This window comes from Camellia sinensis, chromosome 12 (genome assembly GCF_055761805.1).
Source record: "Camellia sinensis isolate YWXY chromosome 12, ASM5576180v1, whole genome shotgun sequence".
Taxonomy (NCBI): domain Eukaryota; kingdom Viridiplantae; phylum Streptophyta; class Magnoliopsida; order Ericales; family Theaceae; genus Camellia; species Camellia sinensis.
This window is the reverse complement of record NC_138972.1, coordinates 37,910,559-37,982,647: the sequence shown is the minus strand read 5'-3', so window position 1 is coordinate 37,982,647 and position 72,089 is coordinate 37,910,559. Positions and strand designations below refer to the sequence as shown.

Sequence of the window (72,089 nt, the reverse complement as noted above, 5' to 3'; positions counted from 1 at the left end):
AGTATCTGATACACTGCATACACTGCATTCGGCACTGTACTCTGCACTGATAAACTGCTCACGGCATTCACACACTGTACTCATACACTGGATTCTGCACTATTAAACTGTTCACAGCATTCTCACACTGTACTCATACCCTGCATTCTGCACTGTTAAACTGTCTACAGCATACTGATGCATTTCCCTTTTGTGTACTTTTTCAGCCTCCTTTTCAGATTCCCATGGCAGGAGGAGCTCCAGCTGGACCTTCTGTCCCGGCTCGAGGGAGAGACGAGGAGGGTAGAGCATTCCCCCGCACGAAGGTGGGGCGCACTCATGTCGGGAGTAGCTTGCGAGCTCCAGTCCCGGACGATGATGATGACGAGGATTCAAAGGCGGAGGTAGAGGCGGAGTCAGAGTCATCAGAGGAGGAGACTGGAGGCGGCACTAGCTCGGGCTCTGACGACGGTGCTGATGATACTCCTGGACCCTCGTCCAGGAAGAGGACTAGGACAGACTGACAGCCCCCAGAGTGCTTGAGATGAGATGGATACAGATTTTTTGTTATTTTTCTTCCTTCTTTCTTTTTGTTGGTAGTTAGATTACCTTGTACTGCCGCAGGCAGATTTTTGTTTCCAAAACTTGTACTTAAAAGGTCATGAAATGAAACAGACTTTTTATCTTGAAAAGTGTTACATTTACATATCTCATGTATTACATCGCATCTCATCATGTTACACCTCAATGTAGATGGAATTGATTGGTTGTCTGAAAATTGAACACTTGCACTGTACTAATCAGATAACTAAACAGCCAACAGCAAAAATAACCCAAGCAACCCACCACCTGATTTTGGACACACAGCCCTTACTCTGTTGGGGATTGATCTGCATACAACCCATAACACGGCATTCGGTTCATTCTGCACACAGCAACTCCTGAACAAACAACCCAATCTGACAAGACGGCCTACGGAGGCGAAACCAGCTGGAGTTGAAACACAATCGAATATAGAGAATGGCACAACATTCTGAGCATAAACAATTTTTGTAATCAAATAAGGGTTTTTCAAACCGGGGCATCGAGCCTACAACTGAACACAGCAGAGAGGACTCAAACAAAGAGGTACACGACCTAAAACACAACGAGACACGCTCGGAAGAGACCTAAAACAAAGGTTGAAGTGAACAAAACAAAAGACACGACATACAGACGCGTCAACGACGACGGGGAACCTCAGATCACGAGGAGCCAGTTTCTCTGGGTATTGTTTCCCATCCTTTTCTCATTTGTGATTCTCACATCACTCGGCCCTCGGGCTCGGTTTTTTCTCTCAAAACCCTTTGGCTCACTTTTTCTCTCAACTTACACCTCTCTATTCTTTATTCTCTCATTTTTCGTCCCTCCTCGAGGTGATTAATGAATGAATAAGAAGGTGCGGGTTCATGCCCAATGCCGCTAGCTCACAGCTATTTCTTCTGGTGGGTGGAGTGCCCTCCTGGCGAGTACGTTGATGACGGGGGAAAGACAGAACACCTGACTCAACTGTGCCTCTAGTTCATCATTTTTACCATTTTTTGTTTTCTACTAAAACAGTTTTGACCAAAATGAGAGTCGGATTAACGTACTCGCTCAGTTTTTGATTTGAAAACCATACAAGTCAGGCTGTAAGCACTGAAAATTTTCCTTTTGGGTCCAAGAAAATGGTCCAGTTTTGGAAAATGGGATAGTTTTCGAGAAAATAGTCAACCTCAGTAAAAAAATTTCAAAAACTATTTTTGCAAACGGCTGATGCTCAACGAGCATGAAAATTACTCTTTGAGATGCGCGACCTCGGATCGGAGGCAATGGAAAATTGCCCCTAGTTTGGAGAACCCCGCATGGCAACGGAAAGTTGCCCCTGGTTTGAATGGCGGCTCGCGACGACTGGTGGCAACAGAAAGTTGCCCCTTGTTTGGATGGTGCCGCAGCAATCCGCAGACAGTCTTCATTGGTGGTGGCCGAACTCTTGGACACAGAGATGACGAAGATGGTCACAACAAATATATGGACACAGTCACCTTGGAAGGTGTTGGCGACTGGACTTTGGGATGACGTCGAAACCATTGCATGGACTGAGACGCTATGAAAGCGTTGGGGGCTGGACTTCAGGATGAAGTTGCCTACGTATCCCAAACATGGGAATCAAGCCTTACGTAGTTTCGGTAAAGGTACACTCGGGTATTTTAACCTTCACTTTTCAGGCTCTAACTTTTGCCAAGGTGCCCGATGCGGGTTTTCGACCTTGCGAGCTTTTTTTTCATTTTCCTCTTTTTTGTATCTTTTCATTCTTTTTTCCTTTTTTTTTTCTTTTTTTTTATTTTATTTCTTCTCTTTTTTTTTTACATTTTTGTATTTTTCTCTTGCTCTAACTTTTGCCTGGGTCGCCCTTCCGGGTTTTCGACCCAGCGAGCCTCTCAAAGGGTAAAAGTATAGCAAGCCCATGTCAAATGGTTCCTAAAACTGAAGCCTCTCTGTGTCTAGGAGAACGGCTGTTGCACTGATTTGCGGAGAATTTGTCTCGGTTGCTCCACGAGCTTCTTCCGGCGAGATCTACTCCTTTTGATTCGACTTTGGTGCCTCTTGCTCGAGGGCTGCTTCGGAACTGGCCACACAGACCTTGCATGGCGTTTGACCGTTGAACTTTCTGAACGGGTTCAAGGTTCAAAACGGACGGGTTGAATCTTGAGGCTGAGAGTGATCCTAGGCTGCACAATCTCAAGAGCGGTTCCATACAGGTCTTCACAGGGCCGCGTAAAACATTTGTTTTTGAAATTTTTTTAAGAAAGCGACGAATCGCTCGTGCCGAAGATAGTGTGGGACCAATCCAGATCAAGCCAGGATCCTTCCCAGTACTCACGCTGACAAGCATGGTTTCATTCGTTAAAAGGCTTAGCATGCTTCTCTTTCTCTCAAAATGATCAAAATTTTACAAAACCCGAGGAATTCCTTCCTCTTCGTTTTTATCACCGCAGTGTTCAAAAAAGTTTTTGAAAAACTTAGGCTAATGCAATGAGTTTGGCGCGTAGGAGAGTAGGCGAGATGTACTGTTGGTCCATTCAAATCTTCTGGCACAACTAGCCCAAAACAAACAATAAGCACGGAAACATGATAGCCGCAGCCAATTCATTCAGGTTTGTTGGTGTAACTGGCCCCTCGGCAAAAACAAACTAAAAAAAAAAACAGGTAATTACAAGACAAAACGGTGTTCAGGACCACAACCCCAGAATTACCTGGTATTCTATACAAAGGGGGACTGACTCGATACAACAAGACAGACCCTTAAGCAAAAAGACTGACTCAAAACCAAAAGACAGATTCAAAACAAAAGACTGACTCGATTTCCTAGCCAGAATTTACAAAACTCGGTTTCACCGATGCTCAAAAATGCGTGCCAGACGCTACATCCAAAATATTTACCGAATGCCGCCCGCAGGCGGTTCACTTCACATACTCGCAGTATCTGAGCCCTCAAAATCCAACAACTGGGCGGTAACGGACTTGGCTGAGGTGGGCGGGAGGATAACCTTGTTATCAATCAAATCTTGCACCTCATGACGGAGGCGGGAGCAATTGTCGGTTGGATGGCCTGTCTGCTGGTGGTACGCGCAGTACTGAGCAGCATCATGCGTGGCTGGGAGATTCTTCGGGAGTGGCCGAGGCTCCAAGGGTTTAAGGTGCCCCTTCTCGGCAAGGATCTGAAGTGCCTTGGACAGAGGCATGTATAGAGCATGAAAGGCCCTGCGCCCTCGGGGCAGGTACTTCGGAGTCTGGGCATTCTTACTAGCCGCACAGGCGAAAGGGTCGGCAGGCGCCACCTTAGCTTTTTGATCTTTCCCGGGTGCAGGGGCGGGAATAGAAGGAACTGTTTTGGCATGACGGGGCCTATCCCGATTTTCCGACTGGCTCGAACTACTCTCAGGTAGAGTGGGGAAAGCATCCTCCACAGTTTTTGCCACAACTGCGGTTATCTGTTGCCTGTTCGTCCCCCCGGCTTTCAAAGCCTCGACTGCCCACAGCAGTTGTTCGATGGGATCGGCATCTACCTTTGCTTTGTCTTTTCTTCCGGCCTCAGCCTGATCGAGGGTTCGGGTTGGTGTTGGCATGTCATTGCCATAGCTGGAGGCCATCTCCGGTTGGCTAAGTTCGACCACAATTCGCCCCAACAGCGGGGGCTCCTGGGGTACACAACTCCCGGCATATGGTGCAGTTGGAGGTGAAGCTGACATTCCGTAGGCGAGATCCGCCACGGACCTCTGGAGATCACCTATCATCCCCATTAGTTCGAAGGTGGTGGGCTCACGAGCCTGATACAACTAGGGGGCCCAGACCGGGTGCACAACAGGCGACCTGGGTGGATGCGACATATCGATGTTGGCCTCACTTTGCAGGGTGATCCCTTGATCTAATGCAGCTGTCATAACCACGAACTCTTCTGAATTCTGTGTCGTCATAGGTCCTGCCTCAGCAAGGGGGAACACTGGCTATTCTGTATCAACTCTCTGACCCTCTGAACCCTAAAGGAAAAACAGACAGTATTTCAGCCCCAAACGGATCAAACACAGGTGTAGCCGAATAACTGTACTTCACTACTGATAACTGTTCCCCGGAATTACTATCCCCAAAACTGAATCTGATACCCGCAGATATAACCGATTCTCGAATTCTGATACTGGTGCCCTCGGGCCCGATACTCAAACTTTGCAAACTGGTATGTACTTTCCCTGTAGAAATATATTCTAAAAGCACATAGCAAGTAAAAAGAACCAAAACACCCCTATGTCGGGGTAGGGTTTCCCTGTCCTATTTCGTCAGGAGCTAGGGTTTCACTATGCACGCAGCAGTTTCAAACAACCTAACATCGGGTAAGCAGCCTGTCCTAACTTGGAATGGTCACTATGGATCCGAATATGTACTAGGTCGAATGGTCAGAAAGGGTGCCCCGGTAAAACCGGGGTTTGTGTTCCCATGCTGTCAGAGCCCATAGCCGGTCAGCTTTATGGTCATGCCTTGACAAGACAAGCCTCCGGCAAACCGTTCAGGAATGGCAGATGGCAAACACTATGTTCCTAGGCGCACCAATGCACATGCAATGCAAAGAGACACATAAATGAAATCAAAACAGGATATCACGAGTTCGAGTCAAGCTCTCTAAACTCCCCAGCAGAGTCGCCAGAAACTGTAACACGTCCGCGGGGGACCTCATGCTACAGTTCGGACTCTCGATTTGTGTCACGGTTCTAAATCTGAACCAAAGAGTCCAAATCTGGCAAATCGTTTTGAGAAACAGATTTTTGAAAAAGTAGTGCCAAACATGGACTACTTTGCCAGATACAGAGTCGCCACCTAAATATTTTAAAATGGGAGAATTTAGGAAACCCTGACTCGGTGCCGAAGGCCACATGTCCGTCATCACCGGAGTTGTCTCGGCTCGGGAGCTTGGGTACGATCGGGGAAGGTCAGCTATGAGCACCCCCTTTCGCCCAGTCCGAAGACCGGCCTCTACTAACCATGATATCCATTTTTGAAAACGTTTATACGTTCTTAAACCAATTATTGGCCTAGAATTACTATGTTATGCGCGCAGCAAACAAGTATAGACTAGATTGCCTAATTTGGAAATAAGCATTGCATATCCGTTCGTTTTGAAAAGCGTTTTGGGATTTGCTACTCGCGAGTAGGCTAAAACACGGATTTCAACGAGTTTTCCCAACTCAAACAATCAAACCTTCACCCACAGGCATTCAAGCAGTTTATAACACATAAGCATCTAGCCACATGGTAAGCATGCTATCATGGCAACATTCACACTCATGCGATATGCTAAAGCGGAAATACTTACATCGTACTCCATGCCAAAACAGTAAACTAGTTAGCAAACATGCATGTCCTAGTTCATGTTAAGAATGGCTAATGCATCGCATGCAAAAATGCAGTCTAGATAGGCTCGGCTAACCTAAGCATGGCATATGAGATGCGATTAATTAATGCATGTATTCAATTTGGAATTGAAGTACAAATGCAGTTAGCGTGATGTACCGAGCCTAATGCATGCAATACAAATGCATGGATGCACGCATGCATAGCATAAGGTATGCATTATTAAACATGTCCTATTACTAACCAACAAAAGCAGGTAAGTAAAAGGGAAGAAAGAAGTGGGGATTGGAAGACATGCACACCACTCACACACACTTATTACAGATTTGCCCTCACTCGGAGGGACCAAATAAATATTAAAAATAATTAACTACGCAAGCTAATTAAATATTACAAATTGCCTAGTCAACTAAGCAAATTAACTAAAGCTATAAAAACAGTAAACCGCCTCGGGAGGAGGGCTCGATGCAATGCATGCCCGGTCCCACTCGGAAATGCGCCGCCATGCATAGGCTGCCTCTGTTTTCCTTCCTTCACTCCTCTGGAGGCTGCCAAAACCTCAGGACTGCTTCCTTGGATGCTGGGAGACATCACCGGCTGTATGGAATTGCCACCGGTAGTGGGATGCGGCCACCGACACAAAATGAAGCTATCGGCAGGGAAATGATTGTCGGTCGGCACTTGACACTGCCGGTCGGCAAAGAAAGCCTGCAGAATCTGTAAATGACAGCAACAGAGGGCAAGGCAAAACATGGCAGCACAATTCAAGGCATATATGCACCATTGATGTCCCTTATCATGGTAATGACTCAAAGGGGCAAGTGCCTCGATTCTCGGACCACCAATCACGCATTTCCATGCATGATGGCCCAAAGAATCAAGTATGCAACATTCATGTCAAATGAAATGCAAACCAATTAAGCAAAACAAGGCCCAATTCCTATCACCATGTCAAGGAACAAGGCATGCATGCAAGATGCAATGCAACCTAGGCATGCAAGCTAAGGATGCAACATGGCATGACAAGGCACTTATGCAAGCATACAAACAAACATGAGGCAATGCCAACTAATGTCAAGATGGACTTAAACATGATTCGGGCAACTCTAATAAGGCCCAAAACAGTGGCCAAAATGACCAAAACAAGGGACCAAAACACATGCACGCATACATATGATTAAGGGTCAACACTTAGGCACAAATTGGACAACCCTCAAGCACACTTGAAAGAGGCATTCATGGACAAAATAGCATGCAACATAAGCATTGAAAATCATGTTAAAACATGGAGCCAAACCAAGCAACAAATCAAGCTAAACATGCAACAAATGGCTTAAGTACTTGAAGCAAGTCAAAGGGGCTTGAACCATGGCCAAGCCAACCAAGCCTCACAAGGCCAAGAGGGCTTAAAATAAGTTCAAGACAGGCCTAGACCATGCAAAGGGAACTCCCTAGATGGCATCTAAGTGGCTCAATTTCAAAGCACGCACAATGGCCAAAACGTGGAGCATACTACACAAGCTTTCAAAGCGTTAAAGATGCGTCCAAGGTAAACATATAGGTATGAAAATGGGAATGAAATGGCATGGTGGATGGTCTCAAATCACCAAATCAATGCAAAGATGTCATGCTATACATTCACACACTTAAGGCCAACAAGCCGGAATGCAAAGGGGCTATACTAAGCATGCCAAATCCGACCCAAACAACCATGGACAGACCTAAAACATGGCAAAATATGCACAAAAGCTTCACAAGACTAAGCCTAAAACATGCTTGAACAATGGCTAACAACCTAAGGCACATTAAGGCATAAACATGGCATTACAAGGTAGGTATGCTAAACATGCATGGTGTACCAAAACCAACAATAAACAGAGGTATATCATGATATAATAGGCACAAAAAACAGCCAAGGCATGATCAATACACACTCTAACATGGTGCTCTCTCAAGAGGCCAAAAATAGTCCATTTGAAGGACAACAAGGAGAGGGGGTGGCCCTCCCCTTTTGGAGACTTCAAGGCACCATCTTCACCACTGAAATCCCTCAAGATTTCAGTGGTGAAGAGGCCCAAACACCAAAGTCTCAAAACTTGCACAAAATAGCACAAAATGAGGCCTTTCAAGGCCTAGGAGGGGTCAAACACCTCCAAACCACAAAACACTCTTAATAAACAGTCAAGAGGGCCTAAAAAAAGAACTTTTTTGTATTATACACTAAGCTCAAAAATGATTTTAAGATAGGTAAAAATACAATGTAAGATTGGAGAATAAAAAGGTTAGATTCTTACCCTTGAAGTCCTCTTCAACAATGATGCTCCAATGGCCTTCCTTAGGCTCCAAACCAGTCAAGAACCTCAAGAAAAAGCCCTTAGAACCTTTGTTTCAAGAGGAAGGTGAAACACTAGGTGCTTGTGTGCAATAGTATGGACTAAAACACACACAAGAGTAATATAGAGATAGGATGTGTATGTAACTCAAACCCTAAAACCAGAGCTTGGTCTGTGTTTTCCTCTCTCTAAAATGTCTAAACTCTCTAACCTTAGCAATAAGAGAGAGCCCCTCTCTTTATAGAAGCTTCTTGTCTTGTAAAGCTTACAAGACAAGCTTCATAAGAGGGAGATCCCTCCATACACGTGTATGGAGGGGAGCAAAAGCAAGACAGCTGTCTTAAAATATCTGCAAAAGTAGATGCGCAGTAGTCGGCCGGCCAAAAATGCCATTTTGGCCAAAAAGAGTGCCGACCGGCATTAAAAAGTGCCGACCAGCACTAAACAGTGCCGACCGGCAATATACATTGCCGGTGGCAGCAAAAACCAGCCGGTGGCCTCTAGCAACTGCCGGTGGTGGATGGGGATGGTCCACAAGCCCTACCCTGCCTCTCAAAGGCAAGATGCAAGTGTTTGGTGTAAAACCAGACACTAAACGGTCGAATTCGGAGATCCTGAGGCAAGGCGCGTAGCCGAGACCTCCGGGAACTCCAAATAAACACGAACATGGATGATCACCGAGTGTTCAAACGGTGACGTCCAAGTCTTGAGGACGGTCAAAAATGGGGTGTCTACACCGTGTCTAACATAGAATGGTCTACTGAACTATGTTTCGACGTGAAAAGTATGGGCACATACCAGACCAGGCTCAACATGGAAAGGCGCAAGCCATAGGTGGAGGTGATGCAATGAATGCATGCAAGCTACAATGAAATATACACTATATTACAATGATGCATGACAATGTAACTATTCACAATGATGCATGACATATGCATGTTTGTTTTTTTTTTTGTTTTTGAAATGCAAATACATGATGTTGCATGATTTTGAAGTGTGCGACAACGCACGGCTTTTGAGATGCACGTGAACTTGAATATGCGACGACGCGAGTCGCTTGAAATACAAATATAATGCAACTTATCAAAAGTCGTTCGGGCATGACAAACGCCGAAGGACTTGCACCTTCAGAGGATTTAGGGTCTCCTAGACTGTAAAAATTCTCGATATGTCTCATTCGAAGTATACAATACCTGTGCGGTTCGTCTGGTTGCACCAGCCTTAAATGAACCGTACATACAATATCGTGCCCTATAAAGAAAACAAACTTAACAGGTACAATGTGATTAACAACATGCATATTAATGTACTTGAAAATGCGTGACAACGCAAAGCAAGTGGGAAGCATAACAATGCTGTGAAGGCACAGACATGTAAGTGGAGCACGCGGTCTATGCAGGCAACGAAATTGATCATAAGCATGCGGTCTACGCGAGCAATGAAATTGGTTTCAAACGTGCGGTCTACGCAAGTAGAACATGCGGTCTACGCAAGCAATGAATTTGAACATAAGAATGCGGTCCATGCAAGCAGAACATGCGGTCTACGCAAGTAAAACATGCGGTCTACGCAAGCGGAACATGCGGTCTACGCAAGTAATGAAATTGAACATAAGAATGCAGTCTACGCAAGCAGAACATGCGGTCTACGCAAGTAATGAAATTGAACATAAGAATGCGGTCTACGCAAGCAGAACATGCGGTCTACGCAAGTAAAACATGCAGTCTACGCAAGTAGCGTAATTAATTATAAACATGCGGTTTACGCGAGCAAAACATGTGGTCTACACAAGTATGAAGTTGATTACCAAACATGTGGTCTACGCAAGTAACGTAATTAATTATAACCATGCGGTCTACGCAAGCAAAACATGCGGTCTACGCAAGCAAAACATGCGGTCTACGCAAAATAGCGTGATTGAATGAATGCAAAATGCAGTGAGATGCGCAAAACCGCGCGATGCGTTAGACAACGTGAATGCACAAGACAGTGCGTTGGAATGCATGCAAAATGCAATGATGATGCGCAGAATAGCGCGATTGAATGCATGCAAAATGCAATGATGATGCCCAAAACCGCACGATGGAATGCATGCAAAATGCAATAAGATGCGCAAAATAGCACGATGGAATGCATGCAAAATGCAATAAGATGCGTAAAATAGCGCGATGGAAGGCATACAAAATGCAATAAGATACGCAAAATAGCGCGATGCGTTAGACAACGTGAGTGCACAAGACAGTGCAATTGATTTGAAATGCACAAGACAGTGCGATTGACATGTGATGCACATGGGGCAACTTTTGAGTTTTGTAAAAGCCAAAAGGATACGGAAAGGATACACCTTGCACGAATTCGAGTACCACGCATAGAAGACACAATCCGAGGTCAAAACGGAGGCCGGTTGAGCGTCGGAGATGCACGTTTCTTGCACTGATAAACTGCTCATGGCATTTGCACACTGTACTCATACACTGCATTCTGTACTAATAAACTGCTCACGGCATTTGCACACTGTACTCATACACTGCATTCTGTACTGATAAACTGCTCACGGCATTCACACACTGTACTCATACACTACATTCTGCACTGATACACTGCTCACAGTATTCTGATGTATTTGCCTTTTGTGTTTTTCAACCTCCCTTCCAGATTCCTCCGGTGGGTGGCGCTCCGGCTGGGCCCTCTATTCCTGCTCGAGGAGGGCGTGGAGACGTTGTACGTCCCCGTACCAGGGCGGGGCGTGTTCATGTCAGGAGTAGCTCTCGGGCACCGACCCCTGATGATGACGATGATGAGTCCGAGGCAGAGGCAGAGGCCGAGTCATCTGAGGAGGCTGGAGACGACTCAGACTCAGGCTCAGATGGCGATGCTGATGACGATGCTCCTGGACCTTTGTCCAGGAAGAGGGTGAGGACAGATCCCCGGGCCCGGGACTATTGATGATGATCTAGATTGCTGATTTTCTTCTTTTTTGCACTTATTTTTTTTCTTTTTTCTTCTTCTTCTCTTTGCTAGTAGTTAGATTACCTTGTACTGCCATAGGCAGATTTTTGTTTTCAAAGCTATGTACTTGAAAAAGATAATGAAATGAACAAACTTTTTGTTTAAAAAAGTGTTACATTTACATGTCTCATGTATTGCATCGCATCACATCATGTTACATCTCAATGTGAATGGAATTGACCTGTTGTCTGAAAAATCGAGCATTTGTACTGTAATGATCAGATAACCAAATGGCCTCATAGCAAAACAGCCCAAGCAACACACTGCTCAAACTGAACGCACAACCCATACTCTGTTGGGGATTAGTCTGCATACAGCCCCTAACTCCACACTCGGTTCATTCTGCACACAGCAAATCCTGAACAAACGGCCCAATCTGACAAGACGGAACACAAAGATGGAACCAGTTGAAGTTGAAGCACGCTCAGACGCCCCAAATTTTTTTGTTCTTCTTTGGCTTCGCACAGATGTAGAGAATGACACAACACTCTGAGCATAAACGATTAATCTTTGAAAATGAGAAAAGGGTTCTCAACCGGGTATTGAGCCTACAACTGAACATAGCGGGAAGGACTCGAACAAAAAGGTACACGACCTAAACACAACGAGACACGCTTGGAAAGGACCCAAAACAAAAGTTGAGGTGAACAAAACGAAAGACACGACACGCGGACATGTTCAACGAAAGACCTCAAATCTCGAGGAGCCAGTTCCTCCGGGTATGTTTCCCACCCTTTTTGATTTGTGATTCTCACATCACTCGGCCCTCAGGCTCGGTTTTTTTTTTTAAAACCCTTTTCCTTACTTTTCTCTCAACTTACACCTCTCTATTCTTTATTCTCTCATTTTTCGTCCCTCTCCAAGGTGATTGATGAATGAATAGGAGGTTGCGGGTTCATGCCCAACGCCGTTAGCTCACAGCTATTTCTTCTGGCGGGTAGAGTGCCCTCCTGGCAAGTATGTTGATGACGGGGGGAAGACAGAACGCCTGACTCAACTGTGCCCCTAGTTCATCATTTTGACCATTTTTTGGTTTTGGTTTTCTACTAAAACAATTTTGACCAAAATGAGAGTCGGATTAACGTACTTGTTCATTTTTTGATTTGAAAACCATGCAAGTCAGACTATAAGCACTGAAAATTTTCCTTTTTGGGTCCAAGAAAATGGTCCAGTTTTGAAAAATGAAATAATTTTCTAGAAAGTAGTCAACCTCAGTAAAAATTCTCAAAAACTATTTTTGTAAACGGCCATCGCCCAATGAGCGCAGAACTCATTCTCAAGATGCACAATCTCGGATCGGAGGCAATGGAAAATTGCCCCTGGCTTGGAAGGGATGGATGGCAACAGAAAGTTGCCCCTGATTTGAATGGCGACTCATGGCAACGGAAAGTTGCCCCTTGTCTGGATGATGCCGTAGCATATTTTAAACAGTCCTTACCAGTGATGATCACGACCGAACTTTCTCGGATACAGAGAAGACGAAGATGGTCAAAACCAATATATGGGCACAGTCACTTTGAAGGTGTAGAGGGCTGGACTTCAGGACGAAGTTGCCTATGTGTCCGGTTGTCACAGCCGAACTATCGGATTCGGGGAGGGCAAGAATAATCAAAACCATTACATAGACTGAGGCGCTATGAAAGCGTTGAGGGCTGGACTTCAGGATGAAGTTGCCTACGTATCCCAGACATGGGAATCAAGCCTTACGTAGTTCCGGTTAAGGTACACTCGGGTATTAACCTTCACTTTTTAGGCTCTAACTTTTGCCAAGGCGCTCGTTGCGGGTTTTCGACCTTGCGAGCTTTGTTCTTCTTTTTTTTTTATTTATTTCTTTTTCTCTTCTTTTTTTGCATTTTTTTCTTTCTTTTTTTTTTGCATTTCTTTTGCATTTTTTTTGTATTTTTCTCTTGCTCTAACTTTTGCCTGGGTCGCCCTTCCGGGTTTTCGGCCCAGCGAGCCTCTCAAAACGGTAAAAGTGTAACAAGTCCATGCCAAATGGTTTTTGAAGTTGAAGCCTTTCTGTATCTAGGAGAACGGCTGTTGCAATGATTTGCAGAAGAATCCATCATGGTTGCTTCACACGCTTCTTCCGGTGAGATCTGATCTTCTTGATCTGATTTTGGTGCCTCTTGTTCGAGGGCTGCTTCTAATCTGGCCACACAGACTTTACATGGCGGTTGACCGTTGAACGTTCTGAACGGGTTCAAGGTTCGAAAACGAACGGGTTGAATCTTGAGGCTGGGAGCGATCCTAGGCTGCACAATCTCAAGAGTGATTCCACACAAGTCTTCACAGGGCCGCGCAAAACATCTATTTTTGAAAGTTTTTAAGAAAGCGACAAATCGCTCGCGCTGAAGATGGTGTGGAACCGGTCTAGATCAAGCCAGGGTCCTTTCCAGTACTCACGCTGACAAGCATGATCTCATTCATTAAGGGCTTAGCATGCCTCTCTTTCTCTCAATTGATCAAATTTTTGCAAAACTGGAGGAATTCCTTCCCTTTCGTTTTTATCACAATGTTTCGAATTTTTTTTTGAAGAACTTAGGTCAATGCAATAATTCTCAAGGCACAGAAGAGCAGGTAGAATGCAGGGCCGTTCCATTCAAAACCTCTGGCACAACTAGCCCAAAACAAACAATAGGCACAGAAATATGATAGCCGCAGCTATTTCATTCAGGTTTCTCGGATGTAACTAGCTCCACGACAGAGACAGACTCAAAAAGAAAGCAAAAAGGTTAAATACAAAAACGGTGTTCGAGGCAACAACCCCGGAATCACTCGACATCCTATACAACGGAACTGACTTGGTACCACAAGACAGACCCAAAAACAAAAAGACTGACTCAAAGCAAAGAGGCAGACTCAAAAACAAAATAGAGAACTGACTCAAAACCCAAGCCAGAAGCTACAAAACTGCATTTACAAATGCTGAAAAAGTGCGTACCAGACGCCACATCTGAAATACACCGAGCGCCGCCCGCAGGTGGTCCAACCCCTGATCACATACTCGCAGTATCCTCAAAGTCCAACAGCTCGGTGGTAACAGACTTCGCTGAGGTAGGTGGAAGAATGACCTCATTATCGATCAGATCTTGCACTTCATGGCGAAGGCGGAAACAGTTATCGGTGGCGTGACCGGTCTGTTGGTGGTACGCGCAGTACAAAGCAGCATCATGTGTGAGAGAGAGATTCTTCGGGAGAGGCCGAGGTTCAAGGGGTTTGAGGTGCCCCCTTTCAGCAAGAATCTGAAGTGCCTTAGACAGAGGCATGTAGAGGGCATGGAAGATCCTGCGCCCTCGGGGCAGGTACTTTGAAGTCTGAGCATTCTTACTAGACGCACTAGCAAAAGGGTCGGCAGGCTCTGCCTTGGTTTTCTGATCTTTCCCAGGTGCAGGGTAGGGAATAGGAGGAACTGTTCTGGCATGACGGGGCCTATCCCGATTTTCTGACTGACTTGAACTACCCTCAAGTGGAGTGGGGAAAGCATCCTCCACAGTTTTTGCCACAACTACGGATATCTGTTGCTTGTTCATCCCCCCGGCTTTCAAAGCCTCAACTGCCCGCAGCAGTTGTTCAATGGGATCGGCATCTGCCTTCATTCTGTTCTTGCCTCTGGCCTCAGCCTAATCGGGGGTTTGGGTTACTGCATCAGAGCGAAGCCCAGTTGTTGCTGACACGTCGTTGCTGTAGCTGGAGACAACCTCTGGTTGGCTGAGCTCTATCACAATCCGCCCCAATAGCGGGGGCTCCTGTGGTATGAAATTCCCAGCATACGGTGCCGCTGGCGGCGAAGCTGACATTCCATAGGCCAGATCGGCCACGGATCTCTGGAGGTCACCTATCATTCCCATCAATTCAAATGTGGTGGGCTTACGAGCCTGATACAACTGGGGGGTCCAGACTGGGTGCGCGACAGGCGACCTAGGCAGATGCGATACACCAACATTAGTTTCATCCCGCAGGGTGATCCCTTGATCTAGCGTAGCTGTCATAACCACAATCTCTTCTGAATTCTGAGTCATCATAAGTCTTGCCTCAGCAAGGGGGAACACTAGCTATTCTGTATCAATTCTCTGGACACTCTGAACTGAAAGGAAAAACAAACAGCATTTCAGCCCAAACAGATCAATCACAGGTGTAGCCGAACAACTGCACTCTACTACTGATCACTGTTCCCCAGAATCACTGTCCCCAAAACTGAACTTGATACCCGCAGATAACTGATTCTCATAAACTGACACTGATGCCCTCAGGTCTGATACTCAAACTTGCAAACTGATATGTACGTTCCTGTAGAGATACACTCTAAAAGCACATAGCAAGTAAAGAGAGCCAAAACACCCCCATGGAGGGGTAGGGTTTCCCTGTCCTATTTTGTCAGGAGCTAGGGTTTTACTATGCACGCAGCAGTTTTCAAACAACCTAACATCGGGTAAGCAACCTGTTCTAGCTTGGAATGGTCACTATGGATCCAAATATGCACTAGGTCGAATGGTCGAAAAGGGTGCCACGGCAAAATCGGGGTTTGTGTTCCCATACTGTCAGAGCCCATAACCGGACAGCCTTATGGTCATGTCTTGACAAGACAAGCCTCTGGCAAACCGTTCAGGAATGGCAGATGGAAAACACGGTGTCCTAGGCGCACCAATGCACATGCAATGCAAAGAGACACATAAATGAGATCAAAACAGGATATCATGAGTTCGAGTCAAGCTCTCTAAATTCCCCAGCAGAGTCGCCAGAAACTGTAGACGTGCCCGTGGGCCTCACTACAGTTCAGACTCGATTTGTGTCACGATTCTTAATCTGAACCAAAGAGTCCAAATCTAGCAAATCGTTTTGAGAAACAGATTTTTGAAAAGAAGTGCCAAACATGGACTGCTTTGCCAGATACAGAGTCGCCACCTAAATATTTTTTAAAGGGGAATTTAGGAAACCCTGACTCGGTGCCAAAGGCCACGTGTCCGTCATCACCAAAGTTGCCTCGACTCGGGAACTTGGGTACGATTGGGGAAGGTCAGCTATGAGCACCCCCTCTCGCCCGATCCGAAGATCGGCCTCTACTAACCATGATATTCATTTTTGAAAACGTTATGTGTTCTTATCCCGATTATTAGCCTAGAATTACTATGTTATGCGCACAGCACAAAAGTATAGACTAGATTGCCTAATTTGGGAATAAGCATTGCATATCCGTTTGTTTTGGAAAAATGTTTTGGAATTTGCTACTCGCAAGTAGGCTAAAACACGGATTTCAATGAGCTATTCCAACTCAGACAATCCAACCTTCACCCACAGGCATTCAAGCAGTTATATCACATAAGCAGCTAGCCTCATGGTAATCATGCTATCATGGCAACGCTCACACGCATGCAAGGATGCTAAAGTATAAATACTTACATCGTACTCCGTGCCAAAACAAAGAACTCGTTAGCAATCAATGCATGATCCAAGTCCATGTTTAAATGTCTAATGCAACGCATACGGATTGTCACTAGAGTAGGCTCGGCTATTCTATGAATGACATGTGAAAATTCACAAGTAGCATATATTCAAGTTAGATTTGAAATGCATGCAGTTAGCATGATGCGCCGAGCCCGGTGCATGTAATACTGATGAATGATGCACGCATGCATAGCATAAGGTATGCTAAATTAAACATGTCCTATTACTAACCATCAAAGCAGGCAAGTAAAAGGGAGAGAGAAGTGGGGGTTGAAAGACATGCACACACTCACCCACACTTATTACAAATTCATCCTCGCTCGGAGGGACCAAAAGAATAACACAATTCGAATAATGAATTAACTAACCTAGCTAATTAATTATTACAGACCAACTAAATTAATTAAACCAATTAATTAACTTAAGAAAGCAAGAAAAAGGGGGCCTCAGGAGGAGGGCTCAATGCACGCGTGCTCGGGTCTTGCTCGGAAGTCCACTGCCATGCACAAGCTGCCTCTGTTTTCCCTGTTCTGCCCCTCTGAAAACTTCCAAAGTCTCAGAAATGCTTCCCTGGACATTGGGAGACACCACCGGCTGAGGAGAATGGCCACCGGCAGTAAGATGTGATCATCGGCTGTTGATGAAACTATCGGCCACAGATGGATTGCCGGTCAGCACTATATTCAGTCGATCGGTAAAAAGTTCCTGCAGAATCTGTTTGACAGCAGCAGAGGATAGAGCTTTGCATGGCAATGCAATTCAAGCAATGTATGCACCAACCATATCCCTTATCATGTTTATGACTCAAAGGGACATGGTCATTGGTTCTCGGACCATCAAGCGCGCATTTCAATGCGTGATGACCCAGGAGACCAAGTTATGCATGTTGATTTCAAATGTAATGCAATGCACATAGTCAAACCAAGGGGCTTCTACCTCTATCATGACTCACTTCAAGAGGTGAGGCAATACATGCACAATGCAATGCAACCAAGGCATGCGAGCTAAGGATGCAACATGGCAATGCAATGCATTTATGCAAGTATGCAAGCAAATATGCAAGGCAAGCATGCAAACATGCAAATAATCGACTTAAGCATGGTTTAGGCAGCCCTCACTAGGCCTAAAACAGTGGCCAAGGTGCTCAAAAATGAAGGACTAATAGGCACACAAACACGCATGCAAATGATCTCCAACACTTCAAGCATTAAAGAGCAATTCTCAAGCACACTCAAGGGGATGCAAACATGGACATATAGCATGCAAATTAAGCCTTGAAAATCATGCAAGAACATGGTGCCAAACCAACCCAAACAATACAATCAAGGTATGCAAGCAAAGTCCAAGATTCAAAAGAAGCTAAAAGGGTATTGAACCACACTTAACAAGACCAAACATGGCATGAATCCAATGACCCGAAATAGAGTTTTAACACCTAAAACAAAGCCCAAAAGATTACTTAGATGGCATCTAAATGACTTGAATTTAAAAGCATGCACAATAACCAAAACATGGAGCATGCAACACAAGCCTTTGACACATCAAAGGGGCCATGAAATGCAAGCATACAAGCATACTAAATGGACTGAAATGACATGGAAAATAGTTCCAACCCACTAAATCAAAGCAGGTAATGCATTCTATACACTCACACCCTTAAGGCCAACAAGCCAAAATGCAAAGGGGCTATACAATGCATGCCAAAGTCGACCCAAACAACTAAGGGCAGACCTTAATCATGGAAAAATAAACATGAAAGCTTCACAAAGCCAAGCCTAAAACATGCTAGAACAATGGTTTACAACCTAAGGCATGTTAAGGTAACAAAATGGCATTACAAGGCATGTATGCTAAGCAAACATGGTGTACCAAAACCAACTTAAAACAATGCAATTTCATGGTAAAATAAGCATAAATAACAGCTAAGGCATGGTCAACAAGAGCCTAAGCTAGGTGCTCCCTCAAGAGGCAAAAAGTGCCCATTTCAAGGACAACAAGGAGATGGGGTGGCCCTCTCCTTCTTGGGACCACAAGGCACCATCCTCACCTCTAAAATCCCTCAAGATTTCAGTGGTGAGGAGGCCCAAACACCAAGGTCTCGGAGCTCACCCAAAATGGCACAAAATGGAGCCTTACAAGGCTTAAGAGGGGTCAAACAATCCCAAAGCTTGAAGCAACCTTAAACAACTATCTAGAGGGCCTAAAAATAGAACTTTTATGTATTATATGCAAAGCCAAAAAATAGTTTCAAGATAGGTAAAAGTAGTGTGCAAAAATGGGGTAAAAAGGACTAGTTTCTTACCCTTGAAGTCCTCCTTCACAAATGATGATCTTGTTGCGTCCTTGAGCTCAAATCCAGTCAAGAACACCAAGAACAACCCTCTGGTCCCTCAACAACCAAGAGAAGGTGTAACACTATGCGTTTGTGTGCAATAGTATGGACAAACACACACTAGACACACACAAGAGAGAGATATAGAGATAGGAAATATATATCAACCCTAACCCTAATTCAGAGCTCCCTCTGAAATTTTTTGTAACCCTAATGCCAAGAGAGGAGTCCTCTTCTTATAGGCAACTCCCTCTTGTAAGGCTTCCAAAACAAGCCATTCAAGAGGAAAATCCCTCCATACACGTGTATGGAGGGGAAAAGAGTGGGTGCCAGCTATCACAGCTGGCACAAAATATCTACTAAAAATAGATGAACAGTGATCAGCCATTCAAAATTGCCATTTTGACAAAATAAATGGCCGACCGGCAACAAAGAGTGCCAACCGGCAATATATATTGTCGATGGCATAAAATCACTGGCCGGTGGCCTCAAGCCATGGCCGGTGATGTGTGGGGATGCCTCACAAGGCATTCCCTGCCCCTCCAAGGAAAAACACAAGTGTTTGGTGCAAAACCAAACACAACACAGTCGAGTCGAGATATCCTGAGGCAAGGCGCGCAACCGAGACCTCCGGGAACTCAAGACGAACACAAACAAGGGTAATCACCAAGTGTTCCAATTGTGACGTCCAAGTCTTGAGGACGGTCAAAAATGTGGTGTCTACAATGTGTTAAAAATGAATGAAGTTGAGCCTTGATTCTATCCTTCTTGAATATCTCTTAATTGATATAAGACTACCTTTTTTCCATATCAATCTCTCAACATTTTCCAAAGGCACACCTTCACCTTAAATTTTTGATTTCAATACATATTATTTAGCATGTTTTCACACATGAGAAGTGGAAAATTTCCCTTAGTTGACCTATTTTCTCACCAAATTTCTATTTTCAAGAACTATGCCAAGAAAATCTATTTTACAGCCAACTTGCGAAAATTCTATGAATACTTATGAACATCTTCTGGACCTCCATTTTATTTCAAAATCTTCCTTAAGGAGTTAGCTTTCAAGGAAAATTGGTTTCATTGAAAAAGAGTGAGTGGTTTGTGAGAAAATATGATTTTCGTAACGGTCGACAAATCTGGATAAAGCTGGAGTATTTCTAAAATAACTAAAAATCTGGAAAAGCTATTCCATTTATGAAAAATGTTCTAAAAAGTAAATAAAATTCTCTACGAACCATAGGAAGGCCGGACTTGGGAAAAAATTGAAATAGTTCTTTTAATCTTGATCTTTAAGTGACTCTGAATTTGGAAATTCTATTTACATTGATGTTTTGTGCTCTTGACTCTATGAATGTGCTTACTTATATATAATCATGTCTTGGTATGATATTATACATGTCATGGTTGTGTATTTTCTTGTGCTTTGATGATGCTTACACTTATGCAAATTGATTTTCCTTCTCGCCTGTACTAACTAATTACAACGATTAATCTAACGGAAAACTTAATGGGGTGGCTAGTGGGGGTTTGATCACTCGATTATTATTATGAGAAGAAGTTATTGGTTAGTGGAATGCATCCCCTTTGGTAAATTAAATCTTGCGCAAGTGATTATTTCGGAACCTTGAATGGAGCGGTTGTATTCGAACCATAGGTAATTCAGTGCAAGGAGGGGTTTAGGCAAGGCCTATCATTACCGTCACATTTGAAGCCCTGCGGTTGGCACTATGCAGTATATAACCATTGGTAGGCATCCAAGTTAAGGTTCGAATAATCCATGTCCAATTCTTGGATTTGGGAGGATGAAATCTCTTTGGGGGATTTCTAGACTACTAACAAATTAATCATATAATTTGTGCTATGAACTTAAATGCCATGATCCTTTTCTCTATTTTTTTTAAATGATGTTGTGTATTGAACTGGGAAAAAGGAGTGGGGTGTGTGTGCGTTTACTGGGCATTCAAACCTCACGACGTATCATGCCAGGTGTCGATGAGGAGCATGCAGCAGAAGACAACGAATCGGAAACCTTCGAGGACATTTGGCTATCCTAGAAAGTTAGGATTTTCTTTTGTGGTTTTGTGAAGTCCTATGAAACTTTAAATTTTCTTTTGGATGTAATGTTAATGGAACGAGCTTTTGTAATTAAGGATATTTGTTATTATTCTAGTATTATGTATTTATATTTCAACACCAATATAATTCCCTACGTTGCTTATGAGACCTTGTGTCAATGCCTCTTAAGATCTGTAAAAAGGGTAGTGCGCTACCCAAGAAAGATGGACTTAGAAGGGAGGCTAATTTGACTCCTCCGACGATCTGGGATCTTACTTTGTTATTGGCCATAGGACTCATTAGTGACTTTTCCTTGACTACAACCCTTAGTGTAGATTTGGGGCGTCACAAGATATTTCCGACGTGAGGACCTGTTTTTTTATAAATACAATCCTCTCTTCATGGTTTGGGGTTAGAAAAATTCTCCAAGTGCCCATAGATTGCTCAACACATTACCTCTCTCTCTTGTAATATACATACACTATACATACACTTCCTAAGGCTAAACTTGAGGCCTCTTGCTGAGATTCTTGAACACAAATTTTGGCTCTTGAGAGTGTTCAACTTGTGGTTTGTGAACTAGAAGAGCATCTTCTCTTTAAATGATAATCTTTGAGCTTTTGTGCCATCTTCTTCTATCTATTTTCTTTTCTTTTTTACACTGTTTTTCAAAGTGTTTTTAATCTTAAAAATGTGATTTTAAGTCACAAAAAATAGCAGGGGCTATCGCCTTTCTTTGGCTTGCTTACTAAGTTTCTTTCCTTGCATTTTTGTTTAAGTTTTCTACGCTTTTCAAAATGATTTTCAACAGTGTTTTGTGCTATTTAGGGGTTGTTTAGTGCATTTATTTAGTGTATGCTTTGAATACTATGTTTGTATTATTGTAAGTTCTCATGGATTTGGGTGTTTAGGCCATAGCCACCAATCTATTTGAGTTGATAGCTTTCTTTATATAGTTTTCATGTAAATATTCCCACTTGTAATAATCACATTTGCATAATCATCTCTATAGTATTCCTCATTTCTTTATTTCTTTGATTAAGAGTTATATCAAATAAAGCATTATTGCTTAAGGCATAAGAAAAAGACTTTCCATGTTTAATGGTTTAATCTCTTCGGAGGTTCTTTACCAAGGCATTACATCTCTCTTATGCTAAGCACAACTTCTTGTTTGACATTTCTCTTTATCACCCGTGCATTTACTTCTAAGGGACTCACTTTCCAGTTTAGACCCTTGGAAATCATAAAGGAATGTTTCACTATTGCTTGTTATCAGTTTTGGATTTAGGGTTATTATCACCCCATTCGGGTTTGACTCTGAATTCATTATCGCTCGTAAATGAGTTTGATTCCTGCTTTATAATTTCCCCCATAGAAAAGGGCTTGAAAAGCTCATTTCTTAGGTTAAGACAATGCTTGATACTCTTTATCACTTTTTGTACTTAGTGGACGTAATTATCACTTTTGGACAAAAAAAAGAAGAAAATATAAGAATTGGAAAGGTAATGTAAAAAGAGGCTAATGAAATTAGAGTAAAAAAGATAATAAAATTGAATTGGGTTCAATCAGGCATTATATTGAACCTATTGTGTCTTGGACCATTGCATACTTTTTAGTGATGTTCAATGATTCATGAAACAATGTCCATTCCTTTCCTTAAGGTAACTCCATGGTAGGGAGGAGGTGTTGTTTGTCTTTTGTTTCATTTTATTGAGCTTTTGTCCTATCGGTTCATGGATCATCACGTAATAAATTTGCAACAATTGATGATTTGTGAATCGAATCTACTCATCCCTTGATCATCTTCACGATAGGGAAGGACAAAGAGGATAAACAACTCCTAGAAACACACTGTTTTTGCTCTATTTCAACTCTGCGGTAGTAGGGCATTTCCCAAAAAGTAGTAGCCAGTCGGCCACCATTCTGTCTGGCTGACCACTTTCCAAAGCCGGCTGGCCACCTATTTTGTATAAACAGTGCCATTTTTGCAGCAAAACAGAGCAGAATCTAAGGCCAAAATAGAATAAATTTCTGACTGCAAACATAGCAGATTCTGACAGCAAACAGAGAGGTTTCCTGAAGGATATTCTCTGTTGTGTGCGTGCGACTCCTTGCCTCCTGTTCTCGTCCTTTAAATTAGTGCTTTAATATTTAGTATGTGTAATTAAATAGTTGGCTTCATTTGAATTTGTAATAGCTAGTTAATTTAGTTAATTCATTTGATGTTTATAATAATTAGTTAATTAGGACATTTATTCAAACCCTCTCGAGCGAGGACATATTTGTAACACTTGTAATATTTATGTCTTCCAACCCCATTTCTTTCTCCCATATATTTATATGCTTATCGTGGTAGCATAATAATTTTCCTTTCATATCATTGTCATGTGTTGTATCCATTTTTTGCATGCATTGGGTTCGGTTCATCATTCTAACATTGTTGTCATTTCCTACTTACTTGAATACATGTGCTACCACATGTTTTGAGTTGATTCATATGACATGTTAAAAATCGAACCTAGTAGTTGCATTTTGTATGTGTTGCATTAGTCACTTGCATATTAGAGCATGCATTGTTCTAATTATTTTATTCTCTTTGGCTTGCCTCGATTGGGTACTAGGTGAGCATTTTCACATTAGGATATCACATGTGTGTTTATGTTGTCATATCAAGCATAATACCATGAGACAAAGTGCTTATTTGAAATATCTCTTTGAATGCCGGTGGATGAAGGCTATTTCACTTAGGTTGGGATGATTTTGATTAATGTATATATGAGCTTGCTTTTTCAGGTAGCATATATTCAAAACTCTTTTAAAATAAAACATGAAATCAAGCATTCCAAAGTGGGTGACGTAGTCTATACTTATGCACCTCACATAATAAGTTAGCATAATAACCAGAACAAAAGCATATATTGTACATAAAAATCACATCATGATTAGTAGAGGCCGATCTTTGACTGGGTAAGGGGGTGCTCAAGTCATGACCTTCCACTCTCATACCTAAGTTCCTGAGCCAAGAGACTTTGGTTATGACAGACAAGTGGCCTTTGGCACGAGTCACAAGTTTTCTAAATTTTTCAAAAATATTTAGGCAGTGACTTTGAAATCTGGCAAAGTAGTCAATTTCTGGCATCTTTGATGATAAATGGATTTTTTAAGATATTACCAGATTTGGACTCTCATTTATGTTTTTCTGTTTCACATTGCACTTGTGAAACCAGATCCAGAACCATGGGGGTCCGAACTGTAGGGCTATCGTATCCGAGGAGACTAAACCCTTTCGAGGAGTACGAAAAACCAGCTACAATTTCTGGCAACTCTGCTGGGGATTTAGAGAACTTGACTTGGACTTCATGATGTGAAATTTTATCTACCTATATATGTTCTTGCATTACATTTGCATTGATACTCTTAAGTCGCTGTGTTTTCCATCTGCTATTCTTAGACAGCTTGCCAGAGGCTTGCCTAAAAAGCTTGCCAAAAGGCTGGCCGGTCGTGTGCTCTGCCATGTTGGAAACAAAACCCTTGGATCTGGATTATCGCCGTACCGCTTGATTCTCCTTTCATTTCTCGATGTTAGGTACGAGAGGTATATTAGGTAATCTTGTCGAGGTACCCCTTTTGACCAATCGGCCTAGTTGCATATAGTAAAGCCATAGCAACTGTTGCAACATAATACAGGATGCTCACCCGTATGCAGGATTTTGTGAAACTGCTTTCTAGAAGTATTAAAACCCTAGATAATGTCAAATCTAAGACAGAGTAACCTTACCCCCCTCATAGGGGTGTTTTGGCTCTCTTTACCAGGTATGTGCTTTACAGTGAAACTGTACAGTGGTGCTTCATATTAGTGGTACAGTTGGTATCAGTTTGTGGGGTAGAATTCAATGGGGAGTCCAGTCCTACAGCTTTGATCATATCTGTTCTGATGAATCTTAGTTGAGGTGTTGTCCGATTTCTGATTATTGATTTTTTCTTTATTTCTTTTGCTAGGTAGTCTAAAACCATAGCTTCAGAAAGTTTTGATATCCCCCAAGTACTTTGGACCCATATCGGAAGACTTTGTATGGTTAGAGATCTTATTTGTGGACAGCTTGTGTTTGCCTCATTGTCACCAGTTGCAAGATGAAGAAGGGTTAGACAAAGTTCACCAGTTTAGCTATTTCAACAATCACCCCTCAGCTCACCTATACTTAGTCCACCTCAAGCACAACTACCTACTCCTAGAATAGCTCAGTATCCCTCATTAGATTTGGAAGACTTACTAATTCATCTGCAGTAGTCGGTCGACTCACTCCAGTACAACATGGCCCGTCATACTGAGATCACGAACAGGTTACAACAATAACAACAGCAACCAGCTGTGGCTTCTGCTTCGCATGCACCTAACGGGACTATCCTTATACTCAGTACCACTGCCAATACGGTTACCGCTCAGGATCCCCAAGCCGAGGGTGTTTCAATTTTTCCCGTCCAGACAGACCCAATCCCCATACAAACATCTAGAGCCCTAGTTTACTAAACTGAGGCACCTTTTGAATTCGAGGTTGACCCAACCATGCTCAAAGTAGACAAACTGGAAAAACTGCTCAAGAAGGCACAGAGGGTTAACTCCATTCCAGATATAGCGGATGAGTATACTGAATCTGTAGTTACTTTGTCAGAGCGGTTCAAAATGCCATATATTGACTACTTTGATTGTGCTAGGGACCCAATGGTACATCTACGTCTGTTTTATGATATCCTGTGACCAATGGGTTTGACCAAACTGAAGAAGTTGTCGCTCTTCGGTCGAACCATATCGGGTATAGTTACCATCTGGTATGCTAAGTTGGAGGACTCGGGGAAATAGAGTTGGGAGGAACTAGATAAATCTTTCATTACTCAATACTCCTACAACATGTAGATCGAGGTCATAAGTCGTGATCTTGAAGCAACGCGTCAGGAGCCAAAGGGGGGTATCTCTGAGGTTGTCACTTGATGGAGGGCTAAGGCATCAATGATGACCACTCGACCCACAGAGAAAGACCAAATTCAGATGGTTGTCGAGAATCTTCATGGCAAGCTGCTGCAGAAAATGATTGTTCCTTCCTTATTTACCATTAAGGAACTTCATGAAATGGGAGTTCAAATTGTAGATGCCATGAAATAGGGCATCATCACAAATGACAAGGAGCTGGCCAAGAGACCTTTTATTCACAATTCCAATGCTGCTAGTGGTAGCACAGCTGCGAGGCCTTCAAAAGTGAGTGTTGTCACCACCAACAAAACTGCCGACCCCTTTGCCAATATGAGCCCACAAACTTCCAACCCTACTCAACCTCCAGGTAGGACTTTCAACCAGCTCTACGTGACTCTATCTCGAGCTATGCATGTGTTAATCAAAAAGGGGCATCTGAAACCCCTAGAACCTCGACCACTTTCAGACCCTCTTCACCCAAGCACAATCCCACCAAATACTATTCTTTCCATCAACAGCACAGCCAAGAAACGAACTGGTGTTTCTGCCTATGTCATGAGATTCAAGATCTCATCGACGACAAAGTCATAACTCTACGCCAAAAGCCAAATGTAACCACCAACCCACTTCCCGTCCACAACCAAGTCCCCCCACCCAGAAATATCCACCTCATCCATACACTACCACCCACCTTCGACCTGAGCGTCAATATCACCCCCTCCCACCAACTAAAACCGGTGTTGTTCATCCCTGAAGGCACAAACTTGTGCATGATGAACACATCCAACCCACAACCTGAGCCTCACAAATCTATGGTGACAACGCCTGAAGAAGAGGAGGTTTTGACCTCGGAGGGAGGTGTCGGTCTGTCGTTGGAAGTTCCTGGGGAATTATCTGAGGGAGAGTATGACCCGAGCCACTACATTGTTCCTGTTACTCAAACCAGGCTTGAGGTAGTATTGCCGACCTCAGTGGACATTAATGTGGTTAGAGAAGACGACCCAACCCAAAGGTTTTGCGGATCTTAAGGAAGATTTGGACACCTCCAATTCTTCGAAGAACAAGACCAAGGCAATGTGCAGATCGGTTAGTTTGATATGAGTCTGTCAACTGGTAATAGGGGATGGCTAAGAGATGAATCTAACAAACAAGAGAAAACCGGAGTTAAACTAGAGGAAAATAAAGTTGGGGCAGCGGTGGTAGCTAGAAAACCAAAGAAAAAGGGAAAGTACCAGAGAGCAGTCGTACGGAAAAACAAACCCAAGAATTGGGTGTTGTGAAAATGACAGACATTGAACAGGAAGCTGTACTGGGGCAGTTTGAATGGGAGAGGATTGAAGATAGCCAAAAGGCCGCAACATCTTGTCGCCTTGAGGGGGATACTTGTCTTGTGGAGGTGATCCAAGTCGACTCGGACAACTGTTTGTCAGCAGCTGAAGGTGAGTGGTGGGACGATAGTGATGTCACGTCCCAAAACTGCCCCTATGAGTTTAGTGTCGTAACTAGCCAGTAAGCTATAATTTCCCAAGGCCTGTTTAGCAGTAATGATAATAATAAATTATAAATAGGCTGGCGAAAGCCAACTAATAAAAAGAGAATTCCCAATGAGCTGTGAGGACCTGAATAAAAATAAACTTTCATATACATTGCCACATTCATGACCACTTATGAATAAACACATATATAAGACAATATGCGAGTTAGGGATTTAATCCCGTCCTCAAGGACAGTATAAACAAAAGTCTTAAACATTCTTTACACTTAGCGAAATCAAAAGGGTAGATTTGAACCACTCAAAACGCCTTGACACGTGAAGGTTCGTAACCTCGCTATGAGGCACAATAGCTAGCTTGACAAAAACAAGGGCTCAGGTTGGTACCACTAGCTTTGTTTCGGTGCTCAATCACCTACATATATATAATAAACTGTGAGCTAAGCCCAGTGAATAACAAGTGTGTAAAGAGGTTAAGAATGAGTGTCCTTTCAGTACACAAAACAGTCATTATTTATTCGGTCAGTATTTCATATTTCATGTCATATCCGTCATTTAGAAAGCATAGCAGTCATACGTGGTACATCCAATAGCAGAACAGTATAGTAGGTCTTAGAAGACCGAACAGTCAATTGAAGACCATCAACAGTAAACAGTAGTTCCAAAAATTGGAACTGGCAAAGATCTCTGTAACAATAGCAATAATAGTAACAGTAGCAGTAGCAGTAATAGTCAGTTGCTATGGATGCCACCAGTACAGTTCAAAAATAGGAAAAACATTCATTCAGTAAACAATATCATTTCAGAAAACAATACAGTTAATCATTCAGAAAATAATTACAATTGAACGTAGCTTTACAACATTGTTACTCACAGTTGGTTCCAAAGCAATAGACGGAGTTAGGCGATTCAGATGTCTTGTAGTGCGTGACTTATATAGTTACAGAATGAACACGTACTGAATTACACACCCGGGATCATTAACTTAGTTCTTTCTTATCTTGGTGTGTTTCTACACTTTATCCTCATTACTAAGTCTTAATCTTGGCCTAGAAATGCCTAGGATGCAATGAGGATGCTAAAATGCACTTGGACATGTTTAACAAAACTTGCTGAAAACAGGGGTCCCGCTCGAGCGCAACTTCCCTCACTCGAGCGAACATGCAAACATGTGAGAAGACGCTCGAGTGTGACTTCTCTCACTCGAGTGGTTTGTAAACTTTTGCAAAAGTACTAGTTGACTGAAATCTTCACTCGATGACCGCTCGATTGTCGTTTGAGCGTAAGACTCATGCCCCCGCTCGAGCACAACTCTTGCCGCTCTAGCGGTCTGCAAATCATGCAAACTTCTAGGAGCATGTATTTCATGCTCGAGCGGACATTAGGTCACTCGATCGGATGTGTAAGTTCACAGAGTGGCCGCTCGAGTGCAGATTCTGCCGCTCGAGCGGAAGTGTAGAATCTAGAAACTTATCCTTTTGGGGCCAAAACTTCATAAAACATCTAGAAATTTGTAGGCTATCATAAATTGAAGATCATTTTGCCAAATCAAGGCCCAAAATATGCCAATTGCTCAAAACTCAAACTTGAAATTGGGAAAATATGTCATTACATACCATGCATGTAAAGATACAAGCTCAAGCTTTTCAAAACATGACCAATAAGGTAAATTGGTAGAAAACAAGATCAATTCTCAATACTAAGTCAAGATGAGCACATGCATGTATGACTTGAGTGAAATTCAAATTCAAAATGTTATGATATATGCATGCCTGAATGGAATTCATCTATTCAAGCTTAATTCTAGCTTAACTTAGCTTGCATGCTCAAGTTGGTCAATTACCACCATGCGCTCCAATTAACCAAGAATTCATCCTAATTAACCCTTTATCTTAGAAGATGATTAATGTAGGAAGTTCAATTGTAAGAAATTTAGATGATAGTCTTACCTTAACTTGATAAATTTTGAAGAATTAATTTTCCTCCTTCAAGGTTTCTCCTCTCCTTTCTCTTTTCTTCTCTCCCTATTCTATGTTGAACTCTCAAAACCTCTCCCTCTCTCTCTTTACGTGTATACACCTAGGTTCACCAAGTCCACTACTCATCTTTGTTAACTCTTAGTCAAATTGATGAGTCATACTCAAATTCTTTGATTACACACACACACAGAGTTCATACTAAATAAAAAAATAAATCATCTAAACTAATTTAAATTCAATTCACTCAACCCAAATTAACTCTCATCGTATTATACTCTTAATTACACTAAATTTAATTATACCGAGGTGAACTAGGCTCTAATTCATATCCAATTATTTAATTCTAACTTGTTAAAATTAATGAATCAGACAGGTTTAATATTCACTTTCACCTGTCTGTTCACAATAACACAGTGTAAACACTTACAAGGCATAACAATAACACTTCATCGCGTATAATCGTATAATTAACAATAAGCACATAATCAATTTAATTAATCTGCTTAATTAAGGAGGCGGTTGTCATAAGTGATTTTCATATTGTCCATACAAATGAAGACTGGGGAGATCATATCCGAGACAATACTTGGTATTCAGAGGAAATAGAGAGTGAACAGTATTTCAAACCTCCACATTTGGATCAGGCTAAACCTTCAAGAAAAGGCCAGGAGCATGAGAAGGAAAATGAGAAGAAGCTAGATGATGAGCTAGGTTTTGAAACAACTCAAAAAGATCCAGGCTGACATTTCCATTTGGGGCTTCCTCATGGCTTTCCAAGCATAGTGACAGGCAGTTTTGTCAGCGATGGATAAGGCTAAGTTGTCCATTGATACTACACCAGAGCAGCTCGTCAACGTGATCTTTCCAAGTAGTACCAAGCCTATGCTCACATTTTCCGATAAAGAGTTGTCGCATGAAGGATCGACTCACAATAAGCCACTGTCCATATCTATTGAGTGCAGAGAAAAGTGGGTTCTAGTGGTTTTAGTGGACACGGGCTTGGCTATCAATGTATGTCCTTCTCGCAGCGCCTATGCAATAAGCCTAAAAGTGATCCAGGCATATGACAATACAAGAAGAGAAGTTATGGGAATGGTGAAGGTGCAGGACCAAATGGGCCCTTCCGAGCATGAGATTCAGTTCCATGTACTTGATGTGCTAGCTACCTTCAACCTACTTCTAGGGAGGTGTAGCTTGCTTTTTGTGCTCCTTTTGGATAAGATTAGCCCTACAGTTCAAACTCTCGTGGTTCTGAATCGGATTCCATAAGTGTAATGTGAAATAAATATACATGAATGAGTCTAAATCTGGAAAATCTTTTGGAAAATCGATTTTCAATCCAAATGCCAAAAATGGACTGCTTTACTAGATTATAGAGTCGCCACCTAAATATTTTGAAAAATTTAGGAAACCCAAGACTCGTGCCAAAGGCCACTTATCCATCATCAAAAAAGTGTCTTGGCTTGGGAACTTAGGTATAAGAGGGGAAGGTCATGAATTGAGCACCCCACTCGGCCGATCAAAGATTGGCCTCCACTAATCATGATGTGATTCTTATTTATATTAGATGCTCTTGTTCTGATTTATTAGGTTACGTGTAGACACCCCATTTTCGACCGTCATTAAGACTTGGGCGCCACTGATTAGATCATTCGATGGTGCAGGCTATGCTATGCAAATGTTCGATTTCTTCAGCAAGGAGAGCGCCAAATCCTAACCTTACACCCCATTTTTGGACCAAAACTATTTTGACCAAAATGATTTTTAGACCTTAAAACCCTCTCTTTCAAAACATTTTTGAAAAAGTTTCTATGATGTTTCGAGGCTCGCATTTCGTTAAATGTTGCGATTTTCAGTAAACCGAGCAAGGACAAAGTTGAAATACATGAAAGAGAGGTGAACTCTTTGAAAAACATCTTTCAAAGCACCTTATTTAGAGGTTGGGGGTTCAAGAAAAGAAGAAGAGAGGGAAGAAACCAAGTTGGGGGAGAAGATAGGCAAGAACCGTTAAGAGAGAGTCAAGCAGCCTTCACTAAATCAGGCCTACCCATTTGTACACTTGGATTTAAGCTATAAGGCCACCACCATTGGAAAGTGGACTTCTAGGGCTTCATTTTACATTCAAGTATCGCCTCAAGCCGAGGGCAGATGAGGGAGATGTGGCTAGTTGAAGTTAGGCATCAATCTGGTTGGACCGAAACTGAGCAGTCTTCACTAAAAGAACGATATCTCTTAGCACAGTTGGACTTTTGATGTGAAGGTTCCACCATTGGAAAGAAGACTTTCGGGGCTTCCATTTAGTCTAAAGAATGACCTGAAAAGGAGTACAAATGAAGGAGTTATACTTGTCTGAAGTCGGGGACAGGGACAAGTTTTTTCTATCGGTCACTGGTGGAGCGTGCCGACCATAAATGGAGCTTGCTGGCCATAGGTCGGCCAAGCGTGACCCTTTTCGGCCACCATTAGTAGCTGGTCAGCCAACAATGTGGCCGGTCAGCCATAAATGTCCAGAAAGCTCAGAATTTGCAAATATTTCTCCTCTAGCTATTCTACATTGTGCCAGCTGTCTTTGAATCAGATATTTCGACCCAAGGCTCTCTTTTTGCTATATATAGAGGCCATATCTCTCATTTTGGGAGGTTAGCAAATTTTGGGAGCCTCTCTCTCTAAAAATCCTCTCTCTCTACAATTCTCTCTCTCTAGATTTCTCTCTCTTGCCCTTTTGTGCATACAAGAAGAAAGTGTGCATATAAGTAGAGATACACCTCTCCTTTTGTCACGCCCCAAAATTTGGACAATTAAATATTAAATTAGGATTAAACCCCAATCAATATTCCATCATCCAAATCCTAAGGGTGAAACAAAAAAACTAAAACGCCAACTAAACCATCCACCAAAAATTTATAACTAACAAATACCTCAACATTAAAGTAACTAGTCCAAACAACTTAAATAAAATACGGTTACAAATCATGCCAAATTATTCCAATACTAAAGTCATAAAAACAAATAATAAATACATAAACGATTATCCACCCTAAGCTCAAGAAAACATGAGAAATCCCAATAACAAGTCCAACAACTAACGTAATTCCACGTCACCACCGTAGCCTCAACTAATCCTGCAAAGGTAGCTCGGCTGCGCTCAAACAGAACGCACCCGAGTTGCCAAGAGACAAAACGGGTCAGTATACAGGTATACTGGTATGAGTACAAGAATTGATACCCACGTGCCCATCAGACACAAACAACAATATAGTTAATTCTTGTTACGGGACAAGACAAGTAGTTCCAACCGCACTGAGACGAATGGGTAGTTTCCCGAGATACGGTGGCATTTAGTTTCTTGCCCGTACACAACTAAATATAAATTGATTATAAATAAACAAAAGATAATTAAAAATATGGTGGGTCAGCCCTGCATAAAAAGTTAGTAAGACCCACCATCGTGCAAAACAAAGTTAGTATAATATAATCATAAGTAATTTGCTAAAGAAGTATAAAAATGCACCGTTTCCTGCTTAAATAATTCAAATTGACCAAGACTCAAAGAACAAAAGTTGTACAGAATAATGTTTTACATCAATTTACGAGAAACCAATAAAAATGAGCTCGTTTCGTAGGTTAAAACAGCCTATAAAATCTGCATTATCAAAATGAATCAAACCGACAATAACCAAGGTCATCCGATTATAAGTTCTAATCGATCTTTTTAAATAAAAGCTACAACACAAAAGTTGTCCAAAATCACGTATGCATGCCTCTGTTCAAATCTCATAATTTATCGAAATCGTTTACTATTTATCAACATGTACCAATCAATACAATTCACACTATATCAATAAACTCATAATTAAATTCTTTGTTCCTTAACTCCACCACTTCGGCTCTCCCCTTCTGGCCTACACATATATCCCATGTGCCTCCCGTATACCTAACACCGCTCCGAAGCCAAACTTGCACGGGGATATCGTCCCGAGTTTGACTCACACTCCCCGGATGGTTAGCATATACGTACGCGCGTAAATCAAAGCACTCGTCTACTCATGATAACGAGCATCTCATCAACATCATGAGACAAATATAACAATGCCGGGCATAAGGCATTAAACAACTCTCATAATCCTCACTTTTTTATACACTCTTTCTCCCCATCACTCAAATAAAACAACAATCCATGGAGTCAGGGTGGAGTATAAGGAATTTATCTATGGGTTTCTAATTTATTTTATTTTCATATAACCATGAGTGCAATTACAACCATAAAATAAATCCATATAAAAACCCGAAACAAGACATACATAACTAATCAAAATAAGAAAAATCAATCCATCATCTACATGCAAATACAAAATCAATCCAACATCAAAAAAAATATAAATAGATTAAAAAAAACACGAATTAAACATAAATCAAAGGAAGTGGGTTTTGTACTCACAATATTTTATATAAGATCAAAGAATATCTGGCCAACTAATAGAGCCACTAAAACAAAACCCTAATCTTTCCTTTTCTTCCCTCTCCTCTTACTCTCTCTCTCTCGTTTTTTTGTTTTCTTTCTTCTCTTTTCTTTTGATCTCTCCAACCTAGTTGAATACTTCTATGTTACTATATATATAAGATTAAATATAGATACATTAAATTTATTAATTACAACATTAAATATCCCACTAAATCTCATGTAACCACCCAATTAATAAGTACAACATTCAATTCATTTCACATTAAGTTTCATGTAACCACCCAATTAATAATTACAACATTCAATCACATTAAATTTCATGTAACCACCAAATTAATAAAACCAAAAAAATAAGATAACAATATCCATAATAATAATAAAATAATGACTTAAGAAAATTAGGGTTGCTACAATATATACACCTTAAAAGAATCTCGTCCCGAGATTCGATCGAAGAGGGTACTAAGCAAAAAGTTCCGGGTGCAAATGCCGAACTTTCTCTTCTAACTCCCAGGTAATATCATTTTCATCCTCGCTCCATTGCACTTTCACCAAGTTCACTTTCTTGCGCCGCAACTGCTTTACATCCCGATCTAGAATAGTAACCGGTCGCACCACATACGTTAGATCATCACTAATCTCCAACACTTCGGGTGATACTACTTGAGAGGAGTCTTGTACACACTTCCGCAATAAAGATACATGAAACACATTGTGAATCATAGATAAAGCAGGTGGTAGAGCTAATTTGTAAGCCACATTACTAATCCTCTTAGTGATCTCATATGGTTCCATAAATCTAAGTGCCAACTTTTCATTCTTTCTAAACCGCATGATACCATTCATCGGCGAGACCTCCAAAAACACGAAATCTCCAACATCCAACTCAATCCCCTTACGTTTTCTATCAGCGTAACTCTTCTGTCGGCTTTGTGCAGTCTTAATACGTTCCCGAATAATATTTACCTTCTCCGTAGTCTCCCTCACCAACTCTGGCCCTAACAACGGCGCATCTCCTACCTCTATCCAACAAGCAGGTGATCGACATGGCCTCCCATACAAAGCCTCAAAAGGTGCCATCCTGATGCTGGAGTGATAGCTATTATTATAAGCAAACTCCACCAATGGCAAGTGTTCTTCCCAACTACCACCAAGATCGAGGACACAAGCTCTCAACATATCCTCCAGGATCTGATTTACCCGCTCAGTTTGCCCATCTGTCTGGGGATGATAAGCCGTGCTCAAGTCTAACCTAGCACCCAAAGCATGCTGAAAACTCTCCCAAAAATTTGCCACAAACAATGGATCACGATCTGAAACTATAGAAACGGGTGCGCCATGAAGTCGCACCACCTCCCGAATATACAGCCTAGCTAGTTTATCTGCAGTTCGATGAACACTGATAGGAATAAAATGAACAGACTTGGTGAGTCGATCCACTATCACCCAAATAGATTCATTTCCTCGCTTAGACCGCGGCAATCCATCCACGAAGTCCATAGAGATGTACTCCCATTTCCATGTAGGAATCTCAAGAGGCTGCAAAAGTCCAAACGGTCATTGGTGTTCTGCCTTAACCTGTTGGCTCACAACACATCGAGAAACATACTCTCCTACGTCTTTCTTCATTCCTTCCCACCAAAATGTCCTCTTTAGGTCATGGTACATCTTAGTTCCCCCAGGGTGAATGGTATATCGGGACCTATGGGCATCATCCATAATCTCTTTCCTCAATTCAACAATATTAGGGACACATAACTTGCCCTTGAATCGCAATCCCCCATCGGAGTCCACAGACCAATCAGTGGGACAATCATCGATCAAATCCACTACCAGGTCATCGACCTTGCTGACGAGGATCCCATCTAAATTCTGCATTTGACGAACTTTACCTAGTAACGTCGGCTGCACGATCAAACAACCCATGTATGCCTTCTCAGCACTCTCTATTGGTTGAACATCATAAGTCGAAATTAACTCCAAGGACTTCCATTCTTGAATCATCAAAGAAGCCATAATCTCATGTCGTCGACTAAGTGCATCAGCGACTACATTTCCTTTCCCTGGGTGGTAAAGGATCTCGAAATCATAACTACTGATAAATTCAACCCACCTCTGTTGCCTCATGTTCAACTCTTTTTGAGAAAAGAAATATTTGAGGCTCTTGTGATCTGTGTACAACTCAAAGTGCTCCCCAAACAAGTAGTGTCGCCACACCTTCAACGCGAAAACAACCGCTGCCAACTCTAAGTCATGAGTAGGGTACCGTCTCTCATGAGGTTTTAGCTGTCGAGAAGCATAAGATACAACCTTCTGGTGCTGCATCAATACACATCCCAACCCAGTTCCACTCGCATCAGTAAACACTACTAACTTTTCCCCTTGTACCGGTATAGTTAACACTGGTGCTGTAGTCAACCGCTGCTTTAACTCCTGGAAAGCTTTCTCACAATCATCTGTCCATATGAACTTCACATTCTTGTGGGTCAACCTGGTCATGGGTACTGCAATAGTGGAAAACTTCTCTATAAATCTTCTGTAATAACCGGCTAGTCCTAAAAAACTTCTCACCTCTGTAGGGTTCGTGGGCTGCTTCAATTCTTTGACCGCAACAACTTTTTCAGGATCTACCGCTATCCCCTGATTGGATACAACATGCCCCAAAAATCGAACTTCTTTCTCCCAAAAGTGACACTTACTGAACTTAGCGTATAACTGCTGCTCCCTTAAAGTTTGCAACACTACCTTCAAGTGTTCTCTGTGTTCCTCCTCATTCTTAGAATACACCAGGATATCATCTATAAAGATAATCACAAACTTATCTAGATACGGTTGAAAAATTCTGTTCATCAAGTCCATGAAATAGGCAGGAGCATTGGTCAAACCAAAAGGCATTACAGGAAATTCGTACAACCCATACCGGGTCCGAAAAGCAGTAAGCGGTATACTTTCCTCTGACACACCCATCTGATGGTAACCCGTTCTGAGATCAAACTGAGAGAAAATGGCTGCCCCCTTCAACTGATCAAACAAGTCATCAATTCTAGGTAGCGGATACTTGTTCTTGATAGTCACCTTGTTCAGTTCTCTGTAATCTATGCACATGCGGAGAGTGCCATCTTTCTTGGAGACAAAGATCGCAGGTGCTCCCCACGGGGAGTTATTTGAACGAATGAACCCTTTCTGAAGCATCTTTTCCAGCTACTTCTTCATTTCCACAAGCTCTTTAGGTGCCATTCTGTATGCCGCCTTAGAAATTGGTGCAGTTCCCGGCACTAGGTCAATGCGGAATTCTACTACCCGTCGAGGAGGAGGTCCAGGTATCTCCTGAAATACATCTTCAAACTCACGCACCACATCTACCTCGCTAATATTCTGCTTAGGGATTTCTACCGAGCACAGAAAACTCGTCATCACTGACTCTTCTCCATCACTAGAGGTGTGGGTAAGCTGTGGCATTCCGGGAATATCTATATTTAAAGTCCTTCCAGCACAATCTAGAGTCACAAAGTATTTTCGTAGCCAATCCATACCCAAAATAATTGTGAACCCTTCAAACCCTAACACAATTAGGTCTGCATGCAAGACTCTACCCGCAAAATCAATCTCAAAATCTGTACACAACTCATAAAGAGTAACTGCCCCTCCTAAAGGGGTCTCAACACGAATAGGTCTAGACAAGGGGGTAGTTACAATACGTTCTTTTTCTACAAACTGTCTAGATATAAAAGAATGAGAGGCACCAGTATCAAAAAGTATTCTAATGGGTTCTTGAAAAAGATTAAAGATACCTTCCAGCCATCACCTTCAAGTTAAACACACAAAAAAAAAAAATTCGTTAATAACGGCTTAGAATAACCTCAATCACCAACCTAAACCAGCTAACTCATGCTTCGACAATCCGAGGATCACCTAAACTCTCACAAGTCTAGGGTAACCTAGAGCTCTGATACCAAACTGTCACGCCCCAAAATTTGGGCAATTAAATATTAAATTAGGATTAAACCCCAATCAATATTCCATCATCCAAATCCTAAGGGTGAAACAAAAAAACTAAAACGCCAACTAAACCATCCACCAAAAATTTATAACTAACAAATACCTCAACATTAAAGTAACTAGTCCAAACAACTTAAATAAAATACGGTTACAAATCATGCCAAATTATTCCAATACTAAAGTCATAAAAACAAATAATAAATACATAAACGATTATCCACCCTAAGCTCAAGAAAACATGAGAAATCCCAATAACAAGTCCAACAACTAACGTAATTCCACGTCACCACCGTAGCCTCAACTAATCCTGCAAAGGTAGCTCGGCTACGCTCAAACAGAACGCACTCGAGTTGCCAAGAGACAAAACGGGTCAGTATACAGGTATACTGGTATGAGTACAAGAATTGATACCCACGTGCCCATCAGACACAAACAACAATATAGTTAATTCTTGTTACGGGACAAGACAAGTAGTTCCAACCGCACTGAGACGAATGGGTAGTTTCCCGAGATATGGTGGCATTTAGTTTCTTGCCCGTACACAACTAAATATAAATTGATTATAAATAAACAAAAGATAATTAAAAATATGGTGGGTCAGCCCTGCATAAAAAGTTAGTAAGACCCACCATCCTGCAAAACAAAGTTAGTATAATATAATCATAAGTAATTTGCTAAAGAAGTATAAAAATGCACCGTTTCCTGCTTAAATAATTCAAATTGACCAAGACTCAAAGAACAAAAGTTGTACAGAATAATGTTTTACATCAATTTACGAGAAACCAATAAAAATGAGCTCGTTTCGTAGGTTAAAACAGCCTATAAAATCTGCATTATCAAAATGAATCAAACCGACAATAACCAAGGTCATCCGATTATAAGTTCTAATCGATCTTTTTAAATAAAAGCTACAACACAAAAGTTGTCCAAAATCACGTATGCATGCCTCTGTTCAAATCTCATAATTTATCGAAATCGTTTACTATTTATCAACATGTACCAATCAATACAATTCACACTATATCAATAAACTCATAATTAAATTCTTTGTTCCTTAACTCCACCACTTCGGCTCTCCCCTTCTGGCCTACACATATATCCCATGTGCCTCCCGTATACCTAACACCACTCCGAAGCCAAACTTGCACGGGGATATCGTCCCGAGTTTGACTCACACTCCCCGGATGGTTAGCATATACGTACGCGCGTAAATCAAAGCACTCGTCTACTAATGAGAACGAGCATCTCATCAACATCATGAGACAAATATAACAATGCCGGGCATAAGGCATTAAACAACTCTCATAATCCTCACTTTTTTATACACTCTTTCTCCCCATCACTCAAATAAAACAACAATCCATGGAGTCATGGTGGAGTATAAGGAATTTATCTATGGGTTTCTAATTTATTTTATTTTCGTATAACCATGAGTGCAATTACAACCATAAAATAAATCCATATAAAAACCCGAAACAAGACATACATAACTAATCAAAATAAGAAAAATCAATCCATCATCTACATGCAAATACAAAATCAATCCAACATCAAAAAAAATATAAATAGATTAAAAAAAACACAAATTAAACATAAATCAAAGGAAGTGGGTTTTGTACTCACAATATTTTATATAAGATCAAAGAATATCTGGCCAACTAATAGAGCCACCAAAACAAAACCCTAATCCTCCTTTTCTTCCCTCTCCTCTTACTCTCTCTCTCTCGTTTTTTTGTTTTCTTTCTTCTCTTTTCTTTTGATCTCTCCAACCTAGTTGAATACTTCTATGTTACTATATATATAAGATTAAATATAGATACATTAAATTTATTAATTACAACATTAAATATCCCACTAAATCTCATGTAACCACCTAATTAATAAGTACAACATTCAATTCATTTCACATTAAGTTTCATGTAACCACCCAATTAATAATTACAACATTCAATCACATTAAATTTCATGTAACCACCAAATTAATAAAACCAAAAAAATAAGATAACAATATCCATAATAATAATAAAATAATGACTTAAGAAAATTAGGGTTGCTACACCTTTGCCTAGACATCCTTGATCAATGTTGCATATCTTTGGGCTGAGGCCCCTTGGAACCTATTTTGGGCTGTTGGAAGGGTGGTTTAAGCTCAGAAAAGTGGCTGATTTGTGCTATGCTTCAAGAGGTAAAGGTCATGCCTTGTAAGCTTTATTTTGAACACTTGCTTTGCCATTTTTACACACTATTTTGAGCTGGTTTTCAACTGTAAAAACCTCTGTTTTTAAGTCCTAAAAATGGTTGTTTAAGCCTATTTTGAGGTAGGGGTTGTCTCCTTTTTTTGCTCTTTGGCTTGCGAAGCTTTTTGCACCATTTCTCATCACCTTCAAATCAAACATTTTGGGCATTTTTACCACTGAAACTCAGAGGTTTTTTAGTAACAAAAACCATGTTTTTAGGTCCAAAATAGGAGGGGTGGCCTCCCCTCCTTGTGTCTTGTTTGGATGTGTAGATAGCTTAACATGTGAGCATGTTTTTTTACCATTTTGTGACTTGATCTCAGTATATTTTTGCTATTATTTTGACTTGTTTAAGCTCTGTTTTGAGCTGATTTGGTCACTTGAGGCTTGTTTTGCATGCTTGTAGTGCAATGGTTCTTACTAGTCTAGTTTGTGCTATGTGTTGGCCTCACATTCTAGCTATTTTTAGCTTACTTCAAGCATGTTTTAGAACTACATTTAAGTTATTTTAGGACTATTTTGGACTGCTTGTCCCTTATGAGCCTTATATTGTATAGCTATAGTGCAAATGCCTTCATTAGCTTAGTGTTTTAAGGCCTCTAACATGTTTTGAATGAGTCAATTGCATGATATGGCATCATTTTACACATGATTTCAGTGCATATAACTTTGTCACACTCTCACATATTTCACTCTTTCATTACTTTTGAGAGTTTTGCTTTGAGCCTTGTTTGTGAGCCAATACATGAGCATGTTTTTCTTGCTTTTCATGCTACCATTTCAGCATGTTGTTGTCTCTATTTTAGCATGTTTAAGCTCTACCCAGAGCTGGTTTAGTCATTTAAGCTTGATATTGCATGCCTCTAGTGTAGTGCACTTCACTAGCTTTAATGCTTTTGGCTCTTAACATGTTGTGCATGTGTTGCTTGCATGATTTAAGGTCTTTAGCATGCCATTTCAGCATCCAAAAGTCTGCAACCTCCCTCATTTCTTCATTTTCCATTTGTTTTGAGGGTTGGTTAACCTTATGATTGTGTTTAAGCTTGAGATAGAGCTTGTGCTTAATGGCTTTAATCCTCTTTTGAGGATTTCTACTAGTCAAAGGCATGATGTCTCTCATGTCTTAAACAATCCTTCGGTTGACCCCTCTCCCATTAGAGGACAATCACATTGGACTTAATCGGTTAAAGAATGGCTTGGTAATGCTAAAATGTGTAAACAAAATGAGCAAAGTAAAACATGGACAAGATAAGCATTTGTGTTGCATTGCATGTGTTTGGATCGGACGTTAATCCAAACACAAGAAATGTGGGACATTTCATACTCAAAGTGATGAAACGTATCACGTTTCTTGGTCGCCGTCACCCTTGATTATGCATGATAGGGTGGTGGTCCTTTGAGTCTTATTTGAGCATTCATTGACTTGTGCAAGCTTGGTTCTTTGGCCATCATGCATGAAAATGCTTGATTGGTGGCTTGAGAGCCAAGTGCCATACTCCTTTGAGCTTGAGACATGATAAGGAGGGCAGTAGTACACACATTCCTTGAAAAATACATTGTTGTGCCTCTGTTGTTCTCTGCTACAGCAAAAACAGAAGTGTGGAAAAGCAGTGGCCGACGGGCCACCTCAAGTAGCTGACCGGCCACTTAGACTAGCCGACCGGCCAATTAAAGTGGCCGACAGCCACTTTTTGTGGCCGACTGGCCACCAGTCCATTCTTGTGCAGAAGTATTCCTGTTTTGGAGCAGAGGCAGGCTGGAAATTGGTATGATATTCAGAGATCACCGCGAGTGCAAACAGAGGAAACATAGATTAAGCCGATGGTTTTTCGGGAGTGCATATCTCCCTCGCCTATGACGCAGTTTACTCGCTTTATTTAAGCTGTTGTAAATAGCTTAGCGTAGCTAGTTATTCAATTCGTTCTGTAATATCTTAATTAGTTTGCGTAGCTAGTTATTCAATTTCATTTGTTGTAATTAATTAGCTGAGAATAAGTTAGTTAATTAGATTCAATTGTGTTGTAATAATTAATTAGCTTAGAATAGTTAATTAGTTGTTTTGTAATAATTAACTTAGCTTATTCATTCAGACCCTCCTTCGAGAGGGCATAATGTTGTAAAAGCGTGTGTGTGTGTGTGTGCATGTCTTCCAACCCCACGTCTTTCTCCTTTTTACTTAACCGCTTTCGATGGTTAGATTATGGAACGTTTCAATTAGCATACCTTATGCTTACATGTTTACATCATTCATTTGTCTTGTATGCACTGGGCTCGGCGCATCATTCAAACTGCGTTGTATTTCAATACCTCTTTGAATACGTGTATCAAATTGTTGCATTCATATGCCATATTAGTAGCCGAGCCTACTAGTATCATTATTGCATGTGTTGCATTAGGCATTTTGCATAGTTAGGATCATGCATTGCTTCTAACTAATTTTTGTTTTGGCTTGGAGTACTTTGTAAGTCTTTACGCTTTAGCATACTTGCATAAGTGTGAGTGACGCCATGTTTTGCATGCTTGCCATGAGGCTATTTGCTTGCTTGCTAAATTCTATGAGTGCCTGTGGATGAAGGCTTTATTGTTTGAATTGGGACAATTCAACAAATGTGAGTTTTAAGCCCACTTTGCGAAGTGGCAAATCATGTTTTTTTAAGCCCATCATGTTTGGTGGCAAATCCGCGCTTTAGCCCACTTGCGAGTGGCAATTTCAAACCATTTTCGAAAACAAACATGAGTTGTTTTGTTCCAATTCTCACGATTTAGTCTATACTTGTATGTGTGCGTCACATAGTAAAGTTAGCTAATAACCAGATAAGAACACATGAGGTTTATAAAACAACATATCATGTTTAGTAGAGGACAATCTTTGATCGAGCGAGCGGGGGTGCTCATTTCAGGACCTTTCCCTCTCGTACCCAAGTTCCCGAGCTGAGGCAACTTTGGTGATGACGGACACGTGGCCTTTGGCACGAGTCAGGGTTTCCTAAATTTTTCCAAAATAAAATATTTAGGTGATGACTTTGTAATCTGGCAAAGCAGTTTGGTTTCGGCATTATTTGATTCAAAATCGATTTTCCAAAACGATTTGCCGGATTAGACTCTTTGGTGTTTATTAATTTCACATTGCACTTTGTGAAATTAGATTCAGAACCGTGACAGGACTCCGAACTGTAGGAGACCAATTCGCGCCTCTCCGAAAGGGGGGCGCGCGAAGAAAGTCGAGTCTACACTATGTTTACTACGTGTTGCACACAAGTATAGACTAATTTGGAAAAATTGTAACACTTTGATTTCATGTTTGTTTGAAAATTGCTTCAAATATGTACCAGTTGAAAAAGTGATCTCATACATACATTACTCAAATTATCCCAATTCAAGCAATTGGCCTTCATTCACAGGCATTCAAACAGGTACATCACTTAAGCACTTGGCCTCATGGAATCATGCTTTGACATGTTGACAATCACACGCATGTGATATGCTAAAGCAATAAATGCTCACTTAGTACTCCAAGTAAAGACCAAAAGATAAAAGAGTTAGAACAAATGCGTGATCCTAACTAATGCAATATGACTAATGCAACACATACATTTATGCAACTAATGGGTGCAGACTTGACTTTCTTTGCACGCCCCCCTTTCGGAGAGGCGCGAATCGGTCTCCTATAGTTCGGACTCTTATCACGGTTTTGAATCTAATCTGACAAAGTGCAGTGTGAGACTGATAATCACCAAAGAGTCTAATCTGGCAAATCATTTTGAAAAATCGATTTTAAATCAAATAAAGCCAAAATTAGATTGCTTTGCCAGATTATAGAGCCGCCACCTAAATATTTTATTTTTAGAAAATTTAGGAAACCCTGACTCATGCCAAAGGCCACATGTTTGTCATCACCAAAGTTGCCTCGTCTCGGGAAGTTGGGTACGAGAGGGGAAGGTCATGAAATGAGCACCCCCGCTCACCCAATCAAAGGATGGGCCTCTACTAAGCATGATATGTTATTTTATAAACCTCATGTGTTCTTATTCCAGTAATTTAGCTAACTTTACTATGTGGCGCACACACAAGTATAGACTAAATCGCGAGAATTGGAACAAAACGACTCATGCTTGTTTTCAAAAATGGTTTGGAGGTGCCACTCTCAAGTGGGCTAAAACGCAGATTTGCCACCCTCGGGTGGGCTTTAAAACATGATTTGCCACTTCGCAAAGTGGGCTTAAAACTCACAATCATCGAATTGTTCCAATTCAAGCAATAAAGCCTTCATCCACAGGTATTCAAGCAGTTAATCATGTAAGCAAATAGCCTCATGGCAAGCATGCTAAACATGGCAACATTCACACTCATGCAAGTATGCTAAAGCGTAAAAACTTACAATGTACTCCGAGCCAAAACAAGAAACTAGTTAGAAACAATGCCTGATCCTAGCTATGTTAAGATGCCTAATGCAACACATGCAATAATGCAACTAAATAGGCTCGGCTATCTAAGATGGCATATGAATGCAACTGTTTGATACATGTATTCAACTAAGTATTAAAATACGATGCTGTTTGAATAATGCGAGCCTGGTGCATGCAATACAAAAGAATGATACAAACATGCAAAGCATAAAGGTATGCTAATTGAAAACGTACCCTAAACTAACAATTGAAAGCGATTAAATAAAAGAGAGAAAGACGTGGGGTTGGAAAACATACACACACACACGCACGCTTATTACAACATTATGCCCTCGCGAAGGAGAGTCCGAATCAATAAGTTAAGCTACACCAAGCTAAGCTAACAAACTAATCTAATTAAGCTAATTAGACAAATTATTACAACACAATAAAGAAATAGCTTAAACTAAGCTACTTAATTATTACAACACTTAACTAATTAGCAAACTATCTAATTAAATTACAAAACCAACTAAATACACATGATATTTAAATTAGGCTGCCTCAGCTCTGCCTTGGGAATTAGAAGATGCATGCGCTCGGTTGCCGTCTTGAAACACTTTCCAGTTTGCTCTTGAGAGGCTCTGTTTGCAGGGTTACTTCAGGAACTTCTGCTCTACCTTACCAAATCAATGCTGAGAAATGCACCAGTGGCCTACCGACCATGGGAGCTTGCTGTCGGCCACTTGCCAGCCAAAGATATGCACTGCCAGCCAAGGATGAAGTAGTGCCGGCCACTGATGAAGCAGTGCCGACCACTGGTGTGTTGCAACACCATTCTGCAACACAGCTCAAACCAGAGGAAAATGAAGGGTCTCCCAAGGGTATATGTGTATTGTGCCCCTCCTTATCATCTCAAAACATCAAAGAAAATGCACTATTGGATCCAAAATCATCAATCGAGCATCTCAATGCATGATGGCCAAGGATCCAGCTTGTACAAATTCAATAAATACAACAAATACAAGACACTAGGACCACCCCTCCATCATGCATGATCAAGGGCAATGGAGACAAAGGGGATTGGCTCATTTTCATCACTTTGAGTATAAAATGGACCAATTTACCTTGTGTTCAATATAACGTCTGATTGAACACAATGCAATACAAGTAACAATGCTTATCTTGGCATGTTTTACTTGATTCACTTCTTGTTTACACATTTTAGGTTACCAAACCATTCTTTAATTAATTTGTCCAAATGTGAAAGTCCTCTAATGAGAGAAAGGTCAATCAAAAAATGACTTAAGACATAAGAGAGACCATGCCTTTGACTAGGAGGAACCCTCAAAAAAGGGTTAAAGCTATTTAAGCACAAGCCTCAATCCCAAGCTTAAACATAACTTTAAGACTAACTATCCCTCAAAACAAATAGAAAAATGAAGAAATGAGGGAGGTGGCAAAATTTCAATGCTGAAATGGCATGAAACACAAGATTCTAACATGAAAAGGCTTCTCAAGCCAAAGAGCCAAGGGAGGAAACCACCCCCTAACCACACAAGGCTCAAACCATCATTTTAAGACCTTAAAAAATAGAACATTTTAGAGGCTAAAACTAGCTTCAAAGTAGCATACAAAGGTGGCCAAGCAATGAACTAAAACAAAGCTTTAAAGAGGTAAATCCTTACCCTTGAAGCACAACAACAAATCAACAAGGTTTCCAAGCTAAAACCACTCCAAGAAGCTCAAACAAGGCCTCCAAGATCCTTAGTTCCAAGGTGAAGGTGTTTGGCTAAGGGTGCTAGTGCAAATGTGTAGGGAAAGCACACTTTGAATCACAAAATATAGAGAGAGAGGATTCTAGAGAGAGAGAGAGAGAATTCTTGCTCATCCAAATTTTGTAACCCTTTGCATGCACATAGATGAGCTCTATATATAGAAGATACAAAAGCCCCTTGAAGAGATCCAGCCATCCACGTGCAAGCAGATAGGCTCATCTGTGCAAACAGTTGTCAAAATATCTACTGAAAAGCAAGGCTTCATTGATGGCCGGCAGGGCACATCAATGGTTGGCATGGCAAAGTCCATGGCCGGCAGACCTCAATGATGGCTGGCAGGCCATCAAGAAGATCACTCTGCAAAGACCAACACATGGTCCAAATATGAGACAGCATGGAAAGAGGGTTTGGGAAGAGCAAACTTGGAGCGTTCCAACGCGGAATTCGAGTGCTCGACGAGCAATCAAACTTGTCGTTGGATGTACCTGCAAGGACATCCAAGTCTTGAGGACGGTCAAAAATGGGGTGTCTACAATGGGCTCGGCGACTAACATGGTAGTTGAATCAAGTTGATAGCATGTGGTCTAAGCATGTATTCAAAGAATTTAAGCAACAACAATGCTTGGTTAGAATGATGAACTAAGCTTTGATGCGTGCAAGACGAGTGGATGCAAATCATGGAAAATACTAAGTAAAACGTGATGCTCTAGACTACCATTATAAGCAAGTAAATAAAAGGGAGAAAGAAATGGAGTTGGAAGACAAACACACTTATTACAATTTTTCCCTCATGCAAGAGGGTCTGAAATAAACTAACTATTACAAAACCAAATGAATGAATAAATAACTAACTAGCTAAGTTATTACAACAAAGGCTAATAATGAGTAATAAACCAGCAACCTATTTTAACTAGCTATAACAACAATGTTGATTACAATAATAATAATTAATTGCAACAATAATGAATTAAAGCAATGCATGCACATCGAAGAAGACAGGTTTCAGAAGCCACTCTGTCTGCCTCCCTTGGAATATGCCCTGTTTCACCTTCAGCCACTACCCTTTGTTTCTGCAAAAACACATTGTTAACTAAACATTGGAGCCCGGCCGGCTGCCAATGAGGCCCGGCCGAGCTCAAACACGGCCGACCGTGCCCTAATTTCATGCAAAAGTCTATTTTTGTGCTCTAAGGTGAAAACAATGCAGATAAAGTTTTTCTGAGCTCTGTTTGTCCCTTCTGCTATTCTCTGTCATGGATAGACTCAAGAGAAGAATGAAGTTGGTTCCAAAACCATCAATAAGCAAGTTGATCGCTTGATGATTTCGGAGACAATTGGACAAAAATCAATAAATGCAATGAACAACAACTACTTCTCCCTTCTATCATGAAGTGTGCTCAGAGAGGGAGGTAGAGACGCGTTAAGATTCATCAAAATATCATGAATTGATGTGTGACGACTCTTGACATGATGAACTTGGTATAACGTCCGGCCGAACCCAAGAAATCTAACTTATTTTCTTTATGTTGGTTGGTCCAATCCCAAGCTATTTTTTTTAGTCTTTTCCATTCCTTAATCAATTTGTCCAAAGTGATAGTCAAGTCCACTAAATGAGAAGAAATGTCAAACAAGAAGTGATCCTAAGAACGAAAGAGAGACTATGCATTGATGATGAACCTCTGTAGAGATTAAGCCATTGAGCATAGGTCTTTTTCCCATGCTTTGAATAACTATCAATCTCTTGACATAACTCTCAAACAAAAGAAAAGAAGAAAAGAAGGATGTTGTGGACATGATTGTGCGAGATTGATTATTAGAATGAGACTCTTGACATGAAAACCAAGCAAAGGAAACGAAAAGATAATCAAAGCATGGACAACTAAACACAACAAGTAAGATATGAAGACTTTCAACACAACAGGTAAGGTATTCAAAGCATATACTAATTAAATAAATTAGGGAAGCCCTAAAACAACCCCTAATATGTGAAAAATAGTGGCTAAAATGATGTTTAAAGTGTACAAAAAAAGATAAGAAATAGCAAGGAATCATAAGGCTAGTGAACAAGAGCAAGGAGAGGTGGCTAGCCCCTCCATTTTTGAGACCTCAAACCATATTTTTTAGCCATTTTTGAACTCTAAAAATTAGTTTGAAGACTAAAAAAAGAATTGTGAAGACAAGGGTGTGAGCTATGAAGTAAGGTGTAAGAAAGGGTGTTAAACCTTTCTATCTTTGGCAGCTATTCAAACCCATGTTTCAACACTTGAAATGGATCCAAAACAATACAAAGACACAAGAAATTGATAGTGAGAGACAAAAATGAAGGCAAGAGAAAAGATGGTAAGCTTATACCTCTTAAAGAGGACAAGCTCTTGTTGTGAATCAAACTTGGTCCCAACATACTCTCAAGCTTGAATTATGATTCTCAAGGCTTAACCAAGGCTCCGAGGTTAAGGTTTGAGGGTTTGTATGGTGTATAGATTTAGTTTAAAGATGGTAAGCTTGCTCAAAGATGGCTTGGCAAGGAAGAATGAGCCCTCAAGTGTGTGTATAAGCTCTTTGGAAATTGCACAACCCTCAAAACAAAGCCAAGAGCTCGTACTTATAGAATTTGAGCAAAATAGGTCGAAAAAATCTTCAAAAAATAGACAGCTGTTAGGCTCCCGCCCAGAATGGTATTTATCGCACACAGGGCACGGTCGACCCAAATGGTGACGGCCGGCCCTCAATGAGGCATAGCCGGGCCCTAATGTGTTCCCATGTCCCTCTGTTTCAAGCTTAGTGTAGGGTGGCACAATGTACAAAAAGGGACCTCTAAGGTAAAAACCAAGTAAATATGAAGGTTTTGGGATTATTTCCGCACCCAACCTTGGATTCTTTTGTTGAGAATTAGAATCAAACACAATGCAACTTTCATCATCGAGTGCACAGGACGAAACGTCCAAGTCTTGCGGGCGGTCAAAAATGAGGTGTCTACAGTTGCCCCTCTTTGACAGAACTCGAAGTCATGAAATGATGTGAGTGAATGTCAAAGCCTAAAGACGACCCATTTGACAAGGCCGTAAGACTTAGGCAAGGAAAATAAATGAATGCACAAATGGTTGAACAAAAGGTTGCTTACATATCCCATTGTAAGGAATCAAACCAGCGTAGTTCAAGGGCAAGATACAAAATGATGTGTAGGAAATAAATAATTAATGATCATGCAATGCAATGAAACATCTGAATGAAAATAACAAGCGATGAAACAATGCTACAAGCAATAACAAGAATGCAACATTGAATGAAAGCATAAACCAAAGCAAAACAAATCAAGCCGAGTCTCACATGGAAAGAAGTGAGTAAATCAACATGCCTCACGTGAAAGGGATAAAGAAAGTACAAACCAAAATACGTCTGACGTAGAAAGGATATAAGAACATAGCACTCTGTACTTCCTGTTATAACGGAATTATATTTGACTATTTGATTATGTTGATTTTGGACCTTTTTAGTTGATATTTGAGCTTGGTCGAGGTGTTACCATAGTGGTTGAATGAGATTGAATCAAAAACTCCAAATTCGAATAGTTGTTATTGAGTAGTCTTTTCACTCTTTTATAATTTTCTTTTTCCACACTTTGAATTTTGATGTGAGTCTAGAACCATTGGAAAGCTTACTTTCGAGTGTAGCTCGTCTTTTTTGCGCCCCTTTTCGGAAGGTTTGAAAGAAAGCCCAACAGTTCAGACTCCCGTGGTTCTGAATCTAATCTCATAAGTGCAATGTGAAACTGATAAACACTAAAGAGTCAAAATCTAACAAATCATTTTGGAAAATTGATTTTAAATCAAAAAGTGCCAAAATTGGACAGTTTTGCCAGATATAGAGTCGCCACCTGTAGACACCTCATTTTTTACCGCCCTTAAGACTTGGGCATCACTAATTACTTATTTGGTGATGAAAGTTGTGCAGTGCAAAGGTTCGATTTCTTCGGCAAGGAGAGCGTCAAATCCAAACCTTACACCTCATTTTTGGATCAAAAAGATTTTAGACCTTAAAGCCCTCTCTTTCAAAATATTTTGGAAAAAGTCCCTACGATGTTCCGACGCTCACATTTTGTTAAATGTTGCGCTTTTCGGTAAACCAAGCAAGGACAAAGTGGAAATGAATGAAAGAGAGGTGAAATCTTTGAAAAATCTTTCAAAACACCTTATTTAGGGGTTTGGGGTTGATGAAAAGAGGAGAGGAGGGTAGAAAACTAGTTTGGAAGAAGTTCGGCATAAATCCGGTTGAGCCAAAACTGAGTAGTCTTCACTAAAGGGATATCTCCTAGCACACTTGGAATTTTGATGTAAGGCTTCCACCATTGGAAAGAAGACTTCCGAGGCTTCAATTTAGGCATAAGAGTGACCTGAAAAGGAGTCCAGACGAAGGAGATATGCCCATTTGAAGTTGGACCTGAAGAGCAGATTTTTGCTGTCAGCCATTTGTGTCCAAAACTCAGATATTTTGCAGATATTTCCCCTCCAACTGTTTTCACAATGCTCCAACTATCCTAATTCCGATATTTCGACTTGAAGCTCATATTTTGCTATATATGGAGGCCATTCTCTCATATTAAAAGGTTGCGAAGAAAGTTTGGGAGCCCCTCTCTCTAGAACCCCTCTCTCTAGAATTCTCTCTCTCCTCTTGTTTATGCTTGAAAGTGGGAATTCTCTAGTCATTTGCATACCATCCCTTAACCAAATTGGACCACCTTGGAGCTGAGGTATCTTGGGACCTGTTTTGGGCTGTTGAAGGATTATTTGAGCCTAAAGAAGTGGTTGTTAAGTGCTGTGCTTCAAAGGTATAAGTCTTACCTTTTTTAAGCTCTTTGTACACTCTTGCTTTGCCATCTTTTTGTGCTGTTTTGAACCTAGTTTTCAGCTACAAAAAGTTCTGATTTTTTAGCCTAAACATGTTGGTTTGAAGCCATTTTGTGCTAAGGGGTTGTCTGACCCTTTTTGTTGCATATTTGTATGTGCATTTGCCTCATCTTTTAGCATGTAAAAGTCAAACTTTTTGGGCCTTTAAACCATTGAAATACAGAGTTATTTCAGTGGTAAAAAGTGTGTTTTGAAGTCCAAAAATGGAGGGGTTAGCTTTCCCTCCTTGTCTCTCTTTTCCATGCCTAGTTAGCAATACAAAGCAGCATGATTTTGTGGCTTAACTTAGCTTAATCTCAGCATGTTTTAGGCTTTGTTTTGACTTGTTTCAACTCTGTTTTGGGGTGGTTGGTGCACTTGAAGCTTGCTCTTTGTACTTGTAGTGCAATTATGCTTACTAGTCTAGCATGCCTAAAGAGTTAGCCCATTATTCTAGCTTGTGTTAGCTTGACTCCAGCACATTTTTGCTAATGTTTTGAGATGCTTTAACTTTGTTTTGAATGGTCTTGGTCATATGAGCCTTGTCTTGCATGGTTATAGTGCAAATGCCTTCACTAGCTTAGTGCTTTAAGGCCTCTAACATGTTTTACTTAAGATGATTGCATATTGTAGCATCATTTAGCATGTGATTTTAGTGCATATAGCTCTATCACACTTTCACTTGTTTCACTCTTTCATTACTTTTGAGAGTTGTGCCTTGAGCCTTGTTTGCGAGCTAACATGCGAGCATGTTTTTCTAGCCTTTTATGCTTCCATCTCAGCATGTTTTAGCCACTATTTTGGCATGTTTTAACTCTGTACAGAGCTGGTTTGGTCAGTTGGCCTTGGTATTGCATGCCTCTAGTGTAGTGCCCTTCACTAGTTTGTTGTTTTGCGGCTTTAAACATGTTGTGCATGAGTTGCTTGCATGTTATTATATCATTTTTCATGCCATTTCAGCACTAAAAAGTCTGTAACCTCCCTTTATTCTTCACTTTTTGTTTTGTTTTGAAAGTGGCCTTGAGCCCCTTGTTGGCTTGAGTGCGAAATTGAGGCTCTCATGCCTAATGATTTTAATCCTCTCTGATAATGCAGTTTGAATGATGCACTGAGCCCCGATACATGCAAAACAAGATGAATGGATGCAAGCATAAGGCATAAGGTATGCTAATTGAAAGCATGTCCCTAATCTAACCATCAAGAGCGATTAAATAAAAGGGAGAGACATGGGGTTGGAAGACATACACACACGCATGCACACTTCTTACAATATTACGCCCTCACGATGGAGGGTCTGAATGAATAAACTAACCAACTAGCTACACTAATTAAGCTAACTAATACAAAACTTGAAACTAATTAACTAGCTATACTAGCTAACTAATTATCACAAACCGAATTAATTAACTATTCTAGTTAACTAATTACAAAACGAAATTGAATAACTAGTTAAACTAACTAATTATTTACAACACTTAATTAGCTACAACTAATTAATTACAACACATATTTGATGTATTGGTAATTAAACCAATTAGCTAATCCCGAGAAGCGAGGGAGGCCCATGCATGCTCGATTTCCACCCAAAAAGCCACCGTTTTGTTGTTGCAAGCCTCTATTTGCACAATTGAACACTGACAATGCTGTCTACTTCCAGAATACCTCTGCTCCACCTTACCAACACACTATGCAAATTTCACTGATGGCCGACAAGGGGGCTGGTCGGCTAGCACTGGTGGCCGGTCCACTACTGGTGATGGCTGTTGGCCACTGATAACCTGAACTTCCTTGTTGCAACAGAGAGCAAGCAGAGCAAAGCATGTATTTGTCAAGGGTTGTTTGCACACTTTGTCTCTCCTTTTTCATGGGGAAATCAAAGGAGGTTCATTAGCCATCAATCAAGCAATTTCATTGCATCATGGCTTGTGAAACCAATTGTGCAAGTTTAATAAATGCAAAATGAGAACAAAATGACCATCATCCTATCATGCATGATCAAGGACAATGGAGACCTAGGAAAATGGCATATTTCATGACTTTTGAGTATGAAATGTCCCATTTTCCTTGTGTTCAAATTAACGTCTGATTTGAACACATGCAATGTAATACAAAGAAATGCTTATCTTGCCATTTTTACTTGCCAATTTTGTTTACACATTTTAGTTACCAAATCATTCATTAATCAATTTGTCCATCGGTGAGTGTCCTCTAAGATGAAAGAAATATCAACCAAGGGATAGTTTAAGGTATGAGAGAAGCCTCATGCCATTGGTAATGAACCCTCAAAGGAGGATTAAACCATTAAGCGTGAGCCTCAATCTCAAGCTTAAACAATCCTAAGGTTGAAATAACCCTCAAAAGCAAATGAAAAAGTGAAGAGATGAGGTAGATTGCAGAGATTATAAGCGCTGAAATTAGGTGAGAAAAAGCACTAAAATATGCAATCAACTCAAACAAATTGTGGTTAAAACCTTAAAACACCAAGCTAGTGAAAGGACTGATACTACAACTATGCAATACAAGACTCAAAAGGTACCAAACAGCCAAAACAGTCACAAAACAACTCAAAACAGAGTTCAAAACATGCTGGACTTGAGCCACAAAAAGCTAAAACATGGAGCATGTTAAGATAGTAAACAAAACACAAGGAGGGGAGGCTAACTCCTCTAATTTTAGACCTCAAAACATGATTTTCACCACTGAAATTATTCTAAAATTTAGTGTTCAAAAGCTCAAAAAAAAAAAAAATATATAGTTTGAAAGTGGGAAACAAAGATAGAGTGGCCTTATAAGCAAGGAATAAATGAGGGTGATTCACCCCCTATCTTTAAATGGCCTACAACCACCAATTTCAGCCCACCAAAATAGAATTTAGACAGTCCAAAAACAGCCCAAAAACAGTACAAAAATGTACTGGAGTGAAGACAAAAGTAGCTAAATTAACAAGCTAAAATATTGAGCAATTAAGCTAGAAAACAAGCACATGGAGGGGAGGATAACCCCCTTCATTTTTGGAACTTCAAAACATGATTTTTAGCCTCTGAAAAACTCTGAAACCAGTGGTAAAAATCTCAAAAAAAGTTGATGAAGAGAAGAGAAATATAAGTGGAAAGGCTTAGAGAACAAGGTTCAAAGAAGGGTGATTAACTCCTCTACCTTTAATAGAATTAAACCACAAGCTTCAGTCCATAAAAACAATTGAAAAACACTTTAAAATCAGTAAGAAGATAGAGAAGAAGTAGTACAAAGATGCTCAAAATTTTACCTCTTGAAGAGAAATAACACTTTTGTTCACAAACCGCTAGTCCTTCACTCTCAAATGTTGAAATTCGGACTCAAGAATGTCAACAAGGAGAACTCCAATATTGGTTTAGGAAGTGTAGAGAGAGGATGTATACGTTGCAAGATAGAGACAGAGAGAGAATTCCAAGTTTTGGACCTTTTGAAATTTTTTGTAACCTTAAAACAAAAGGTTTGGCTAGGTATATATAGAAAAACAGCCTAACAGGTCTTGGGGGACAGCTGGCACAAAATATCTAGCTTTTTCACCAGTGGCCAACCGGCTAGAAGTGTGGATTTTCGGCCATCAACAGTGGCCGGTCGGCCATCAAAAATCGGCTTCCAGGCCCAATTTCAAATGGGCATATCTCCTTCATCCGGACTCCTTTGCAGGTCATTCTTGAGTCTAAATTGAAGCCCCTGAAGTATACTTTCCAATAGCAGAATCCTTACATCTAAATTGTAAGTTTTGTAAGAGATATTCCAATTTCAGTGAAGGTTGCTCAATTTTGGCTTAACCAGATTCATGCCTAACTTCAACCAGCCATATCTCCCTCATCCAGACTCGGCTTTAGGAGATTCTTGAGTGTAAAATGAAGCCCCGAAAGTCCACTTTCCATTGGTGGTGGCCTCACAACTTAAGTCCAAGTGTACAAAGCGATAGACTTGATTTAGTGAAGGTCGCCCGGTTCTTTCTTAATGATTTATGCCCAACTTCTTCCCGAACTAGGTTTCTTCCCTCTTCTCCAATTTTCTTCAACTCCAAACCTCTAAATAAGATGCTTTAAAATATTTTTGAAAGAGTTCACCTCTCTTCCATTTATTTCCACTTTGTCCTTGCTCGATTTACCGAAAAGTGCAATTTTTAATGAAATGCGAGCCTCGGAACATCGTAGAAACCTTTGGGAAAAAGATTTTTAAAAAGAGAGTTTTAAGGTCTAAAAAAAGTTTTGGTCAAAATATTTTTGGTCCAAAAAGGAGTGTAAGGTTAGGATTTAGAGCTCTTCTTGCTGAAGAAATCGAACATTTGTATAGCATAACTTTTATCATCGAGTGACTAACCTGTGGCGCCCGAGTCTTAAGGGCGGTCAAAAATGGGGTGTCTACAGTTGCCCCTCTTTGACAAAGCTTGAAGTCAAGAAATGAGGTGAGTGAATGTCAAAGCCCAAAGACGACCCATTTTGACAAGGCCGTAAGACTTGGGCAAACAAACAAAATGCAGATGCAATTGGTTGAGCCCGAAGGTTGCCTACATATCCCTTTACAAGGAATAAAACCAGCATAGTTCAGGGGTAGAATGCAAAATGATACACAATTGCAATGAAATCATGCTAATGATATACAATGTGACAAAATCATCAAACCACAAGCAGTGCAAAACACACAAATATCATAAAGGATTGGTGATGCAACTCAAACTACGTTTTATATAGAAAATGTGCCAGAGCACTCTAACCACAATTCTTGCTGAATAGGCACATGCACATACAGAACTATGTTTTTCGTAGAAAGGGAAAGAGTACAAGTAATTGGATGGTATGATATAAGTGAGGAATGATCAACTAGGGATAGATAATGATCCTAAATGCTGAATGCAACAAGACAAAATACGATGCAATGGATGCAGTGAATAAGGCGTAAGCCGAACCACATTTTACCTAGAAAATGTATGGACACAAAACAAACCACATCTAACACAGAAAAGGTGCCGAAATCCTCAGACCACAATTCTTATAGAATAGGCACATACACATGCAGAGCTATGTTTTAACGTGAAAAGGTATGGGCACATGCCAAACCAAGCTTAACATGGAAAGGATGCATAAAATAAAATGGTATGATGCAATAAATTCTATATGCAATAGAAGTGATAGATGTTATGCAATAGATAATAAATGCGATGTAGCAGCTAGGGAGTGAAGGTACCTTACAGAGGCAATTGGTGATGACTCACCTTATGCTGTTGGGGATCTTCCACTTTTTTTTGTTGGTTGAACCACATGTACTACTTTTCTCTCTGGCTATGTTCGCAACTTTCCCTATTCTCTAATTGGGTGATAGACTAGGTTGGGTCAGTATCTAGAATTGAAGCGCATACAAGCTACCTCGACCTATGGGGCTGCCATACAGATTTCAAGCCGAGGATACACCCCTGGGTATTTAAACCAGACTTTAGTCTTGAAAATTCCGAACCTTTGCATTCTAGGCCTTGGCCATTCAAATTTTAGTTTCCGCTATCTCAGTTGATCTCCTAAGAACTCTTCATAAACACAGGTAGGTGGCTATACTAGACCACTAGAAGTCGTTCAGGCATGACAAACACCAAAGGAATTGCACCTTTAGAGGATTTAAGGTCTCGTAGACCAAGAGAGTGCACAAGACAGTGCCATATAGGTACACAAGTTAGGTGATGCAAGTGCACAAGACAGTGCGAGTGAGAACGAATGCACAAGACCGTGCGATGCACTAAACAGTGCAATGTAAGTGAAATGCACTAAACAGTGCGATGCAAGTTGAAATGCACTAGATAGTGTGATGCCCAAGATAGCGCGATTGAATTGAAATGCACAAGATAGTGCGAAGGTAAAATGCACAAGATAGTGCTATACAGGTGCACAAGATAGTGCGATGTAGGGTGAAATGCACAAGACAATGCAATGTAAGTTGAAATGCACTAGATAGTGCGATTGAGTTTGAAATGCACTAGATAGTGCGATGTAAGTTGAAATGCAATAGATAGTGCGATGCAAGTTGAGATGCACTGGACAGTGCGATGTAATTTGAAATGCACTAGACAGTGCGATGTATGTTGAAATGCACTAGATAGTGTGATGTAAGTGAAATGCACAAAATAATGCGAATGTAGAATGAAATGCACAAGATAGTGCGATGTTTGCATAAAATAGTACGATGCAAGGTGAAATGCACAAGATAGTACGATGCAATGTACAAGATAGTGCGATGCGCAAGAAAGCGCGAATGATTTGAAATGCACAAGAAGTGCGATGCACAAGAAAGCGCGAGTGAGTTGAAACGCACAAGAAAGTGCGATGCGCAAGAAAGCGCGAGTGATTTGAAATTGTACGGTATGCACGCAATGATTTGTATGATGATGCACAAAATGATTGATTGTGCGATCGATGCATGAAGTGAGATTATTGTGTGATAGATGCATAGAAGCGAGATTATTGTGCGGTGGATGCACAAAATGATTGGTTTACAAAGCAATACATTGACAACGCATGTTCCATGCAAGATAAACAACTGATGCATGATGTTAATTGAAAGCATGTTCTATGCAAGAGACAAGAGGACATTCTATGTAACACTGAAAGCATGGTATATGCATAAAACAAGAGCATATTTTATGCAACATTGAAAGCATGTTCTATGTATGAAACAAGAGCATATTCTATGCAACATTGAAAGCATGTTCTATACATGAAACAAGAGCATATTCTACGCAACATTGAAAGCATATTCTATGCATGAAGCATAAGTGATGCAAAGCACGTGTGCAATATAAGTATATGTAAAAATGCACATTCTATGCAACAAAAGAGAATAAATATGTAATTTGACAGAACGACAGATCAAACAAAAGGTGTTGTTCGGCGACAACCTCTGATTTACCCCTCGGAGACTTTGCAACATGCTCAAAAACGGATACATCCTATTCATATTGGCAAGGGGTAACATCTGCATGCCGCTTTGATCGCCATTCTGACTTGAAGCAGGCTTAAACTCGGGGTCAAAGGACACTCATACTCCAGAGAAATGGCAAGGCCTGAGAAGGTGCACCTGGAATGCAGTCTCGGAATTTGCTGAAGTTAAAACACACTTAGATGCTACAATTTTCCCTATTTTCTTTTGTTTTGCAGTCCGTAACCTAGGTAGCTTCAGATAGATCCTTGTTTTATTGATCACTTTAGGTTGAACCCCGCAGTTTATGAAAGAAAGAATTCTATTTTCCACATATGTTGAGAATGGCACAACACTCTGAGCACAAAATGATTAATTTTAGAAATTGGAATTGAGAATGAGTTCTTAGCCAGGTATTGAGTCTACAACTGACCAAAGTCAAAATGACTGAACAATAGGAAAAACAAAGTGAAAACAACACAACTATTGACACTCACTGAAAAGCAAACGACTCAAAACAAGAATCGAGATAAACAAAAACGACAAACACAACACTCAGATGTGTGTTAATGGTGAGAGACCCCTTAGTTCACGGGGAGCCCACAGCTTCTCCAGGTATTGTTTCCCATCCTTTCTCATTTGTGATGCTCACATTACTCGACACTCATGCTCTATTTGCTTAGAAAAAGTCCTTTCTTCACTTTTTCTCTCAACGCACGTCTCTCTATTCTTGATTCTCCCTGATTTTTTATCCCTTCCCATGTGTGGTTGATTGATAAGCAGGAAATTGTGGGCCCCCTGGTATTATGCCAGATTCTCATTCTTTCGCTCACAACTAATGAGTTTTCCTATAGAGGGGTCGTGGTATGACTAGACGTGCAGCAGATCTGCAACTGACATCGGTTGCCATGTCTTGGCTTAACTTGATCGAGATGAGTTACAGTATGTCCCACCGGTCAGGTATACAATTGATTGGTCTCACACATTGCGTTTTCTACTTCCCCATTCTGGTTCAGACGCCAATTTGGGTGTGAACGTCTAGATGAGGGAATTGAATATCTAGCTCCATTTCCAGTTCATGCTTCACACTTGGCATGATACCTCATTTCTTGGAGGATGAGAGGTGTTTGGCCTCCCTGCTGCTAACTTCAATTGTGCCTTTTCTGGCAAGTATAGCGCCCTTTCTGGCGAGTATGGTGCCCCTTCTAGCAAGTATGTTGACAAAAAACCTGAGTCAACTATGCCCTTAGTTCATCATTTTGACGATTTTTTGTTTTTGGCTTTCTGCTTAAAACAATTTTGACCAACATGAGGGTTAGATTAACATGCTTATTCAACTTTCTGATTTGAAATCATGCAAGTCAAGCTATGAGCACTAAAAATTTTCCTTTTTTGGATCCAAGAAACAATCTGATTTTTGAAAAATGGAATAATTTTTGAGAAAATAGTCAACCTCATTAAAAATCCTTAAAACTGTTTTTGCAAATGGCCACTACTCGACCAACGTGGAATTAACTCTTAAGGCGCGTAGCCTTAGATCTAAACTTGATTTGCCTTGTAGCTGAATCTTCTTAACGAAATAGGATAACCGAATTTGAATGGAGATGAGCCAATTTGGGCATGGATAGGATAGCCAAGTTGAACAAGGATGAGCGAATCAATATAGATGAGACAAGCGGTTTGAGAATGGTTGGGGCCGAACTTCATGATGAAGTTGCTTACGTATCACAAAGATAGGAATTAGGCCTGACGTAGTTTCGGGTTGAGGTTCACTCAGGTGTTGACAGTCACTTTTTGTGCTTTAACTTTTGCCATGGTCGCCCTTTCGGGTTTTCAACCGTGCGAGATATTTTTTTTGAATTTCCTTTGTTCTTCTTTTCTCGTTTTTTTTCTTTTTTTTTTCTTTTTTTCATTTTTCTTCATTTCCATTTTTTTCATTTTCATTCTTTTTTTTTCTTGCTCTAACTTTTGCCGAGGTCACCCTTCCGAGTTTTCGGCCTAGCAAGCCTTTCCAGGATAGAAAAGTTTAACTTGTCCATGTTGATCGATTCTGAGATCTCGCAACCATCTGAATCCAGGAGAATGGTTGTTGTTCGCTGATCATGTAGGAGCCCATCCAATCGAGTCTGAATTTTCCCCTAGTGTTGTAGATAGGAGCTCAATTGTCCTATCAGCAATAAATTTTCTTCTTTCAAATTCTGGGATTGGGCTTTCTTGCCAGTCTCCATTACCTTAAAAAATGACCCAGTTTTGAATCTTCGAGCATGTCTGACCTTTTTTTGCCCCTAGTTCAAGGGATGCTTCTCATCTAACTTTGCAAGCTTCCTTTGATCACATCTGACCTTCTTGCCCCTAGTTCAAGGGCTGCTTCCAATCCGGCCATACAAGCCTTATATTGTGATTGATCATTGAACATTCTGAGTCTAGGTTCACAGTTTGAAAGGAAATGGGTCGAGTCTCGAGGGTGAGAGTGATTCTATGTTGTACAATCTCGAGAGCGATTCCATGCATGTCTTTGTAGGACCATGCAAAACATTTTTTGAAATATTTTAATAAAACGACTAGTTGCTTAAGCTCCTCTGAAGACAATGTAGAACCAATCTGGATCAAGCCAAGATCCTTCTCAGTACTCACATTAACAAACATGATCTCATTCATTAAGGGCTTAGCATGCCTTTCTTTCTCTCAGTTGATTAAATTTTCGCAAATCCTGAGGAATTCATTCCTCTTTGTTTTCAACACAATTTTGGAAAAATTTTGAAAAACTTAGGTCAATGCAATGGCTGAGAGGCACAGAAAAATTAGGTGAAAATTACTGCCATTTCATTCATATCTTCTAGCACAACTGGCGCAATGGAAGAAACAGACGCAAAAGAAAGAGTGAAAAAGACAAGCAAAACAAGATAGCGATGTCCGAGGTAACACCTCCGAAATCACCTGACTCTAACACAACAGGATTGACTCAATATAATGCAACAAAACTGACTCAATACCCAAGTCAGGAAGTAAAATAAACAACATTTGCAAATTGCTCAAAACAGTATGTGCCATCCACCATATCTGGGATAAAATGAGCGCCATCGACAGGTAGTTCATCCCCAATCACATAGTCACATTATCCCCCAAGTTCATCGAACCAATACCAATAGACTTTGCAGGACTTGGTGCGATGATGACCTCGTTGTCAGTCAGATCTTAAACTTCATGGCGAAGATGATAACAACCATTAGTGTCATGACCGGTTTGTTAATGGAAGGCACAGTACTTGGCAGCATTATGCCTGGCTGGAAGGGGATCCGAGAGAGGCCGAGAGTCAAGGGGTTTGAGATGGCCTTGTTCTATAAGGATTTGGAGAGCTTTGGACAAAGTCATGTAGAGTGGATTGAAGGTGCGGTTACCAATTCTAACAGGCTCGACAGAGGGCTTGACTGGTGTTGGCTGGGTTTGATGATCACTTATAGGTGTAGGATTGGAGCTGAAAGGGGTGTTTCTGGTACGACATCCTTTTTCTCGGCTTGCCCCTTGATTTAGAATGCTCTTATCATGAGTGGCAAAAGTGTCATCCACAGTCTTTGCAACAACTGCGAGCACTTGTTGTTTGTTTAGCCCTTCGGCTTTCAAAGCCTCAACAGCCCACTGAAGATGTTCATAGGGACCAATGCCTACCCCTACCTTGTTCTTGCCATTTGCTTCCACTTTGCTAAGGGATTGGCCTTCTTCAAATGCAGCCTGTCCCAAGATTGGGGAGCCTTTGACATGAAATTCCCAGTATGTGATGTGGTTGATGACGGAGCCAATATTCCAAAGGCTAGATCTGCAATAATTCTCTGAAGATCTTCAATCATGCTCATTAGCTCAGAAATAGTAGGTTCATGGGTTTGAGATGATTAAGATTCAAATGCATCCATCACACACAAGTCCATGCTTTCTAGAATAAACACCTTCGGCTTGGGTAAATAGACCTGGGTGACGTATATGCTGGGGTTGTAGGTAGATGGCAGTGTATGGATTAGATTGAGATGTGGAGGTAATAGGTTAGGGGTGGCCTGAGGTCCTTTTGGTGGAGCCATGATCTCTTCGTCAATAAGATCCTGAATCTTATGACGGAGGTGGATGCAACGGTTTGTATCATGACCGTGCTACTATTGATATGCGCAGTATTTAGCTGGGTCATATCTTGGTGGAAGAGGATTTGGAAGGGGTCGAGGTTCTAGGAGTTCTAAGTACCCTTTTTCTCGCAGCATTTTCAAAGCTTGAGAGAGACTCATGTAAAGAGGATGAAAATTTTAGGCTTGGGGCCGATTTGAAGTGGTTGGTTTTTGGCCATTGAGGGGAGTGGTAACTGTGTTTACTTCTGAGCATGTTGCAGTTGTGCTACCATTAGTAGCAGCATTGGAATTGCGAACAACATTCTTCTTCAAAGGCTCATTATCTTCCACAAAGACCTATTGTTGGATGGCATCCTCGATTTGAACCCCTATTTCATGAAGCTCTAGGAAGGCAAACTGAGGTAGAACGATCATCTTTTGCAGTAACTTGCCATGCAGATTTTGAACAATCATCATGATCTGATCTTTTCGAATGGCCTTGTAGTCATCATCAAGGCCTTCACTCTCTATCTCATCACGAACTCTGAGAAACCATCCTTTAGCTCTTGGCGGGTGGCTTCGAGATCACGAATTGTGACCTTGATCTGTGTGTTGTAGGAGTATTGTGCAATAAAGGCCTCAGCCATGTCTACCCAGTTCTGTTTCATAGAGTCCTTCAATTTCGCATACCAGATTGCGACTATCCCAGACATGGTTCGGCTGAAGAGAGAAAACTTCTGGGCTGAGGTCAAACCCATTGGCCTCAAGCTATCAAAAACCAGTCGAAGGTGCACCATTAGGTCTCTAGAGCCATCGAAGCCGTCGATATACAGCATTTTAAACCACTCCAGTAAGGTAACTGCAGATTCAGTATACTCGTCCTCTAAATCTGGGATAGAGTTCACTTCTTGTGCTCGTTTGAATAACTTTCCCAATTTATTGACCTTAAGTGCAGTTGGGTCATCCTCAAATTCAAACGGAGCTTCGGTTTGATAGATAGGAGCTTTAGAGGCATGTGCTGGGATTGGCTCTGCCGAATTACCCTGATTCTTTTAGACATTAGCAGTATGGGTAGTGGCTTCGGGTGTCGGGTTACCCGTGGGAGGTGCATAAGATGCAAAAGCTGTGGCCGGCTGTGGCAGTTGTTGTTGCAGCCTGTTTATCACCTCAGCCTGATATGCACATCCCTGTACAGTTTCATTGTAAAGCACATACCAGTTAGGTGAGAGCCAAAACACCCCTATAAGGGGATAGGGTTACCTTGCCCTAGTTTCATCAAGAACTAGGGTTCACTATTTAAACAATGCGGTTTCAGGCGATCTTATATTCGGGTGAGCATCTTGTCCTAGTTTGGAACAGTCTCTACGGCTTTTGATATGTAACTAGGCTGATTGGTCAAAAAGGGTACCTCAGCAAGACCACCTAACATGCCTCTCACACCTAACACCGAGAAGTGAAAGGAAGATCAAACGGTACAACAGTAGTCCAGATCCATGGGTTGTGCTCCCATCGTAGCAGAGCCCGCAACCGGTCAGCCTTTTGGCAAGCTTTTCCAAGCAAGCCACGGGCAAACTGTTCAGGAATAGCAGATGGCAAACACTGTGACTTAAGCGCATCGATTCAAATGCAAATGCAAAGAAACACATACGTGTAGATAAAATTTCATATCATCAGTTCGAGTTAAGTTCTCTAAATCCCTAACAGAGTCCCCAAAAACTGTAGCTCGCCTTTTTCGCGCCCCCTTTTGGAAGGTTTGAAAGAAAGCCCTCCAGTTCGGACTCCTGTGGTTCTAAATCTAATCTCACAAGTGCAATATGAAACTGAGAAACACCAAAGAGTCCAAATCTGGCAAATCGTCCTGGAAAATTGATTTAAAATCAAAAAGTGCCAAAATTGGACTATTTTGCCAAATATCGAGTCACCGCCTAAATAATTTATTTTGGGAAAATTTAGGAAACCCATGACTCATGCCAAAGGCCACGTGTCCGTCACCACCAAAGTTGCCTCGGCACGGGAACTTAGGTACGAGAGGGGAAGGTCATGAATTAAGCAGCCTCGCTCGACTGATCAAAGATCGGCCTCTACTAATCATGATATGACTTTTTATAAACATTATCTGTTCTCATTCCAGTTATTAGGCTAGCTTTACTATGTGATACGCACAAGCAAGTATAGACTAGTTTGCTCAAGTTGGAACAATTCAACTCATGTTTTTTTGCAAAAATGGTTTGAATTTGCCACCTCAAGTGGACTTAAAGATTGTGGATTTGCCACCAAACATAGTGGACTTAAAATATGATCTGCCACTCAACAAAGTGGGCTTAAAACGCACATTTGTTGAATCGTTCCAATTCAAACAACGAGCCTTCATCCACAGGCATTCAAGCAGTTTTAGCAAATAAGCATTTAGCCTCATGGTAAGCATGCTAATTATGGAAACATTCACACTTATGCAAGTATGCTAAAGCATAAAAACTCACCTAGTACTCCAAGCTAAGAAGATATGAGTTAGAAAAAAATGCATGATTCCTAACTTTACAAGATGCTTAGTGCAACGCATGCAATATGCAATTAATAGGCTCGGCTACTAATATGACATGTGAAGCAATTTGATAACATGCGGTTAAACACGTATTCAAATAAGATATTGAAATGACAATGCAATTTGAATGATGCGCCAAGCCCCGATGCATGCAAAACAAGATGAATGGATGCAAGCACAAGGCATGAGGTATGCTAATTAAAATCATGTCCCTAATCTAACCATCAAGAGTGATTAACTAAAAGGGGGAAAGACATGGGGTTGGAAGACGTACACACATGCACGCACACTTCTTACAATATAACGCCCTCGCGATGAAGGGTTCGAATGAATAAACTAACCAACTAGCTACGTTAATTAAGCTAACTAATACAAAACTTGAAACTAATTAACTAGCCATACTAGCTAACTAATTATTACAAACCGAATTAATTAACTATTCTAGTTAACTAATTACAAAACGAAATTGAATAACTAGTTAAACTAACTAATTATTTACAACACTTAATTAGCTACAACTAATTAATTACGATACATATTTGATCTATTGCTAATTAAACTAATTAGCTAATCCTAGGAAGCGAGGGAGGCCCATGCATGCTCGGTTTCCACCTGAAAAGCCACCGTTTTGCTGTTCCAAGCCTCTGTTTGCATATTTGAACACTGACAATGCTGCCCACCTCCAGAATACCTCCGCTCCACCTTACCAACAGACTGTGCAAATTTCAGTGATGGCCGACAAGGCGACCGGTCGGCTAACAATGGTGGTCGGTCGGCTACCACTGGTGGCCGCCCAGCTACTGGTCATGGCTATCGGCCACTGATAACCTAGACTTCCTTGCTCTAACAGAGAGCAAACAGAGTAAAACAAGGTATTTCTCAAGGGTAGTTTGCAAACTTTGCCTCTCATTTTCATGGGAAAATCAAAGGAGGGACAAAATTTGGTTCATAAACCATCAATCAAGCAATTTCATTGCATGATGGCTTATAAAACCAATTGTGCAAGTTTAATAAATGCAAAATGACACCAAAATGACTATCACCCTATCATACATGATCAAAGGCAATGGAGACCTAGGAAAATGATGCATTTCATCACTTTTGAGTATGAAATGCCCCATTTTCCTTGTGTTCAAATTAACGTCCGATTTGAACAAATGCAATGCAACACAGAGAAATGCTTATCTTGCCATTTTTACTTGCCAATTTTGTTTACTCATTTTAATTACCAAATCATTTATTAATCAATTTGTCCGTTGGTGAGTGTCCTCTAAGATGAAAGAAGTGTCAGCCAAGGGATAGTTTAAGGCATGAGAGAAGCTTTATGCCATTGGTAATGAACCCTCAAATGAGGATTAAACCATTAAGCATGGGCCTCAATCTCAAGCTTAAACAATCCTAAGGTTGAAACAACCCTCAAAGCAAATGAAAAAGTGAAAAAATGAGGGAGATAGCAGAGATTATAAGTGCTGAAATTAGGTGAGAAAAAACACTAAAACATGCAATCAACTCAAACCAATGGTGGTTAAAGCCTTAAAACACCAAGCTAGTGAAAGGACTTACACTACAACTATGCAATACAAGACTCAAACGGTACCAAACAGCCAAAACAGTGGCAAAACAGCTCAAAACAAAGTTCAAAACATGATGGACTTGAGCCACAAAAGTTAGAAAAATAAACTCAAACATGGAGCATGTTAAGCTAGTAAACAAAACACGAGGGGAGGTTAACCCCTCCAATTTTAGACCTCAAAACATGATTTGCACCACTGAAATTGTTCTGAAATTCAGTGTTCAAAAGCCCCAAAAAAAAAAAATAGTTTGAAAGTGGGAAACAAAGGTAGAGTGGCCTTACAAGCAAGGAATAAAGGAGGGTGATTCACCCCCTATCTTTAAATGGCTTACAACCACCAATTTCAGCCCACCAAAATAGAGTTTAGATAGTCCAAAAATAGCCCAAAAACAGTACAAAAATGTACTGGAGTGAAGACAAAAGTAGCTAAAATAACAAGCTAAAATATTGACCAACTAAGGTAGGAAACAAGCACAAGGAGGGGAGGCGAACCCCTCCATTTTTGAGACTTCAAAACATGATTTTTAGCCTCTGGAAAACTCTGAAAACCAGTGGTAAAAATCTCAAAAAAAGTTGATGAAGTGATGGGAAACACAAGTGGAATAGATAGAGATGCTTGAAGAGAAATAGCCTTAAACCACAAGCTTCAGCCCATAAAAACAATTGAAAAATATTTCAAAATCAACAAGAATAGATAGAGAAGAAGTAATGCAAAGATGCTCAAAATTTTACCTCTTGAAGAGAAATAACACTTTTGTTCACAAACCACAAATCCTTCACTCTCAAAGGCTTAAATTCGGACTCAAGAATCTCAACAAGGAGAGCTCCAATATTGGTTTAGGAAGTGTAGAGAGAGGGTATATAGGTTGCAAGATAGAGATAGAGATAGAGAGAGAATTCCAAGTTTTGAACCTTTTAGAATTTTTTGTAACCTTAAATCAAAAGCTTTGGCCAGGTATATATAGAAAAATAGCCTAACAAGTCGAAAATATCAACCCTTGAACAACTGGAGCTTTTGGGGGACAATAGGCACAAAATATATAGCTTTTCACCAGTGGCCATCAATGGTGGCCGATCGGCCATCAAAAATCTACTTCCAGTCCCAACTTCAAATGGGCATATCCCCTTCATCCAGACTCCTTTGCTGGTCATTCTTGAGTCTAAATTGAAGCCCCTGAAGTCTACTTTCCAATGGCGGAAGGCTTACATCTAAATTCTAAGTTTTCTAAGAGATATTCCTATTTTAGTGAAGGTTGTTCAGTTTTGGCTTAACCGGATTCATGCCTAACTTCAACCAGCCACATCTCCCTCATCCGAACTCGGCTTTAGGAGATTCTTGAGTGTAAAATGAATCCTTGAAAGTCCACTTTCCAATGGTGGTGGCCTCACAACTTAAGTCCAAGTGTACAAAGGGATAGATCTGATTTAGTGAAGGCTGCCCGGTTCTATCTTAATGGTTTATGCCCAACTTCTTCCCCAACTAGGTTTCTTCCCTCTTGTCCAATTTTCTTCAACTCCAAACCTCTAAATAAGATGTTTTAAAATATTTTGAAAGAGTTCACCTCTCTTCCATTTATTTCCACATTGTCATTGCTCAGTTTACCGAAAAGTGTAATTTTTAACGAAATACGAGCCTCGGAACATCGTAGAAACCTTTGGAAAAAAGATTTTGAAAAAGAGGGTTTTAAGGTCTAAAAAAAGTTTTGGTCAAAACAGTTTTGGTCCAAAAAAGGGTGTAAGGTTGGAATTTAGAGCTCTTCTTGCTGAAGAAATCGAACATTTGTACAGCATAACTTTTGCCATCGAGTGATCAACGTGTGGTGCCCGAGTCTTAAGGGCGGTCAAAAATGGGATGCCTACACCAGGGCTTTAATTTGGACACAAGAACGACCCTAAACGAACTCCAGACGAGAGATATAATTGTTTGAAATTTGCAAATCTATGCTATTAGCTTAGTGCGCTCGAGGGCAACTTTCGACGCTCGAGTGTACAATGCAGAATTAGATCTTTAAAAACCACTTTTTGGATCAAATCTCTTCATTTATCCCTTCCCTTTCTCTCTCCTTTGGCCATTTTTGGTTTCTTAAGCTTTGTAGGCTTGATTTCATCTATTTCCATACATCTTTGACCCCTATTTCCATTTACCAAAACGTAGAGCACGATAAGGACTTCCATTTAATATGAATGGATCATTATTTCGTCACCGGTGTTTTTTTGTTTACTTGTTTCCTTCTTGGTTCAAGAGTTAGGGTCTATTTCTTAAACTCAATATGAGTTCGGTAGTGTATTTGTGTTGTATTTTAAACATATAGACCCCATTGTACTTCGACTGATTTGGATGATTTGTTTGTAAGTTAGGGTTTATTCCAAATGGGGTTGTTGAGCTACAATTTAGCTACAAAAGTTTATTTTCCACCTATAAAGAATATATATGAGTTTTTAAAAGTGAAAAGCCCTAATTTGAAGAAACCCTAAAATGTTGGTGTAGATGCGCCCCGAGGGCTTCATGCTATAGTTCGGACTCAAATGTCGTGGTTCTTAATCTGATCTCACAATGTGCGATGTGAGATTGATAAATCGCCAAAAAGTCCAAATCCGGCAGATCCTTTTGGAAAACTGAATTTTGTAAAGAAGTGTCAAACATGGACTGCTTTACCAGATACAGAGTTGCCACCTAAATATTTTGTTTTGGGGAAATTTAGGAAACCCTGACTCATTGCGTAAGGTCACGTGTCCATCATCACCAAAGTTGCCTCAGCTCGAGAACTTGGGTACGATTGGGGAAGGTCATCTACGAGCACCCCCGCTCGCCCGATCAAAGATCAGCCTATACTAAGCATGATATCTTGTTTTTGAAAACGCATGCATTCTTATTCCGGTTAATTTGGTAGAATTACTATGTGATGCGCACAACACACAAGTATAGACTAGATCGACTAATTTGGAACAAAGCATCACATATACGTTTGTTTGGAAATGGCTTGAAATTTGCTACCCGCAAGTAGGCTAAAACACGGAATTCAATGAATTGTTCTGATTCAAGTAATCCAACCTTCACCCACAGACATTTAGGCAGTTATATCACATAAGCAATTAGCCTCATGGCAAGCATGCTGACATGTTAACACTCACACTCATGCGAGATGCTAAAGCATAAACACTTACAGTGTACTCTGAGCCAAAACAAAGAACTAGTTAGAAATCATGCGTGATCCTAGTTCATGTTAAGATGGCTAATGCAACACAAGAAAAATGTAACTAGAATAGGCTCGGCTAATCTAAGATAACATATGAGATGCAACGTTTCGATACATGTATTCAAGTTGGAATTGAAATACAATGCAGTTAGTATGATGCGCCGAGCCCGGTGCATGCAATACGAATGAATGATGCAAACATGCAAGCATATGGATGCTAATTGAAATATGCCCTAAGACTAACCATCGAAAGCAGGTAAGTAAAAGGGAGAAAGACGTGAGGTTGGAAGACATTCACACACTCACTCACACTTATTACACAATTGCGCCCTCTCGACGGAGGGACCGAAAGAATAATACAAAATCAACTAATTAATCAACTAACATGCTAATTAATTAATGGCACAACCAAATCGAAATAATAACTATTCTAAGTTATTAAAACACTGAAATGGCCTCGAGATGAGGGATGAATGCATGCTCGGACGGTTTCGCTCGGAAATCCATCGCTATGCCACGCCACGCCACGCCATGCCACATGTTGCCTCTGTTTGCACTGCTCTGTACCTCTGAAAAATGTACCAACTTCTGTGACACTACTGAACCACCTTGTGAACATGCTGAGAGTCCATCGACCAAGTGGTAAGGCCATCGGCCAAAGGGAACTGGTCATCGACAAAAAATGAAGCTCTCGGCCAACAATACTTAGCCAATCGGCACTTCAGATAGCCAATCTTCCATCTTTTCCTGCAGAATGCTCTTTTGCTACAGTAGAGGACAAACAGAGTATGGCATTACATTTACAAGACAATGTTTGCACGACTACCCACCTTATCATGTTTGAAACTCAAAGGAGTGTAGTCCTCGACCCTCGGGCCACCAATCACGCATTTCAATGCATGATGGCCAAAAAAGCAAAATGTGCAATTTGATATCAAATGAAATGCACAAAACGCATAAGGGTCCCAAACCTCTATCATGCTTGATCAAGAGGCAAGGAATGCACACACAATGCAATGAAACCTAAGCATGCAAGCAAGCATGCAACAAGATCATGCAATGCATCTAATATGCAATAGGCATACAACCTAACATGTAAACATGCATAGCATGCAACAACATGCAAAGTGAAGCAAGTATGCAACAACATACAAGACAAGCATGTGACAACATGATAAAGGGATAAGCATGCAACAAGCATGAAACATACTAGCATGCAACAACATGCGAGGTACTACATATGCAACAAGCATGCGACAACATGCAAGGCAAGCATGCAACAACATGCAAAGGATGGACTTAAACCAAAATGGACAGCTCTCAAATAGGCCCAAATCAGTAGCCAATTAGTGCTAAAATGGTGGAGTGAAATGCAAAACAATGCCAAATGGCTCAAAGACTAAGGCATAAAAATGCAACTCTTAAGCATTAGCAAGAAGTGACAAACATGCTAATATGGCAATGAGGTAAGCTCTGAAATCATGCAAGGAGTGGTGCCAAACCACACAAACAAGCCAAGTAAAGCATGCAAGGAAGCTTAAAGCTTGAAGCTAGCCAAAGGACTCAAACTATGGCTATGCAAAACATGAAGCAAATGGCAAGTATAATCCAAAACAGTCCTAGATCATGTCAAAATGAGCCTAAAACATGCAAGGACCAAAACCAAAATAAGCTAGAATGAAGGGCCAAAAGCATGAGGCATGCAAGGCTATAAAAGGGATGTTACACTACATCTATCAAAACCAAACATGGCATGTCAAAGTAAGCCCAAAAACCCACTTAGATGGCATCCCAAAGACCTAAACATGATGGCATACACAATGACCCATTCATGAGACATAAAACATCAACTCTTTAAAACAATAAAGGAGTGATAAATACAAGTATACAAGCATACCATATGGACTGAAATAACATAACAAGTGATGTCAAATCACTGAAATGACCTAAGTAAAGCATGCTAGAGACTTGGACACTCAAAGCTAACAAGCTAGATTGCATGGTAACTACACAAAACAATGTAAGCATGACCAAAAAAACCAAAATAAAAGCTTTAGCATGGTAAAACAAGGCCAAAATCTTCATGGAGTCGAGCCAAAATATGCAAGAATGATAGTCTAATCTGAAGATGCATGTTAAGGCAAATGAGAGGATTGTAAGACAAGTACATGAAGCATGTAAGAGCCAACTAAACCAACTCAAAACAGAGGTATAACATGACAAAATAACACCAAATACTTGCTGAAATGGAGCTAAAACATGCTAAGCAAACATGCTACCAATATAAGCCATTTATACTAGCATGCAAGACAACATGGAGAGCGGATGACCCTCTCTCATTTAGGATCTCAAAACCATCTTTTCACCACTGAAAATCCTCTGGATTTCAGTGGTAGAAAGGTCATACAAAGCTAAGAACAATGGCCAAAAAAGGTGGCCTAAAACAAGGCCAAACAAGGCCTAAGAGGGAGTAAACAACCCCAAACCAAAAAGAGACCTTAAACAAAGA

At 40.8% G+C, this 72,089-nt stretch overlaps 3 protein-coding genes across 3 annotated transcripts; all 3 read right to left on the bottom strand.

Moving 5' to 3' along the window:
* Window positions 1–34,439: 34,439 nt before the first annotated feature.
* On the bottom strand, window positions 34,440–35,057 carry LOC145803510 (uncharacterized). Its single transcript, XM_082896795.1, has 2 exons — window positions 34,742–35,057; window positions 34,440–34,651 (listed from the first exon to the last, which is right to left on the bottom strand). The coding sequence occupies exons 1-2, from the start codon at window positions 35,055–35,057 to the stop codon at window positions 34,440–34,442; spliced, it is 528 nt and encodes a 175-aa protein (XP_082752921.1).
* Window positions 35,058–35,534: 477 nt separating this feature from the next.
* On the bottom strand, window positions 35,535–36,944 carry LOC145803509 (uncharacterized). The gene is made up of 4 exons (XM_082896794.1): window positions 36,876–36,944; window positions 36,677–36,752; window positions 36,311–36,481; window positions 35,535–36,040 (listed from the first exon to the last, which is right to left on the bottom strand). The coding sequence occupies exons 1-4, from the start codon at window positions 36,942–36,944 to the stop codon at window positions 35,535–35,537; spliced, it is 822 nt and encodes a 273-aa protein (XP_082752920.1).
* Window positions 36,945–37,178: 234 nt separating this feature from the next.
* On the bottom strand, window positions 37,179–38,087 carry LOC145803508 (uncharacterized). The gene is made up of 2 exons (XM_082896793.1): window positions 38,080–38,087; window positions 37,179–37,695 (listed from the first exon to the last, which is right to left on the bottom strand). Exons 1-2 carry the CDS (start codon window positions 38,085–38,087, stop codon window positions 37,179–37,181), a joined length of 525 nt encoding a protein of 174 aa, XP_082752919.1.
* Between the last annotated feature and the right edge of the window lie 34,002 nt (window positions 38,088–72,089).

Excerpts from the sequence above, each read along its gene's own strand:
- LOC145803510 (XM_082896795.1), bottom strand. The coding sequence starts at position 35,057 with ATGGCACCTTTTGAGGCTTTGTATGGGAGGCCATGTCGATCACCTGCT. Across the intron at positions 34,652-34,741 it reads TGAGATCACTAAGAGGATTA|ACTCCTCTCAAGTAGTATCA; the intron begins GTAATGTGGCTT and ends AGTGTGTACAAG.
- LOC145803509 (XM_082896794.1), bottom strand. The coding sequence starts at position 36,944 with ATGGGTGTGTCAGAGGAAAGTATACCGCTTACTGCTTTTCGGACCCGG. Across the intron at positions 36,482-36,676 it reads GCAGTTATACGCTAAGTTCA|TACCCATGACCAGGTTGACC; the intron begins GTAAGTGTCACT and ends CCACTATTGCAG. Across the intron at positions 36,041-36,310 it reads GAGTGGAACTGGGTTGGGAT|GGAAAGGAAATGTAGTCGCT; the intron begins GTGTATTGATGC and ends TTTACCACCCAG.